The sequence below is a fragment of the Ambystoma mexicanum genome, chromosome 10, assembly GCF_040938575.1.
Source record: "Ambystoma mexicanum isolate Mex_15411 chromosome 10, UKY_AmexF1_1, whole genome shotgun sequence".
Classification (NCBI taxonomy): domain Eukaryota; kingdom Metazoa; phylum Chordata; class Amphibia; order Caudata; family Ambystomatidae; genus Ambystoma; species Ambystoma mexicanum.
Window position 1 is genome coordinate 1,688,100,807 of NC_090932.1, and position 72,089 is coordinate 1,688,172,895.

Below are 72,089 nucleotides of genomic sequence, written 5' to 3' on the forward strand. Positions count from 1 at the left end.
AGTCTGGAAGCAGAAACTATATGTTATAAACAGGTTTAAATGTAATTTACTATGCAACTCTCTAAACACCATGCCCTGCAAAATGTAAACATGTAAAAACCTTTGGTTGATCTAAAGCACTACTTTGAGAAGCATGGCTGCAGAGGGACATTTCCACTGGAACAAAACTGTGACCATTCACCTGTTGGTTTGGGCTCTCTAGGAGAAAGATGTCTGTCTGGTTGTCAATTAAATCCTGATAACATGTCCTGCAGCAGTAACCTTGGGGTCAAGCTTTCCATAAAAAGCAATGAGCAAGGCTTTTGAAGCCAAGAAGGACATGTGAAGATAAACACAGATAAACCAGATACCGGTGACATGTTTTCAGAGAAATGGAAACCTACCTACTGAGGCCATGTGATGCTTTGTCATTGATTAAACATTGCATACAGTTGTTCCTTAATAAGAGGAGCAGTGTGTGTCCGATAGAGCGAATCCCAGGTTCAAATTGAACAGAATGTGTGTGATGTACATAGTTTAAGTTATGTGGAAAAGTTTGACTTTTGCCATTTACATACACTTGAGCAATGGGAGAATTGGCATGGTGTAGACCATCAAAATAAGGTCTAAATGGGAAATTGTCCTATTTTTAGATATGTCAGTGCAGCAGAAACCACAAAAAATATTAACTCCGCTCAGGGACGGCGCACTGAAATAAAATTAGTATGGCCGAATATGGGGTAAAATATAGAACCCATATATAACTATCATCATGAATTTAGATACTTGTGCATATTTCGAACATAGCCCCTGTGTCCACACTGATCCTAGCCTGTGACCATTGTGATAGCATCTAGACATGTGTGCCTATCCTGAATCTAGACATGTGTGTATACTTTGAATTGAGATATTTGTGCACACTCTGAATTTAGACACTTGTGCATATTTTGAACCTAGCCCTGTGTCCACACTGATCCTAGCCTTGTGACCACTGAGAAAGTATTGTATCTAGACATTTGTGCATATTTTGAATCTAGACATTTGCACATTTTTTGAATCATTGCTATCACTCTACCCTAGATAGATTGTTTCTATCCACTCACATTATAGCCAATATAGTAGTTTTAGCCTATTTGCTATAGCTTTCGTGATATTACCTTACCCAATCACCTGCACCCACGCACTGACACCTCTCAACTAACCTTAAATGCCACATTCACCATCAGCTAGCCACCTCACGCGCAAACCATGTATCTGCCTTTGATTTACACTGTCCTATTGAGGACTATCCTATACCTATTTAGTATACTAGACTTTACCGTGCCACATACCCTGCCTTTATTAGCGAATGTGACTCTCCATCACAAACTTCCAAGTCATAATGACCTTATAACAAGACCTTGTCGTCTCCTCCAAAGAAACCTCAAACTGCGTACCAGACTCCCCAAAATCTATGAGCCTCTAGCATAAACATTACATCCTCTCTCTAATAACTCCACCAGAAACCATAGAGGCCCTCAGCCTAACACCAAAACCCCCTCTCACAAAGCCACCAACACTCCGCACCCGCTCCAGCTTAACTGCCGGCTCACTCGAGACCTCAACACCCACCCAAGGCACCACCACAACACCCAGGCACTTCCTATGGAGTCCACGCAGACTGGTATAAAAGGAACCCTAATAAATGCCCGTTCTATGGTGGGCCACGCCACAGAAATAGTCAAACTTCTCATAACAGAAAAAATTGACTTCCTCGCCATCACTGAATCCTGGCTTCACACAGCAGCTGGCCTAGCGATCATGTTAGCCATCCCTGAGGACTACACCCTTCTAAGAGTAGATCACACCACTTCCCGAGGCGGAGGCCTTGCCATAATTGCAAAAACTAGCCTAGCATTGAGACTCACCTCTCCACTTAATGGAGAACGATGGAAATCCCTCACTGCCAAGTTGACTATTTCAGACACCCAGACCTTATCTATCCACCTCATTTACAGACCCCCGGGCCCACTAGGCTCTTTTGAAGAAGATCTTACCAATATCCTATCTGATAAACTTAAAAAACTCCTCACTATGCCTTCTCTTAGGAGACCTCAACCTTGGTTTCAAAGACCCATCAGATCATAACGCTACGCAGATTAACGATTCCCTTGAGGAATTAGGGTTCACCCAAAAGGTAACAGGTGGGACCCATACTAAAGGCAGGACCCTCGATTGGAAAGCAGAGCAGAATTTCCAGACATCCATCACTTCCATAACACCGCAGCCCTGGTCCAACCACCACCTTATCTCCTTCTCCTTAGAGGCTACAGCTCCCTTACATGGTGACAGCATAGCTCCTGCCATTCCCACTAGAAATAAAAAAAAATATTACAGCTGAAAAACTTACTCCCCTGATTCTTCCCAACTTGGATTCTCTTCCTGCCCTCACAGACCCCTACATATTGGTAGAAGAGTACAACAAAGTAATGCTATCTGATTTAGATGCCATAGTACCATTGGAAATTAGAAAAAGCAAACTGAAAAAACATGTGAATACATGGTTCTCTCCCCATCTGAAAGCAATCAGACTAGAGAAACACAAAAGTGGACAAATTAAGCCTCCCTTCACAAAGGAGAAATCATCTTTGCCAAACAAGTGCCATATAACCTGCTTATTACTCAAGCCAGCTCAAATACCAAGGAATTGTTCACAATCCTCAACGAGATAGAAACTCATATCCAAGCCCAGACACCTGTCTTAAGGACAAAAGCTGGTGCACCAGCATACAGAGCGCCCTATCTAACAAGATAACAACCCTCCAGGCTAAGATTAACAATAAACAATAAACTCTCCTCCTTGCCCCTAATCCTAATAAGATCTCTGCACCCTTGCCCCCGACCACCCTACCTCCCACTCTTCCCACCCTACCTACACACCACTTCAACTTCAAGAAAGTATCCATCCTTGTAGTTGAAAAAGTCATCCTAACTCTCAAACCGTCCAACTGCCACGGTGACCCCTGCCCAGCACAAATTATAAAAGATGCTGCACGTGACCTCTCCCCATTCATTGCCAAACGTATAAATGCCTCCTTCTCCACCTGCACCATTCCCAGCAACCTGATACAGTCTTGGGTCCTCCCACTTCTTAAAAAAACAAACACTTGACCCGTCAATACTCACTAACTATCGCCCCATCACCATAGTCACGTTTCTGCTCAAAATCTTAGCTAAGATGGCGTACCTCCAAATCCAACAATATCTGGAATGCAACCACATTCTAGGAGTATGTCAGTCAGGTTTTAGACCACAACACGGAACGGAAACTGCACTTATCGACCTTAAAGCAAAAATAGACGCCCTGAGAGACAATGGTAACACAACACTATTACTGCTACTTGATCTCTCAGCGGCGTTCGACCTGGTGGACCATAAGATACTTTGCAACCACTTGGACTCTGAATCTCACTTCTCACAAGAAGTCATAGGCTGGATTCAATCCTTCCTTGACAATAGAACAATGCTCATTTTCTCAACCCTAGCTGTTGACCCCTTACCCATCACCTGCAGCCTGCCCCAGGGCACCTGTGTCTCGCCTAATCTGTACAACATCTTCACAAAGCCCCTTTTTGATGATCTAGATGGCCTGTGTAACACCTACACTAATTATACCGATGATACACAGATCCTCATCCCATTGAAGGGAGATTATGACAAGGATTTGGCCTTTGTGAATAGAGTGTACCTCATCATCCAGGCATGGATGGCATCTCATGGTCTATGCCCGAATGATGACAAAACGGAACTCCTCATTCTCGGCACCCCTGCTAACCTCAACAAACTAGGCCATATTTACTCCAATTTCAAAATAGACAATAACAACATCACAGTAGCCACGGAGGTCAAAACCCTTGGATTCTACCTGGACTCCACACTAAACTTCAAAGAACAAGTTAACTCCATGGCCTCAGCTACCGCTTATACTTGCAAGCTAATCAGAGCAGCCAAGCCTTTCCTCTCATCTATCAACTCCATTACCCTAGCAAGAGCCCTTGTCTTATCCAAACTGGATTACTGTAATGCCGTATATGTAGGGAGCACCAAATACATCACCAATAAGATCCAGATTTTACAAAACAATGCCATGAGAGCAGCCCTAAGTATTCCCAAGAAAGCCCACATATCTGACCTAAGAAGATCCAACAACTGGCTCTCCACAAAAGACAAAATTCTCCTCAAAGCAGTCTCTCAGACACATAAATGCCTCCAACATGCAGCCCTACAATACCTCATTGCCAGATTCTCGAGAGAATCCTCCAACCGTCCTTCGAGAACAGCAAACACCAACCTCCTACTAGTGCTTAGATTTAAACGCACGAAGACTGGTGGAAGCAGCTTCCGGGTCAAAGCTGCCCAATATTGGAACTCGCTCCCACCTACCTTAAAGGAAGACCTACCCTATCTACGTTTTAGATCCAACCTTATCCATTGGATCAAGGAAAATGACACCTGACGCTCTACTACACCTAGAATACATCACCTGCCGCGTCTGTACATACTGTATATAATTGTTTTACAATGTTTCTTGCCATAGTGTGTAGCCTGCCTTTCTTATGCCGGTATTCTGTACACTTTGCCCGCCCACAATTTTTGTATACAATTTACTATATAAAATGTATATTTTACAGCAATGTAAACAAAAGCTGAACAACCCTTTTTATGCCTTTTGCGCCCTGATACCCTCGGGTCTGGCGCGCATTATAAATATTAAAACAAACAAACAAACAAACAAACAAACAATACCTGCAGTAAGTACATTACCACTTCATGTGGATTTACTTGTCTACTTAACATGCATTTTCCATTCCAGCACAATAGTCCAATCCCTGCCTTATCTGCACCACTGTAACTGTTTCCAGGATTGTGTGCATCATTTCTGTGCAGCCCTATTACTTGTAAAACAACTGGTGTGAGACAATTCTAATAAATGTTTTAAACAATTAGTGCCATTTGAAATACACCACTGCTTGCTACATGAGCATACTAATTTGCAGTACTTGTGTAGGGAAATCTGAATGGCCCATGGAGTTTGGTGTGTGAGTACTATTTGCTTAGTACACTTTGTAAATGAGATTTCTTACAGTAAAAATGTGTGTTGCTAACATTTGGAGATGGTGGAAGGTGCGTTTGCTACCAGGTCCAGAACTGGAGGCTAACGAATGGCATTATTCTCCTGTGTATTTGCGCACTGGACAGGAGTTCACATGTTGTGGTATTTTACCTTTTACGTTGTTGCTGACTTTTACATGGTGCTTGAGTAACTGCTGCAATGACTTCATAGAGTTGTGGCGACCATTATAAAATTGATGTGCAAGGCGATTTGAAGCTCCACCACATTGGTTCGGTGTCATAGGCAGTGGCATATAACTTTGCTGGGGATATTTCTGAAAGCAGTGTTTCTTCTTCCATTATGCTATTGTGTACCTTTTCATACCCCGGTACAGTGCTATGTATGGCAATTTACTTTCTTTGTTCTTCTGTGTATGATTTTTCATTGAAGTATGCCTCTGTGCTGGTGGTGTGCCTCCACTGAACTGTATTGATGTTGTGAAGGTATCTATGCTGATATTGCATTTGCTTCTAACTGGTGGTGGTACTTTACAGAGTAATTTTGTTAGTGCCTTCATTCTCATTAAATTTAATTGAAAGATTTTTCATATTACGAGCATTGCCCTGTCTACAACAGTTTCCAGGATTAGTTTTGTGTGGTAAGGTTTAAGGGTTGAGTGTGATTTCTCCTCTCTACTTGTGTACTTTTTTTTAATGCTTCCTTGTGGTGTCATTTGCACGTACTCCATTACCAGTAGTGACAGTTGCACTGTTTGCAGAACCGTTATTTTCATTTCTACATTTTGATAGAGGCATTGTATTCTCCTTATTGGTGGGTGCTTTCGTTTTCCTTTGTACCTGTATTAACTGTTCTCTTTCAACTTTATTTACAAAATCTGCTAGAGGTGCATGGCTACTTTCTATGCCTTTAGGAACAGCTGGTCTATTTTGTGTTGTTTTCTACAGAGGTCCTTTTTGCTAGGCATTCTGTAGCAGCTGCTGGAGAAAAAGGAAACCTGTAGGTCTGCAGATTTTGTGATGTACATGTGTGCATCTGTGCATGAATGGATGAATGTGAGGGTAGGAATACAGATAGAGGTGTGTGATTGTGTAATGGCATGTTAGTCTACGGCGGGAATGTTATATTGCTATTTGTAGTTACTATAATGCTGGCGACATGATGACACGAAGTGAGCAACTGTTGAGGTGCACTTAGTAAGCAGGAAGCTATGATGCTATTGTGTGCCTCAATATACAAGAACACTGCAATTTCTTAGTAAGAGGTGCACCTCCACGATAACATTGCACTTGCTTTGTTGGCTGACAACAGTAGGCTTCCTCTGGGTTGCATTTTGAAGTTGACACGCTACTGGCTTTTAGGACAGAGGTGGTTACTGCAACTGTTAAAGAAGACTGTAAGACAATGGGCCTCATTACGACCCAGGCGGTAAGGGGTTAACAGCGCCGTTAAACCCTTACTGCCTAATACGAGGTCCCTTTGCGGGTCCCGACCGTAACGGCTGGTTTTACCAGCCATTAAGGAAGGAACCCGCAAAGGGACTTTTGAGGTAATTACGGTACCGCAATTTGCGGTACCGTAATTACTGCCTTCCCCATTCCCATTGAGCCCTATGGGGGCAAAAATGGGAATGGGGAAGGGCCAATGGTGAATGGGGAATTACCGCCCCGCCAACCTTGGAATGGGGTGGTAATTCTGCCATTCACCATGGCGGAGTTGGTAAAATACCGGCGGCAACCATGGTGCTACTAGGGCCATGGTTACCGCCTGGGTCGTAATGAGGCCCAATGTGTTTGTCAATGGCATACTGACTGCATTTGCAGCATGCATTACATGATAGGTTACGGGGATGTGTTGGCAGGAACACCTAGTGTGTGTCTTTAATGGATGGCTTTGTGTATGACTGAGGATTTGGGAGCAGCAGCATTTTTGTTAAGGGGGTATGTGGTTGATTTGTAAGTGTACCGTATGACGTGACGTTTAGCAAGTGTGTGCATTGGAGTAGGACTTTTAACTTTTCAAATGGATTAGTCCTAGTTGTGGAAGGGTGAGAAAAAGGTTGGGAAAGGTGTACAGCTTGGAAAGGACAATGGGCCTCATCACACAGTAGGAGGCAACCATGGCGCTATTAGCGCCATGGCTACTCCTTACCGCCTCCTGGGTCCGGGTAGGCAGTATGGGGATGTGGAAATCAGGACAGTAGCCAAAGTGGAGCTTTGTAGACCTTTATTGCACAATGTCTAACCACGGTAGTTGGACTCCAGGTTGACCCCACAGTTACTTCACTGTGAGGGAAAGGCACCAGGAATTCCTCTTCTCTTTAAGTTTCTCCTACTCTCACGGACCCGGATAGGCCCACCAGTTGCTCTCACTCTCCTCTCCTTCTCCCTGCAAAAAGCAACCAAAACGCCATTAGGCCAGTCCCTTTTATACCTGGTGTTTGAAGGGAAAAAGGACCAATCGGGACTAACTTCCCTCCCCCCCTGTTCGATTGGTGGGGACTCTAGACACCCACCCTCTATAAAAAGCGTTGCCTCCTCCCCACCTCCTCCTTTAGTCTGGCTGCCTGGTTCTGGCTTCCCCTCCCTGTTGTCAGCCACTCCCCCTTCATTGGCCCCGCCCACCCAATATGGTGTCTCCCTCGAGGACTGCCTCCCGGAGGCCCGCACTGACTGAGGCCCCATGCTGTCGGTTGGCGTCTGCCCTGCATCAGGTAAGGAGGGGGTTCTGGTTGGTTCCCCCTTATGGGTTCCTACCCATCTGTCCGGCGCACCTCCGACGTCGAGCGGTCGGCACGGGTCGGGCCCTCTAGTTCCCGAGCCTCGCCGCCGCTCGCCGCCGGAGGCCGCCGAAGTGCACTCCGTTCGTGGGTCTCCCAGCCGCAGCGCCAGTGAACCCGGTCCTCGCGGGCACACGCGGCGCTGCGGCTGTGAGCACCCGCGGCGCCGCGGCTGTAATGCCGGCACTGTCGCGGGACGCCGACAAGGCTCTCCCGTCAACAGGGAGACCTCCTCGGCGTCCGCCCCCAGCGTCGCGCCCGCCCGCGGCATAGCGGGCTCCCTTGTCCGTGTGTCCCGCTCCAGCCTCACATCCTCACAGGGGACTTACCAGGACATTCCGACCCTAGAGGACCCGGTAAGTCCCCAATCCAATTACCATTCCCCATTCCCATTCGAGCCCCCATAGGGCTCAATGGGAATGGGGAAGGAGCTAATAATGGTACCGTTATTAGCTCTGAAGTCCCTCAGCGGGTCCCGTCCTTAACGTGTGGTCTGACCACACGTTAAGGACGGGACCCGCTGAGAGACCTCGTAGTAGGGCGGTAAGGGATTACTGGCACTAGTGCCCTCACCGGTGCCGGTATTCCTTTACGGCCTACCGTGTAATGAGGCCCAATGTGTTTGTGTGTGAAATCCCATTAAATTTCCTGTGCATATATGCTTCCTGAATGAGTACAGCAATTATTACACTTCGTGGAGTTATGTATCCACATTTACGCTTGGTACTGTTCTCAATGCACACACATTGTTTTGACTTTCTAACTAATGTTACATTCTGTAAAGTGTGCAACGTAAGTGGCAGGCACCCTGTTTTAATGCATGCAATGGATGTACTTAGTTTTAGGTTGTTAGGATACATTCAGTGCTGGTTTTGTGCAATAATTTTACACATTTTTAGTAGATGCGTTGGTGCGTAAAAAAATGCATACCATTGTCAGAAGGAAATAAGAGTTCCTTTTTGGATATTGCAATGGCTGATATTGTTAAATGAAAACTTTCAAAGCACATACTAATGAATTGGCACATGATGGTAGGTGATGGGCGAAATTACAGAATGCTTTTTGAGAACGTTATGGAGGTTCAGTGGCAGATAACCTGTTTAGAGGCACATATAACATAGTTGTAAAAATACTGGATTTGGCCTTTGTGAATAGAGTGTACCTCATCATCCAGGCATGGATGGCCTCTCATGGTCTATGCCTGGATGATGACAAAACGGAAATCCTCATCCTCGGTACCCCTGCCAACCTCAACAAACTAGGCCATAACTATTCCAATTTCAGAATAGATGACAACAACATTACAGTAGCCAAGGAAGTCAGAACCCTTGGATTCTACCTAGACTCTACACTGACCTTTAAAAAACAAGTCAACTGCATGGCCTCATCAACTGCTTACACCTGTAAGCTAATTCGAGCAGCTAACCCCTTCCTCTCTTCCAACAATTGCATCACCTTAGCTAGAGCCCTTGTTTTGTCTAAACTGGACTATTGTAATGCCGTATATTTAGGGAGTAAAAAATACATTACCAACAAGATCCAGATTTTACAAAACAATGCCTTGAGAGCAGCCCTAAGCATTCCTAAGAAAGCCCACATTTCCGACATTAGAAGATCCAATAACTGGCTGTCCATGAAAGATAAAATCCTTCTCAAAACAGCCTCCTTGACCCACAAATGTCTCCACTATGCCACCCCACAATACCTCATAGCCAGATTTACGAGACAATCCTCCAACCGCCCCACAAGAACTGCTAACGCCAACCTCCTCACGGTGCCCAGATTTAAACACACTAAGACTGGTGGAAGCAGCTTCCCGGTCAAAGCTGCCCAATATTGAAACTCCCTCCCTCCACCCCGGAGGGAAGATCTACCCTACCTCCGCTTTAGGTCCAACCTCATCCACTGGATCAAGGAAAATTACCTCTGACCTCTCCCTACACAGATCATGAAATCCCTTTCCACTTGTGCATAATATGTATATTGGCTACTGTGTATTTTGTGTAACTGTGCAACCTGCCTGCCTTTTGTCCTATTCTGTACAAACTGCTTGTCTACTACTTATTGGATAAAATGTATGTTCCTGTACAGTAATGTAACCTAAGCTGAACAACCTTCTTGATGCCTATGTTGCCCTGATACCTTTGGGTCTGGTGCGCATTACAAATATTAAACAAACTGTACAAACAATATTTATACTTGTAGTTTGTGGTGATCGGTGGCGATGTGGATGATTATGTATGCAGAAATATTGGATAGTTTCACAGAAGTTTTTACAGGAATGACACAAGACTTACACTCTGAATGTTATACAGTACATATGGAGTGTTGTACTGAACTGCTAGTGTTACATGCAAAGGTCTTGGATGTGATTGGTGGATGCGTGTGGGACTATTTAACAGTACCCAATGGGGAGTTCTGGAAAAAAGATAGTGGAAAGGGAAGAAGAACTGCCACTGCTTTACTGGGGCGTGGCCCTTGCGGTACTTGGGGAAGCTCACGTGCCACATACTGACCTTCTTAGCATGCTGGCCATGGGAATGGGACTGTGGGGATTATCCGATCAGGAGCTGAGGGTATGCTTTACAGTAAGCAGCAGTAATATTTTTTTCATTACTATGTGTATTGAGGGTGGCAGACATGGAGAGACGCACAATGTTGATCGGGGGTGATGCCTTGGCGCTAGATCTGCACAGGTATGCCCTGGAAAGAGACTTTGATGGCAATTTTGATTTGGAAGGAGTGGAGGCTTTGTGGTGCAGTTCTAATGTGTGCAGTTTTGGCATTGTGCTAGCACTTTGCAAAGAAGTGGCCACTTTCACAACTGTTGATGTGGTCGTGGTGCACTTTGGCGGCCAACATTTGGGTTACGTGGCTCGTTCACGTTTGCTCCATCAACTAAAGAGGTTGATGAAAGCAGTGAAGTGTTTTTTCCCACTGCCAAGGTGGTTTTCTCTTCCATACCATTAAGAAGAGTATGGGACTATACCAATATGCCTTGTCCCCAGCCAGAAGTCGGAAGGTGTCTTATGAACAGAAGCATGCGTAATTTCCGATGCGCTGCTGGGATATTCTTCTGTAACAATGACATCATTGATTCTCGAAGTGTGAACCTTTTCGATGCAAATGGCATTTTTTTGTCAGACATTGGAAATGGCATTTTGTTTTACTATCTACAGGATGCGTTCAAGAGGTTATTGTAAGAATGTGAGGAGAAGAAGAAAACACAAAGGGCCTCATTACGACTGGGTCGTACCTTTACCACCATGGCGTAAACTACGTTTACGCCATGGTGGTTGGCGGACTTACCGCCCCATTCCGAGGTTGGCGGGGCGGTAAGTCCCCAATCCCCATTTACCCTTCCCCATTCCCATTTTTGCCCCATAGGGCATAATGGGAGTGGGGAAGTCGTTAATTACGCCACCGTAAATTACGGTGGCGTAATTAACATCAAGGTCCCTTAGCGCCATGGATTTTAACACCAAGCAGGTGTTAAAACCTCCATGGCGCTAAGGGACCTCGGAATCAGGCGGTAAGGGTCGGTGCTGTTTACGCCGCCGTAAACCCCTTACCGCCTGAGTCGTAATGAGGCCCAAAGTCCTATAAAAACCAAAAAAAAGGTGTTTGTTTACAAGCACCAAAAAAAAAAAGACTCTTTTCACAGCCACCACTAAAGATAAAATCCCCTACCCTGGTTGGAATGTGTTCACCCACTCCCGTACACAGCACAATGCAGTGCTTTTGAGGATGACAGGCATGGAAATGGGACTATGGAGGCTAACAGATTGGCCAATAAGGTTTCTGCGTGTGGTGTGTAAGCAGAGAGTGCAGTGCTGTGAACTTGGCAACTTTCTGAAAATCATGGTATCCTAGTGACGTTTTTACTGTAAAAGTGGCTAGCTCAATATCTACCTACTTTCTTCCATTGGTTTGGAAACATACACTTTTTTCTATTGCTTTACAATCCAATTGAAAAAAAAGTGCTACATTTCTTGCTAGCCATGCGGCTAGTAGTTGCCCATTATTTTTGAATAAATACTCTGTAAAGTGCACAATTTGCATCACATGTCATGAAAAACTCACAGTTGCGTACTCTTTAATAATGTCTGCCAAAAAAAGAAGGAAGAGTCATTTGCAACTGTGGCCCACTTTTTCATTGGTGCCCGAGACAATTTTATGCCCCAGTCCAACCGTGACGCTCATCTAGTATGGGTTTTTCCACATCAGAAGCAGGTAAGTGAGGTGCTTTGGTAGAGCAGAGCATTGTGTCAGTACTGGAACCGTGAACTTTCAGGCGCTTTGAGGTTCCTACAGTGTTGAAACCTGTGGGACTATTTAGGACTGAAATCGTTTTTTTTGGAAGCGGACAAGGGCCCTGCAGAGGAATTATCCACGTTTTTACCTTTACCATAAAGAAGAAAAATATAGTTATTACTATTTCTAAAAGGTATTTACTTCTGGCTATGACATATCAACATGCATGCTGTACTGCACTTATTCTTTATGTTATGTACTGTTATATGTAGCCGGTCAAGTGGCACAGCGAGTAGAGCACTCGCTTTGACATCCGTGCAGAGCTTGCTAACGCAGGTTCGAATCCCGGCGGGCCAAACTGAGCCTTTCTTCCTTCCGAGGTCAATAAATGAGCACCACACACCGTGGGTAATAATAAGCAGCGCTCAGATACCCAAGGGTTCGTAGCGCTATATAAATGCCAAATTATTATGTAGATCAGACCACACCCCACTTATACTTAGGCAGCTAGCTGGGTGAAAAATAGAATCAGAGGCTATAACAACCGTGCCCTCAGTAATTACCCATTATGCACATGGCCATTTGTGCAAATTAGGGGATGACGTTATTTAGCTACTTTTAGGACAGCCAATAGCTACTTTCCTTACTGAGGAGTTGGCAACACTGAGAGACATTGGCAGAAGGTCTGTTTGTAGAGAGGATTGCAGAAGCATATTCTTATGGTTGTGTGCTTCAGGAGGCTAAGTGTATGGGTTTTGGGTGACTCTCAAATACATTTGTCGGAAGTGCATGCAAAACAGTGTGCAGTGGCTGCACATTTTGGATTCTATCATGTGCATGTGCACTGGTATGGAGTACGTGCAATGAAGTGGCTGATTTTGGTTCCTCTTTCTGCCACTTTGGTGATGCTCAATCATCCAGCCATTCTTATTCTTCATTGTGGAGGAAATAGTTTAGTACATGTTACCGGAATTTCTATGCAATTTGCGATGAAGGCGGCACTTGGCTAGCTCATGGTTATGTTTCTGTACTCCGGAGTTATTTTTTTCTCACATTGTGCATGCAGATGTGGCTGCCTTCTTCTTGCTTTGATGCGTAAATGGAGAAAGGGAAGTGCAATGCCAAGAAGACTGTTTGTGCCATTTTGTTTGTTTTGTTTTTTTATTTCTAGGGCGCACCGAACCCGTAGGTAACTAGGGACAACATTGGTATACTTAAAGCTTGTTACAAAGGATATAGTTACACAATGAGATAATTACAATACCTAGACAGACGATAGGAGAAACATGTCAAATGATACATTAGAATGATTCTATACAGGTACATACAATACTGATGGGTCCAAAGTGGGTCATATGCCATTAGAACGCAACCAGTTCAATGTGTTGTACCTGAAGCTCAGGTAAGATTGGTCAGTTCTAAGTGCTAGCGGTAGGGTGTTCCAGGATGGGGCAGCTTTCACTGGGAAGCTAGTACCTCCGGATTTCTCCAGCTTGAATCTACGTATCTCAAGGCAAAAGGCGTTGACAGTTCTAGTGGGTCGGGTAGACGTTCTCCTAACCATTTTCTCTGTTAGGTATGGTGGTGCTGTGTTATTAAGGCATTTATAGGTCAGAGAGATAGTTTTAAGTAAAATTCTAGTGTTGATCTTTAGCCGGCAGTGTTCCCTTCGGATTTTGGAGACGTGTTCTCTGTTGGGGATGTTCAGGGCCATTCTAAGAGCATTATTTTGTAAGATTTGTATTTTATACAGGATATACTTGTTGGCTCCTAAGTCCTATGGCATTGCAGTGATCCAGTTTTGACATTATAAGGGCGTTTACACGTGTGATGCAGCTTGTTTTGGATGAGAATGGCCTACAGGCTCTATTGATTTGCAGGTGTAGGCTGTTGATGACGCTGTGGAATTCACCTGTTTCTTTAAGGTAAGGGTGGAATCAAGGTAAAACATTAGGGTTTTAACTTCCATGGCTACCTTAATGATATTACCAACAATGTTAAAGGCAGAGAAGTTGGGTTTCAGTTTTTTTAAACTCGAGGTTGGTTCAAGGATCAAGATTCCTGTTTTATCATCATTCAGGCAGAGACCATGGGATGGCATTCATACCTGAATGACGAGATATATTTTGTTTACCAAGGCCATATCTTTGTCAAAATCGCTCGAAAGGGGAATGAGGATCTGAGTGTCATCTGCATAATTGACAGGTGTTTACATTGAACTCCTTGGTCCACAAAGTCGAAGACCGCCGACAAGTCCAAGAAGAGTAGCATAGCGGTTTTCCCTTGGTCCTTAAGTTCATCAATTTGCATTTTCAAGTCAATAAGGGCAATTTCCGTGCCATGTTTGGGCCTGAAGCCAGATTGACGTGAGCCAAAGAGGTGGTTGGTTTCCAAATATTTCTGAATTTGCAGGTATGCAACTTTGTCAATGATTTTAAGGAGGACGGGCACCGTAGTGATGGCCCTATAGTTGGTGGAAACTGATGGGTCCAAGGTTTTTTTTTTTTTTAATAGAGGTAGTACACATGATTGTTTTAATTTACCTGGGATGGTATTAGTTGAGAAAGAGGCATTCATCAGCTTAGTAATAGAAGATGCTAGGTCCCTTGCTGCATCTTGAATTATTTGTGCAGGACAGTTGTCTCCCTGGCAATTGAATATTTTCAAGGATAGAGTAGTAGTTCTTTCTGTATCCAGGATAGAGACTTTGGTGAAGCTGAAAGGTTCAGGATAGTAGGTGGACTCTACTGGGTTGGGGAGTTGTGGTGCAGTATGTTGTAGAAAGGCTTTTTTATTGGCCATCTTAGTTTGGAGTGTAGATATTTTGTTAGTGCATTCTGGATGCTGGTGCACCATAGTTTATCCTTCAGTGCGGTGTCTGATAGAGGCCTAGGGGATTCCAGTTCCTGGAGGATCAGAAAGAGTTCCTTAGTGGTAGAACTGGAATTAGAGATTCTTGCGTTGCAAAGGTCTTTTTTGGTGCCAAATATTTCTTTTTTGTAGTTATTAGCAAAGTTAGTCAATAGTGTCCTGTTTTCCTCTGATGGTTTGTGGCGCCATAACGTTTCTAATTTCCTTTTCTGTAGTCTAAGGTCTTTGAGGTGAAGGGTGAACTATGCATTGAGGTGTGCTCGTTGTTTGCTTTTGCACAGTTTAAGCAGAGCAATATCATTACGAGTATGGAGGCAGCTATGCCCTTTATGATTACCGGGCCATTCCAACATTGGAGGACCCGGTAATTCCTCATTGAAAAAACCCATCCCCATTCCCATTTGAGCCCAAATAGGGCTCAATGGGAATGGGGAGGGAGCTAATAACGGGACCGTTAATAACGGGCCCGTTATTACCTCCCTGGTCCCTTTGTGGGACCCGCTAAGGATGTCTGGTCTGACCAGACGTTCTGTGCGGGTCCCGCTAGGGGACCTCGTAATAAGGCATTCCGTAATGAACGATGCCGGTGCCGTACCGGCACGCTTCATTACGGGAGCGCCAGGGTCGTAATGAGACCCACAGTATTATTAAACACTTCAACGAGAAAAGTGGGGTCGGTGTTGCTTCGGAGAGAGTTCAGGGCTGGAAGGATAAGGGGGAGTAACTTATCTGTCGTGATATTCTTTTTTACTTCTAGTTGGGAGAGGTGGAGGGTTATGGGGTCATTAGCTACTTGTTTGTCTATTGTTAGCGTGAAATCAATCAAGTAGTGGTCAGTCCAAGATTGTTGGGTTACTTCAGTGATCTTAGTCTCACAATTCAAGTCGGCCACCCAGTCAAGAGTCCTCCCTTTGGCGTGAGTTGTTAGAAGGACCTTTTGGGAAAGTCCATGCTCTGCTAGAGTCGAGGCCAGTACCTGGGCATGTGTATCCTCTGGCTCATTAAATCCCAGGTTACAATCTCCTAGAACTAGTCATTGCAAGGAGTCTTTAGCGTTGTAAGCAAGAAGGCTGGACAGGTCTTCTTCAGAGGTGTCAATAGAGCCTGGGGTTCTATATATCAGGAAGATGGTTAGAGTGCAGCAATGTGAGATGGGCATTTTAGCCATAAGTAACTCACAAGATTTGACTGGTGGTGGAGGCAGAAGTCTCATAGCTAGGTACCAGGCCACCTCCTCTGGTGTTGGGTCTGTCTGTTCTAAATATTTGGGGATTGCCAGAGAAAGGGCAAGGCCTGATGAATCCTGAAGCCAAGATTCAGTGACTGCAAGGAAGTCAAGGTTATCTGTGGAAGGTAGTCTGCTATTTTGGTGGCATGTGCCACAAGGGATCTCGCATTGATGAGAGATCCAGTTATGGAGGAGATCATTTTTTAGATCCTGGGGTTTGGTGTGATCAGGTATGGGTCAAATAGTAGTTTTCGCGTTTGGGGGGATGTGAGATACATGAGGCAAGGTTTTAGGCATGGCCTCCTGCGCTGGTCTGCTATGCCAATTATGATCCATGGAATTATTGTTATGGCTAAATTGGTAGTTGGAGCTAGTTCTTGGTTCATAAATGTGGGGTAGTCTGGCTCAGAGTCTATTATTTCAGTAAGGACGCAGGCATGGAAGGTGCTTGTTGAGTGGCATGGTTGTGGTCATGGTTAGTTTGTAGATGATTGGTAGGATCAGTAGTAGGAGTGGTGTCAGTGTCATACTAGGGGGCATAGTACTGGCCTGTCACGAGAGGTGCTGCATAGGAGGCTAATCAGGAGTAACCTAAGTGAGTGCTAGCGAGTAGGCTGGTAAGGCATACGCCTTGCTAATGTGATGGTTAGCTGGTCTGGTTAAGGCTATTTGACTATGGTCTATTCAGACCTAGATGAGTGTTGCTAAGGCTTAGGCTGGTCAAATGAGGATAAGCATAGGTATAGGTAGTCAGGTCATATGTTATACAGTAGTCGCTAGTCAGACATATGCACAGGTTGCTAGGCAAGGACATCGACTACTTGGACTATTCCGGTATAGGCATACGCTGCATAGGCATAGGCTGCTCTGGCATAGACATAGGCTACTCAGGCATAGCCATAGGCTCTCAGGCATAGGCATAAGATAATCAGACATAGGCATAGGCTACTCAGGCATAGCCATAGGCTCTCAGGCATAGCCATAGGCTCTCAGGCATAGGCATAAGATAATCAGACATAGGCATAGGCTACTCAGGCATAGCCATAGGCTCTCAGGCATAGGCATAAGATAATCTGGCATAGACATAGGCACAACCAAAGGCTACTTGGACCATTATGGGCGTACACATTGTCTATGGTCTACTCGGGCGTGTACATAGGCATAGATACAGGCTGCTTAGGATACTCAGCAAGGCCCTGGGCTATACATGCATCAGTATAGGCTATTTCAGGTATATACATATGGCAGACAGGTAAGGAAATAAAACTACTCAAGGGTGAGTATTGGTAGTACAGTCATAGTGATGGCAGCTTGCTTGGTGTGGACGTGTTCAGTTCAGGCAACAGGCATATAGGCAATGAAATAACACAGTTGTTTATGCACAAATATAGGTGAGGTAAAGTCATGAATAAGTCGGCAATGAGAACAGGACAGCGTGACGTGCTGTGCATCTGGCTCTAGTACCGAGTGATTTAGGCAGATTGGAGGCTCCAGAATGTCAATAGCTCTGAGTGCCTCGTGAGGAGCAGGTAACTCCAAAGTGCAATGTCAAGAAGGCTGTTTGTGCCTTTTTGCGATATGTCGCCATGTCGGACTTCCCCAATGTCAACTTTGTGTTTAATAGCACAACCATTTTTCCCACAGATGGAGTACATCTTACTGATGCTGGTAATCAGCTTTGTCTGCAAAATATGACAAATACATTGCTGCCCTTTTTTCAAGTACAGCAAGTATTTTTCTAGTAGGTGTTGCTCATTTCAACCCTTCGAAACACACTCAAACACCAGAAAAAGCCTCTTTTTAGAGCCAGGATTTTCTCCCGGAAATGACTACAATGTTTTTGACTGAGCTACCACTCCCATTATTATCATGCAATCTGTACAGCTTATCAGCTGTGTGTCAGCCTGCATCATTGCAATGGCAATTCTATTTGTGAATTTTGAAAGGTGGCTCTGAAAAGAGCTTTTTTTAACATTTTTTTTGTGGTTGTTTTGTATCTTTCTTGGTCTTGTAACACACAACACAGAAGGAAAGGAAGGGAAGGGAGGGTATGGAAGGGGCACCAACCACAGGGATAAGATACGGCACATGCACAGAGAGGAAGATGTTGGGTGGCCCTCAGTTAGGTAGGGGACATTCATTGGCATGCTCCTGGACCGACCCCTCGAACACACTTCGAAGTTGATCCCCCCTGCAAAGTAGCGTGTGACAGTACATGCACAATCGAAGGACCTTTGAAAGGTAAGGGACTGCTGTGGTGCATATAGCCTGCATGGCTGCTTTAGGGATGTGTTGCCCCACAGGAGTGTCCCTGGTGGTGGCAGGAGCAGATGCAGAGGATGCTGTAGAAGAAAGTAACCTACTGCCTTGTTTGAAGGGCAATGCCGTCTGAACTGCTGCCTTCTGGCTCACTTTGAGATCTCATTGCATTGAGGTGGTGCCGTAACTGTACATGCCCGGTTTTCCGCAACTGAGTGACTGGATCTTACTTGGTTAGCACAACATTTCAGCACATCTCCTATGCTACTAAACGGTTTGCACACCCAGCACTCACGCTGCTTGCAGGTATTGGGTATTTGCTATACTTCATTCTCCTTGTCCTCTTGATCTATATGTACAACACCATGTCTGTTCCCTTGTGCAGGCCCTTTGGAAGGAGGTAGTGGTGGTCCTGAGGGTCAGGGTGTAGATGCTGGTGATTTAGAGGCAGTAGCAGGAGTAATGGTTGACATTAGTTGCAAAGGTAATATAGCACAGTAGAAATGATGTGAAAGCAATTCCAGCACAAAGCAACGTGGCCTCCTACTCCGCTCTGCAAGGGCACAAACTGAATGTGGCACACCTCTGTGGTGTGTCTTTTTGTAGTGCTGCTTGAAGCTGGAAAGCAGGCGTAAATCTCCAAAAAATACTTACATGCACAGTGGCACAGTGTGGGATGTTTGTAAGGGTGTACTTTCACAATAACACTCCTTATATTGCAGGAAACACTACTTTTCCAATACCTGGGGGCTCCGAGTGTGGCTGGCAAATAAGGGTCTACACGCAGCGTGGATGCGGTCACCTACTGATGTTGTGAATGTTCTCCACTGGGAAGGCTGTTCGCAGGGCCTGTATTGGATGGAATACTTTGTGTGCATGTGCATAGGTGCATATGTGCATAGGTGCATAGGAACAGGCTTGGCCTCCCCGGACTTATCAAAAGTGGGACACATGTCCGGGGACTATTTTTTGAGGTGTTGCTTGACTCTCCCATGCAACAGAGGAGTCACACATTGAGGTGTTGAATGTGTCATCCATGCACAGGCGGATCACGCATTGAGGTGTTGCATGATTCTCCCATGCAACAGAGGAGTCACGCATTGAGGTGTTGAATGTGTCATCCATGCACAGGCGGATCACGCATTGAGGTGTTGCATGACTCTCCCATGCAACAGAGGAGTCACGCATTGAGGTGTTGAATGTGTCATCCATGCACAGGCGGATCACGCATTGAGGTGTTGCATGACTCTCCCATGCAACAGAGGAGTCACGCATTGAGGTTTTGCATAAGTCTCTCAATGCTGCTCTACATCGCCATAAATTCGGGCATCGCAATCTACTTCACGCACAACAATATGGATTCAGAAGCTCACATAGCACAGAGACCACACTTCTGGATCTACAAACCAGAATGCTGAACATCTTGGAAAAGGGAAAGACAGGTATGCTGATGCTTTTAGACCTATCAGCAGCGCTTGACCTGTTAGACTACCACAAACTCCAGGTAGCATTAAGCATTGGGCACATCAGGAAACTGCTCACAAGAGGCCATATACTGGATCTCTTCTTTCCTCTCATATCACAGTTCCAAAATACACTGGGGGGAGAAATTCTCCAACCCCATAAGTAGAAAATATGGTGTACCCCAGGGAGCAAGTTTTTCCCCTCTCCTTTTTGACCTTTACCTTCGCTGCCTCTGCACTCTACTCATCAACATAGGTGTACTATTCACCAACTTTGCTGATGACACTCAGCTTATCATAGTGTTGAGTGGAAACTACAGCACAGACAACACCAAAATAGTCACCATCCACAGTATAATCGAGTCATGGATGAAATCTGACTTGCTCTGCCTGAATAGAAGTAAGACAGAGCTCATGATCTTTGGCTCCTCCCAGGCAAGAGCAATTTAACATAAAGAACTCTAGCATCCTTACTGCGGGCAAAGTGAAAACCCTGGGAATCTACTTGGAAGCCTCCCTCGGAGCTAATGCAGATATTACCATAGACTACTCAGGCACATAAGACCCTTCCTAAACGAAGAAAATAGCACAACCATCGCTAGACCGTTATCCTCTCAAGACTGGACTATGGTAATGCCCTGCTATTGGGAAGAAGCAAGGGCTGCATCGACCAGTGCCAAGTCATTCAGAATGCCGCGGTGAGAGCCATGAAAAAGAAATCCCAACATAATCACATCACAGAAGACCGCAAAGCCCTACACTGGCTGGCGGTAGATGACCGCTTTACATTCAAATCAGCCTCAATCGTCCACCACTGCCTCTATGGCTCTGCCCCCACCTACCTAAAGGAACAAATATCCTTGTATGAACCAGGACGATCACTGAGATCCAAAAAACAAGGTCTAGTTAAGATCACCCAGACAAAGAAAGCAAATGGAATGGGACGCTCGTTCCCAGTTAAAGCATCGCTAAAATGAAACCAACCACGCTCAGACTAGAAACCAACTTTCAGCTTTTCAAAAAGAAATTGAAAACATTGCTCTTTAAATAAAGTTATCTAATATATTGATTCCCTGTCCTGTCTTATTCATAGTCCTGTCTTTATGTCCGCGCCCTGATGTCTGCGGGTTTTCAGCGCGTTACAAAAATAAATACAAATACAAATACAACAACTGCAAGGACTAACACCCATGACATCAAAGATGACATCACAAATGTCCTGCGAGCTAGGAAATACCTACTCGTAGACATGCTCCAGGCAAAGACGTTTTGCCAGGGACATCTTTGTGATTGCCAGCCCTAGGTTGAAAGTTTACCCTTTCTCTAGACTCAAACTTGTGTTTATAAAGTAGGCTCAAGGCCATCACATCTCTCTTTTGTGTGCGAGCTGGAAGGAAAACACAAAGTCACATTGATTAAGAGCACGATTAAGCCATTGTTCCCCGAACAAACAAGCGCTCACTTGAGTGTTTCTGAGAAGAGAAACCTCGAGTTCTCCCAAAGCTCTCATCTCCATCAGTCTTTCTAAGAGGAAACAAGCCAAGGGCTTCTCTTCAGGCGACGCTTTTATCATGATGATCCATTTATTATAATGACCTTGATTGTGTTAATTAGTGGTTTCAAAAAGTCGATATATTCTGTTTCTAAAGTACTTATAAGATAATTATCCTAGACAGTACACTATGTCCATAAACGGTTGCCCATTGTGAGGCCAGACATTAGAAACGAGAATGGTTCGTACAAAAGGTGCCCCGATAAACAAAAGACTCGACACACCACAATCTCCAGGAGGATGAAAGGTGTTGTGGTGTTGAGATCGATTGCTTGATTTCAAAGAGATATCAGATTACGTTCCTATGTATCTGGGGGTGAGGCAGTAAGAGGTATCACAGCTTTAATAGTAGAGCATGAAGTCATGGCAACCACACACTTTTGCCACATCGATGCCCGAATTTATGGCGATGCAGAGCAGCATTGAGAGACTTATGCAACACCTCAATGCGTGACTCCTCCGTTGCATGGGAGAATCATGCAACACCTCAATGCGTGACTTCCCCTGTGCATGGATGAAACATTCAACACCTCAATGCGTAACTCCACTGTTGCATGGGAGAGTCATGCAACACCTCAATGCGTGACTCCTCCATTGCATGGGAGAGTCAAGCAACACTTCAATGCGTGACTCCTCCGTTGCATGGGAGAGTCAAGCAACACCTCAATGTGTGAATCCCCTGTTGCATGGGAGAGTCATGCAACACCTCAATGCGTGACTTCCCCTGTGCATGGATGAAACATTCAACACCTCAATGCGTGACTCCTCTGTTGCATGGGAGAGTCATGCAACACCTCAATGCGTGACTCCTCTGTTGCATGGGAGAGTCAAGCAACACTTCAATGCGTGACTCCTCCGTTGCATGGGAGAATCATGCAACACCTTAATGCGTGACTTCCCCTGTGCATGGATGAAACATTCAACACCTAAATGCGTGACTCCTCTGTTGCATGGGAGAGTCATGCAACACCTCAATGCGTGACTCCTCCGTTGCATGGGAGAGTCAAGCAACACTTCAATGCGTGACTCCTCCGTTGCAGGGAAAAGACAAGCAACACTTCAATGCATGACTCCTCCGTTGCATGGGAGAGTCATGCAACACCTCAATGCGTGACTTCCCCTGTGCATGGATGAAACATTCAACACCCCAATATGTGACTCCTCTGTTGCATGGGAGAGTCAAGCAACACCTCAATGTGTGAATCCCCTGTTGCATGGGAGAGTCATGCAACACCTCAATGCGTGACACCCACCGTGCATGGATGAATCAATCAACATCTCAAGGAGTGAATCCCCGTTGTATGCGAGAGTTATGCAGCTCCTCAATGCGTGACTCCTCCGTTGCATGGGAGAGTCATGCAACACCTCAATTTGTGAATCTCCCATTGCATGGGAGAGGCATGCAACACTGCAATGCTTGAATCCGCTTTTGCATGGGAGAGTCATGCAACACCTCAATGCATGACTCCGCCCGTTCATGGATGAATTATGCAACATCTCAATATGATATGATATGATAGGTTATTTATAACACGCTTAATACCCAGAGGATTCTAAGCACGGACCCAGGAATCACACTCTGTTGCTCTATGTCGTCTTGCTTCCAAGGCAAGCACATTGCCCCTGTGCTATCCTCCCGAGACAATGGGAAAACCATGCAACACCTCAATGCGTGACGCCCCCATTGCATGGGAGAGTTATGCAACACCTCAATGCCAGACTCCCCCTGTTGCATGGGAGAGTCATGCAACACATCAACGTGTGACTCCCTGTTGCATGGGTGAGTTATGCAGCACCTCAATGCGTGACTCTCAGTAACACTTTTTATTAGTGTATTAATGAGTGCAAAACTAACTTCGAGAAGCAACAGAGTGCTTTATTACCAGCTGACTGTGCTGCGCAGCCAGGGGTGGACTGACCTATAGGGAACTCCTGAGATTTCCAGGTAGGCCTCTGCTCCCTGGGCCTCTTTTGTGTAGTAACCTATTTTATTTCCAAATGCTCCCATAGTAAAAGAGTTGGGTTTGCTGAACATGTGTAATATGGGGCCACTTTTGGTTCCCAGTCTACCTCTGTGTTCAGTGTACCAGTACCACACTGTTTCGGTGCAGGGCAGCCTTTGTGGGTGTGTTCCTTTAGACAGTCCCTAACAATATGTCTTCTGTTGGTTTGGTACGTAAAATCCAAATAGTAATTTATAATGTGCTTTATTTTGGATTTCAGCCTCTAAGCACAGAAGGGGTATCAAACCTGTGCTGCTCAGTGCTGTCATGTTACCAAGACAAGAGAGTTGTCCCTGAGCTATCCTCCTGGCCCGTTACATTATTCTGAAGTGGAAGTATGCTTGATCGGCAGCGCAACATTAGTCAATCATACAGCTTCATCCCTGCAGTCGGGTTCGATGATGTGGACTCCTTGCCAGCCTTGTTGACACCTGGAAGCTCACCTCGCCCCAGAAGCTTCAATGGTCTGCCTGCCTTCATTCTACCAAGATCACATGCCGTAGGAGCGTTTGCACACCAAAAGGTCAATTACAAGAAGAATTGAAATTTATTTTTTAATTAAAAAAAATAATACATGCCCTTCTAAGCACCTCGACCAAGGTGTTGCTTTGCAGGTGCATCTACCTGCACTTCGGGCAGTGGCATTGTGGCTTATTTAGTTCATCTATGCCCTATGTTCTTCTGTGACTCTGCATTCTTCCTTCACTTGCTGTGACTCACTCTCATTGACAACAACCACTGTATTGCTGTGCTGCACTTCCCATGCCATTCCTCCATGACTGTGTTGGTTTGAAAATCGTTTTTAGCTGTGCCTCCTGCCTGTATTGAAAGTGCTGCTTGTATGAAACTCGTTTTTAGCTGTACCTCCTTCTTGCATTGAAAGTGCTGCTTGTATGAAACTCGTTTTTAGCTGTACCTCCTTCTTGCATTGAAAGTGCTGCTTGTATGAAAATCGTTTTTAGCTGTGCCTCCTTGCATTGAAAGGGCTCCTTATATGAAAATCGTTTTTAGCTGTGCCTCCTTCTTGCATTGAAAGTGCTGCTTGTATGAAAATCGTTTTTAGCTGTGCCTCCTGCCTGTATTGAAAGTGCTGTTTGTATGAAAATCGTTTTTAGCTGGGCCTCCTGCCTGTATTGAAAGTGCTGCTTGTATGAAAATTGTTTTTAGCTGTGCCTCCTTCTTGCTTTGAAAGTGCTGCTTGTATGAAAATCGTTTTTAGCTGTGCCTCCTTCTTGCATTGAAAGTGCTGCTTGTATGAAAATTGTTTTTAGCTGTGCCTCCTTCTTGCTTTGAAAGTGCTGCTTGTATGAAAATCGTTTTTAGCTGTGCCTCCTGCCTGTATTGAAAGTGCTGTTTGTATGACAATCGTTTTTAGCTGTGCCTCCTTCTTGCATTGAAAGTGCTGCTTGTATGAAAATCGTGTATAAAAATTGTTTTTAGCTGTGCCTCCTTCTTGCATTGAAAGTGCTGCTTGTATGAAAATCGTGTTTAGCTGTGCCTCCGTCTTTCATTGAAAGTGCTGCTTGTATAAAAATTGTTTTTAGCTGTGCCTCCTTCTTGCATTGAAAGTGCTGCTTGTATGAAAATTGTTTTTAGCTGTGCCTCCTTCTTGCTTTGAAAGTGCTGCTTGTATGAAAATCGTTTTTAGCTTTGCCTCCTGCCTGTATTGAAAGTGCTGTTTGTATGACAATCGTTTTTAGCTGTGCCTCCTTCTTGCATTGAAAGTGCTGCTTGTATGAAAATCGTGTTTAGCTGTGCCTCCGTCTTGCATTGAAAGTGCTGCTTGTATAAAAATTGTTTTTAGCTGTGCCTCCTTCTTGCATTGAAAGTGCTGCTTGTATGAAAATCTTTTTTAGCTGTGTCTCCTTCTTGCATTGAAAGTGCTGTTTGTATGACAATCGTTTTTAGCTGTGCCTCCTTCTTGCCTTGAAAGTGCTGCTTGTATGAAAATCGTTTTTAGCTGTGCCTCCATCTCACTTGTTTGATCTTTCACCCAATACCCTTTGACCTACTGTGCCAAGTGGCTCAGGTTCAGAACTGTGCATTGCAGCACACTCACCCGAACCTCACCTCACTCTCTTTCTTCCTCCCTCGTTCCCAGGTGGCACTCTCCATCTCCCCTATTGTCTCCAACTGCTACACCATCACCGATTCTCCCTCTGTCACTAAATCTGGACAGAAAAAGCCTAAAAAAGACATCCTTGCTGCTAACCGAGGTCTCCCAATAGCAGACACCTACGTCAGTACATCCTCAAGAGAAATCTTCACTGACATTTTCTTCTCTGTCCCATCCCCCCACCTGTGGACCTCTGACCTCACCTCACCTGAAACATGCAGGCAGAGACTTGGGTATCACTACAGCTGTCAAGAGGGCACATGTGGCCTCTAAACCTGCTCTGTGCTGCTGGTAGAGCCAGTGCTGCGAATCAGGGCACTGATGCAGCAAGGCACAAGTACACACTATGTTTTTGTCATGGAGCTTATGGAAGGGAATCTGATTAGCAAATCTCAGTTTCAGAGATGGAATTACCCACATCATTTTATTAGTTAATACTAATATGTTTAAAAAAAAAGCCAAGGCTTTCACACCCTTGCCAGATGGCAACTCATCACAGGTGGAGTTTGTGTTTAGTTCAAGGCATTTTACAGAGAGCCACAATGTTGCTACTGGGAGCAGGGCCGGCTTTGGAAAGTAGGATAGGTTATTAACTTGCTTGGTGTTAGTGCAGTTCAGTAGGTAGGAGGGTGAGGGGAGGGAGTGAGTGGCTAGAGGGTCACAGAGTTATATTTAGAGTGGATTTGGTTTACGCTGTGTGACATATTCAGCGATCTGAAGTGGGTGAACAATACAAGTGCCATCAAGTGCATCTAGAGAGCATGAATGCCTTAGAGTGGGAAACGCTTGGGTGACCGTGAGAGAGCAGCACGCAGAACCTTTGGTTTTGAGTCACACCTATAAAGGTCTGAAGATAATAGCAGTGATTGTTGGAGGCGGGAGTAGGTAGCAAGCATTATCTGTCTTTAGTGACTGTAAGAAACACATGTGCCGCGAGAAAAAAACAAAACTGTGTCCATCTAGTGCTCATGCCTGGGAGATTTCAGAAGGAATACAGGAACTCTGAGGGCAGCTTGTGTGATTCTCATACATGCATGATGTGTGTGGGAGAAAGTAGCATACATTGGGAGATACCATTCAGTTCTTGTCTCTTGAATTGGGTGCAAGGAAATGTGCTTTCAGGTGACAATTAGGAGGAGGAAAATGGGCACGAGCATGGAATCCCTGAGGGCAGTGCTTGTGTGAGACAAATCAAAAAGTATTTCACATAATTACCTGGTTTTAGAACACCACCTCAACACCATCATGTACAGATGAGTTCAGCTTGTGGGCTTTAAGCCCACAGCCAAAATAAAAAGTGTGGCTGTTCTATCCACAGAATAAACAACAACTGAAAATGCCAACATGCACCCTCTGCCAACATGCACACTCTGCCAAAATGCACACTCTGCTGGAAAACAGTGTGTCGCGGGATGACAGGGGTCAAGGCGGGTACCACATGTATGAGGCCCCATATGCAGCAGCACCACATGCATGCATGCCAAGAAGTGACAAGATCTCAAGTGAACACCTCCACACACTAGCATACCACTAATGGTCCACAGGTTTCCCCTGGAAATACTGCACATTTGACAATGCTTGGAATGCCACACAATACCCCTTAGACCCAAGTGGTGCACAGCAGGGGTCCCCTATTGCGTCACGCCAGCCATGTGGGATCATTTTAGCATAGACAAAAAAGAAATCACATGACAGACAGCTCATTCTTGCTGATCAGGCTGTAATGTTGGCATAGACCTTTCGCAGGACTTGCTTGTGGAAAACCTTGGATTCTGTCGGCTTATCAGAAAAGTTGATCGCCACGGGTAAACATCTGGTCATGCTTTTTTCTCCTGCGAGGTTGTAGCATACTTGAGCGATCAGGTTATGGTCACAGTGGTATTGGTACTACTGTGTTCCATGCAGATAAAATACCTACTTCACCATTGACATGTGGACAAGTAGTCAGAGCATTGAGACCCTACCCATTAGAGTGCATTTGGTTGACGTTCCATTTTCCAACAGCCCATAGGTGTCCTAGAGTAATGGAAGGGGCTCCATGTTCCATGCAAGGATTTCAGAGCAGAAAGCACAGGAGAGTTAATATCTGGCAGAGGTTGGAGGTCTTGCAAGCACTTGGTCTTTGTTGCAGGCCATGATGGATCGAGACTCCGCAGTGCCTTGTGAGTTGGCGACATAATGAAGGCCCTTGTGTTGCTCATGTCCTTAACCTCATGGTCACTTACACCTCATGGTCACTTACACCTCATGGTCACTTACACTGCCAGCAACTGAAAGTCTGTCAAATTGTCTCTGTCACCCAGAAGAGCTTCGCACCTCCTTGAGCTGAACCTGTCCAAGATGGTGAGGGCCCTTGGGTGGCAGGTGATGGAAATGTGGCACAGCTGGTGATGGGCCTGCTTTCAAGCTTGCATGGTGATCCATGGGATGTTGGACTTTAAAGTAACTTTGGATATCTGAGGGCCTTCTTTATGTACCCACATTTGAAAGAAAAAGCTGTTGTTTTTCTTCCACGTGTGTCAGTGTCTGCCGAGGGCAGGAGAAACTCTGCAGATGTGCCAGGATGCTTCGCTCTGATGCTGGCAACATCAATTGGAGCGGAAATACAGGCAGCAGGAAAACACCAGCCAGCTCAAATTATGCCAGCTACATCAGGGATGCCAAGCACACAACTGACACCACGAATGGCAGCACGCCACTCACACCTGTTAGAGTTGTGTGAGCTGTGGGGTGCAATCTACAGGAAGGAGATGCTGTGGGCTACGCTTCTTAGTGACTCTGCCATGTTGAACACTGATGAAGTATCAGCATGGACAGACAGCGAAGCATCTTCGGCGCTGTCTCATAATGCCCGTGTATCTGCCTATTTATTTATGTGCAATTATAGAGCACTTTGGCCAAAGCGCCGTACAAAGTACACAAACTATCACACAAGAATAAAGTGCAGACAATGCAATCAATCATGAAGGACAATTTCATTCAAGAGGGAGTAAGAAGATGGGTCAGAGAGCAGCGAAAAGTAGGAAGAGTAGCAGTGGGTGGTACAGGAATAAGGGGATCACGCCACTGCTTATGAGCTAAAAGATCAAAGGAAAACAAAATGAGAGGGTGCACACGGATACACGAAGGGTGAGGAACACATTAAGGTGAAGAACTAAGTGTCCAAGGAGAAGCAAAGGCCGATATGAGAGAGGAGGGATGGGCTGGACCAACACCATGTCTACATTTAATCAGGATGCAAAGGAAATTACATTGGATGTGAGCTGGAAAGGGAGGTGGAACCCAATGACGTGCCGGTAGGAGGACAGAGAGAGGGAGTTCAGAGAGTACATGCCTAGAGGAATTGAAGAGGAGTGAGGGCACAAGCGGGGAACCCAGCAAGAAGAGAAAGGAGTAATCAAGGCCTGAGAAGCAAAATGAGAGCTTTAGCAGCTGGGAGGATTTAAGAATATTATGGAGCGGACAGTGACAGGGCCACGCACGTGTGGACATAAGGTGAGAAAAGGAGAAGAATCAAAGGCAACACTTAGACGACAAGCTGATGAAGCCAGAGGAAGGGAATGATGTCAGGAATAAATAGAGGCCGGACCAGAACAATCATATGGAGAAGTGGCAGTTAGCTCAGTGCTGGGAGGGAGAATGAGAGAGCATGCAGAGTCTAGGAGCAGAACAGCCATCTGAAATAGACTAATACAATCAGTCAGGAAAGGAGGACCCTTAGGAAAATATCTCAGGATTCTCACTTTAGAAGTGACAGAAAAAACAAAGAGGCATGGTACAAAGAAAAGAGAAGACGACCGAGGTCTGAGGCAAGGCAGCATAGTAAAACATTTATGGTATGTTATAGGAATTTGTAGAGCACGACGTTCACCCGAGGGCATCTTGGCACTGACCAGAAAGGAGCTGAAAGGGGGTGGACTAAGTAGCAGAAAGATAAGGAAAGATAGGTTTTTAATGCATGACGTAAAACATAGGGTAGGGCATTTCAAGCTTTTGATGCAGCCACAGAGAAGGAGCGTCCACCAACACGGGAGAGCTTCATTCCGAGAATTTGGATGGTCAGAGAGGTTTGAGAGCGGAGTGCTCTAGATGGAGCATAGGGGAGAAATTTAGCCTGAAGATATTCAGCCCCCGGTTTGTAGAAGGATTTATGTACAATACAGAGAGACTTGAGCAACACCCTCTTGTCAACCAGAAGCAAGTGCAGTTGACAAGGAATAGGAGACATGTGCGCACCATTTGGAGGGTGGGTGACCACTCTAGCAGCCATTTTATGTAGTAACTGAAGTCGGCGTAATAGATCGGCAGGTTGTGCCAAATACAGCGCATTGCAGTAGTCAATTCCGCTCATTACCAAAGAAGAGACTCCAGAAGCATTACAATGTGCAGGGATATAAGGGAGAACCTTAAGGAGAACCATCAGCTTAAAATGACCGCATTTGCAGATTGCTGATAACTGGTCGGACATTGATAGGGTGTTAGAACACCCAGATCCTTCATAGAGGAGATGGGAGAAGGAAAAGGGCCCAAACTGGATGGGCACAACTGAGAGGTCCAGTACTGCAAGGGATCTGTTGTGCCCACAACCAGTACCTCAGTTTTATCAGCGTATACCTTCAGCCAATTCCTGGACATCCATTCACCCATACCCTCGAAGCAGCACCTAAGCCAAGTGGCAGTATCAGAGCAGGAGATGTCGAGCCGAAGAAGAATCTGTGTGTCGTCGGCGTAGGAGTAGCATCGGAATCCGTGAGACTGGATGATACCAAGAAGAGTCTGAATGTAAACATTGAAAGGAGTAGGGTATACTGTGGAGCCTTGAGGGTCTCCACACGACAGAGGGGTAGGTTTGGATTTGAAAGGGGCAAGGAGATCGATTGGGATCATCTTGAGAGGAAGGAGGTGAACCACTTGAGCACTGTGCCAGATAGGTCAGCCGAGGAGAGGCAGGCAACCATGGTGGGGTATTCGATGGTGTGAAAGGCAGCTGATATATTTAAAAGAATCAGTGCTCCAACCCCACCGTAGTCCACCAGCCATGTAAGATCATTCACCACCGCCACAAGCACTGTCTCAGTTCCTCTACCAGGGCGAAACCCAGACTGAAAAGGATCGAAAAAAATGAGATGATTCTAGCAAATCGCCAAGAAGTGGGGAAGTAAGATATTCAAGCCCCTTCACAGTGAAGAGGGGACGAGAAATGGGACAGAATTTGAGAGGGCTCTGGGGTCCAGAGATGGCTTCTTCAGTAGGGGAATCACCAGAGCATGATTTAGATTGTTAGGGATATGACACAAGGCAAGGGAGTCACTCATTGCCAATGTGATCTAAGGGTCAATGTTGGCACAGATATTCTTCAGAATTGAAAGGGGAATATGGTCCAAGGGGGAAGCAGTTGTTTACCTATTTATGGCAGCTAGCACATCTTGTACAGAGACAGTAGGAAATGAAGCCCAGGCTACCGAAGAGCTCGTGTAAACTGAAGACACCTTCGGCTGGTCAACAGCAGAGCCTACACTGTCAAGATGTTTGCGAATAGAAAGAGCCTTTTCCTCAAAAAAAGAAGACAGAGGGCCTCATCACGAGTTTGGCGGTAACCCTTAAATACGGCAGTAGCGCTATTACCGCCACATATAAGGGTCCGCCAGATCATAGCATTGGCGGATTTCCTCCCAGCTCTGAGCTGGAGGAAATCTGCAGCAAACTTGCCAATTTGTGGTGCTTTTACCGCCGATGGGAAATCCGCCGGCGGTAAAAGAGCACATTTTCCCCATTGGGCCCAATGGGGAACGAGGAATTCCCAAATGGGCCCAATGGGGAATGGGCACTAACCGTTCCGCCAAACCCGTGATCCGGTGCTAATAGCGCCAGGGATTTGACTGTAGGACTAATGGCACTGGCGGTAATACTGCCGGCGTTACCGCCCAACTTGTGATGAGGCCCAGAGAGTCGCAAATGGTTTGTGAGGTTACCACTTTGGAATAGTTTTTAGCCGGTGAGGACAGTGACTTTACCAGCTCAAAGAGAGCTTTAGCTTAGTTTATAGCAGCAGAGACTTTTTTGCTGACGGATTGTTAAAGCCAGGAAAATAGCTTCCTGGCAATTACTAGAGGCTTGACAGTACACATTTTTATGGGCTGGATTATAATAAAGTCTCCATCTTCTTTCCGCCTGCCTATGGAGTAACTTTAACGCCTTTAGGTCTTCAGTGTACCAGATTTCAGACGAACGAGCCCTAGCTGTACAGCGCTTCAACAGGGCAACAGAGTCAGCCACATTGCCAAAGGCCAGGGCTAAGGTGGTTAGCATGCAGGGAGATGACCTGGAACAGCGTGACTCAATTTGAGTAGATAGTTGTTGACGAGAGGTAGAGCGCCAAGTATTTTTACAGAATAACTGTGTTGGTCGAGTTTCAAGGCAGGGCGTAGTAGGGATAGAGAATGGAACTGCAAAGTGATCAGATGAAGTCAATGGGAACGCAGGAAAGATACTACAAACCTCTCTAGCAGCAAACATGAGATCTAAAGTGTTGTCAACATGGCGGGTTGCGTAGGTAACCAGTTGTGGGAGGTCTTAATCTGACATAATGGTAAACAATTGAGATATCACATGCTCAATGGCTTTGGTGATCAGAAGGACAAAATCACCAACAATGAGTAGGCTAGAATGTTTTAATAGGAGTTCAGAAACAAAGGCAGGGAAATCAGTCAGAAAAAACTGCGGATATAGCCAGGGAGGTGATAAACTAGCAGCACAGTCAGAGACAAGGAGGCAGAAACTGGGAGGCGCTGCAGTAAAGATTCAATTTTGAGGCTGTGGTCAGTTTGTATGGAGGAAATATGAAATATAGACTTATAAATTACTACAATCCCTCCACCAGAGTGATTTGACACTCGGTCCATACAGAGGATGCTGTAATTGGGAGGTAATTCTAACAATACAATGGGGTCAGAGTGCTCGCGAAGCCATGTTTCCGTGAAGAAAAGAAGATACAGGTGATAGTCATCTATCAAGTCATATCAGTCATGGACATGTGCAACTAGTGAGCGAGCATTTAACATGAAACAATGCAAGAAGGAGTTCCTAGTATTGGACTGCTCAGCATTAGTTTGGCTAGCCTTGATGTTCGGGTTGATGCCCCTACCGTGGGCCCCTGTCCCTCATGTGGGTTGCCCATCCACGAGCACAGCGGCAGTTCCAGGGAGCCTCGGAAGGGTCTCTGTCCTTTCCCAGAGGGAGAAGCTGTAACGCAACACAGCCAATGCAACAGGGTTGTAGGGGGTCATGTCCTTGGCCTTGGGCAGCTGTCTCCCATGTGGATTGAACATCCCCAAGCCCAGCAGGGGTCCCAGGGAGGCCCAGCACAGTCCCTGTCCTTTCCCAGAGTGGAAAGCTGTAATGCAGGCCATCCCGAGCTCCATGATGATTGGGAGTTATGTCCCCTGGCTTGGGCACCCGTCTCCCATGTGGGTCGACCATCCCCAAGAGCAGCAGCAGTACTAGGGATACCCGACAGGGACCCCTCGGTTCCCAGAGGTAAATCTTGCAATGCAGCCCAGTCAGAGCTCTAGGATGGTTGGTGTGATGTACCTTGCCTTGGGCACATATGTCCCATGTGGGTCGACCATCCCTAAGCACAGCAGCAGTCCCAGGGAGACGCGGCAGGGTCCCCATCCAGTCCTGCAGGGAAATGCTCTAATGCAGCCCAGCCAGAGCTCCACGAAGGTCAAGTTGATGTGCCAGGCCTTGGGCACCCAACTCCCATGTGGGTCGATCATCCCCAAGCCCAGTCTGGAACTCTGGCTGGGCTGCGTTACAGGTTTTCTCTCTGGGGAAGAATGGGGGCACTGCGGGGGCTCCCCAGAACTGCCGCTGAACTTGGGTACGGTCAACCCACATGAGAGACAGGTGCCCAAGGCTGGAGACATCACCTCCAACCATCCTAGAATTCTGGCTGTCCTATGTTACAGCTTCTCTCTCTGGGAAATGACGGGGACGCTTCCGGAGCTCTGTGGGACTGCGGCTGTACTTGGGGACGGTAGACCCACATGGTAAATAAATGTCCAAGGCAGTTGACATCACCACTAACCATCCTGGAGTTCTGGTTGGGCTGCTTTAAAGATTTCCCCTCTGGGGAGGAATGGGGACCCTGCTGGGGATCCCCGCAACTGCCACTGGACTTGGGGGTTGGTTGACTCACATGGGAGACAGGTGCCCAAGGCTGGAGGCATCACCTCCGACCATCCTGGAGTTCTAGCTGGCCTACGTTACAACCTTTTGCTCCAGGAAAGGACAGGGACCTTGCCGGGGCTCTCTGGAACCATTTCTGGGCTTGGGTACGGTCAACCCACAATGGAGACAGTCGCCCAAGTTCAGCGACACCACCACACATCCTCCTAGAGCTCTGGCTGGCCTGCATTTCAGCTTTTCCCTCCAGGAAAGAACGGTAGACCCACATGGGAAATTAATGTCCAAGGCCTTGGATATCACCGCTAACCACCCTGGAGTTCTGGCTGGGCTGCATCACAGCTTTTCCCTCTGAGAGGGATTGACACACTGCTGGAGCTCCCTGGTGGGGAAAAGCTGCAAAGCAGCCCAGCCATAACTCCAGGATGGTTAGGGATGATGTCCCTGGCCTTTGGCATTCATTTCCAATGTGGGCCAACCACCCACAAGTCCAGTGGCAGTTGCAGGGAGCCTCATCATTCAAAGGGGAAATCTGTAACACAGCCCAGCCAGAGGTCCAGCCTGGGCTTGCGGACGGTCGACCCACATGGCAGACAGGTGCCCAAGGCCGGAGACATCACCTGCGACCATCCTGGAATTTTGGCTGGCCTGCGTTCCAGCTTTTCCCCCTGGGAAATGATGGGTACCCCACCGGGGCTCCCTGGAACCGATGCTGGGCTTGGGGAGGGTCAACCCACATGGGAGACAGCCGCCCAAGGCCAGGGATATTACGCGTGAACATCCTGGAGCACTGGCTGGGCTGCGTTACAGAAATTCCATTCAGGGAGGGGATGGGGACCCTGCCGGGGCACCATCGGACAGCCGCAGCACTTGGGGATGGTTGTTCCATATGGGAGACAGTCACTCAAGGCCAGGGACATTACCCCTGTCTATCCTGGAGCCCTGGCTGACCTGTGTTACAGCTTCTCCCTTCGTGAGAGGTCAGGGACACTGCCGGGACTCACTGGGACTGCCGCTGGACTTGGGGACGGTCGCTCAACATGGGAGACAGGTGCCCATGGCAAGGGGCAGCAGCACTGAACGTCCTGGAGCTCTGTCTGGGCTGTGTTATAGCGTTTCTCTCCATTGAGGCATTGGCACACTACTGGGGCTCCCTGGGACTTCCACTGAACTTTGGGACGCTCGACCAACAAAGGAGACAGGCACCCAAGGCCAGGGGACAGCAGCCCTGACCATCCTGGAGCTCTGGCTAGGCTGAATTACAGCTTTTCCCTCCAGAAAGGGATGGGATCCCTGCTGGGGTTCCGTGGGACCGGCTCTGAACTTGGAGATAGTCGCTCAACATGGGAGAAAGGTGCCAAAGGCTGGAGGCAGCACTACCTGCCATCCTTTTGGGAAAGGAAAGGGACTTGCCGTGGACTTGGGGATGGTCACCCAACATGAGAGACAGGTGCCCAAGGCCAGCCCGACCATCCAGGAGCTCTGGCTAGACTATGTTACAGCTTTTCTTTCTGGGGAGGCATTGGCACACTGGCTGGGCTCCCAGTGACAGCTGCTGAACTTGGGGACCAAAAAGGGAGACAGGTGTCCAAGCTGGGAGGCAGCACCCCCAGCCGTATCGGACCTCTGGCTAGCTTGCACTATAGCTTTTTACCCCCTAGGAGGGATAGGGACCCTTCTGGGGCTCCTTGGAACTAGCGCTGAACTTGGGGATGGTCGCTCAACATGGTAGAAAGTCACCAAAGGTCGTGCACATCACCCCTGACCATCCAGGAATTCTGCCTGGCCTCCGTTACTCGTTTCCCCTGCAGGGAGAGTTGGGGACCCTGTTGGGGCTACCTTGCACCACCACTGAATTTGGGGATGGTCGGCCAACAAGGGAAATAGGTGGCCAAAGCTGGGGGTAGCAGCCCTGACCATCCTGGAGCTCTGGCAAGGCTGCGTTAGAGCTTTTCCCTCCAGGAAGGGATGGGTCCCTGCTGGGATTCCCTGGGACCGTTGCTGAATTTGAAGATGGCCGCCCAACTTGGGAGACCGGCACCAAATGCCTGAGGCAGCATCACTGGCCATCACGGAGCTCTGGCTCGGCTGTGTTACAGTTTTACCTTCTGGGAAAGGACAGGGACTCTGCCGGGGCTCCTTGAGACTGCCGCCGGACTTGGGAACAGTCGCCCAACATGGGAGGAAGGTGCCCATGTCCAGGGGCAGACGTTACGGCCATCCTGGAGCTCTGGCTGGGCTGTGTTACAGCTTTTCTCTCTGGGGCGGCATTGGCACACTGCCCAGGCTCCCAGGGAATGCTGCTGAACTTGGGGGACGGTCGAAACAACAAGGGAGACAGGTGTCCAAGCTGGGAGGCAGCACCCCCCGGCCATCTCAGATCTCTGGCTAGCCTGCGTTACATCTTTTCCCTCCAAGGAGGGATAGGGACACTTTTGGGGGCTTCCTGGAACCAACGCTGAACTTGAGAATGGTCGCTCTACATAGGTGACAGGTGCCAAAGGCCGTGCACATCACCCATGACCATCGAGGAATTCTGGCTGGCATCCGTTACTGGTTTTCCCTGAAGGAAGAGTTGGGTACCCTGTCGGAGCTACCTGGGACCGCTGCTGAACTTGGGGACGGTCGACCAACAAGGGAGACAGGTGGCCAAGGCTGGGGTAACAGCCCCGACCATCCTGGAGCTCTGGCTAGGCTGCTGTACAAGAAGGCAGAGCAACCTCTGATGGGCCCATGGGATCAGAGCTCACCCTCGAGTACCTTAAGACGAGATGGCTGCACCTTGAGGTATATGGGGTGCAGGATTCTCTTACTCCAACACCAATCAATAAGGACAACTCAAATGGTTTGGCAAAGGGAAGTCTGTTTAATGACAAGTACAAAAATCGGGGAAACATTAGGAAATCGTCAGTGATGCGATCGCCCGCCTCGCTTTAACTTTCACAATCTTCATTTAAACAGCAATTTTTATAGGCAATATTCCTCATCATTGACTTGTAACACTCGAAAGTTTGTCAGGCAAGTCTATTGGTTGGAAAAGATAACTTAAGTATAGGTACTATAACTGTATATGGTAACGAGGTGTGAGGATTGGATAACTCTTATCGGGTGGGCGTCTACGCCCATCCCTCTACATCACTCGTGCTAGACGTCACTACAAGCACAACATCTCATTGGTTCTACTAGATATAGGATCCTAGATTATTTGGTCCATTGTGATTGGGTGGGTTACACCCCTAGGCATAAATCTCCACTTTAATTAGCAGCTTGCAGAATGGTTACCTAGCTGCGGCATGCCCCAAGATTCACCCTGCCTCCCTTCCATCAATCAGTACTTTAGGGCTATGTGTCAATTAGTTGGCTTAGGATGGTCTTGAAACTGTAGTTTCTTATCAGGGAAAATTATGCCATCCTCTGGTTTTGGGTGACATCAGACGTTGGTACCTCTTCGCGCTTGGCTGGTCACGTGTCGTACACTGTGAAGCTGCTTCATTTTCCATCTATTTGCGTATTTGATTCTCCCTTCGGCCTCGCCATCTGCCTGGGCCTCTTTATCTCGAACTTCACGTGGCAGGCTGCTATGCTCTTAAGTTTCGATTCTTCGGAGTTGCCGCTCTCCTCCCTTCCCTGGGTTGACCTTGAATTCCTAGGCATGAGCTGCTTCTTGCTAAGTTTCGATTCCGCTCTTTCATCTGGCTTTCTGCTGGTATATGAATCCTGGCCTGTTTGCCCCTACCATCCTGGGCTTAATTCTGCTTTCATGTGAAGTGGACTGCACTTATATATTGTGCTTCATTGAGGTAGATATATATATATGTACATAGTTGGCGCTTGCCGCTCTATTTTTCTACTAAGCATAGCAGGCCATGCTGTTTTCTTAGCTTCTTGCATTACAAGCCTATGTACAGACGTTAGCTGGTTGCATATTTTCATCCTGTTTTATGGTTGTGTTTCTTTATATTTTGACATCGTCTTATCTTCTATGTCTGTGATATCTTTATTCATGGTCTTTCGACTTAGTGTGTTATCTTTTGGTTGTTGTTTGTTCATCTGTACCTCTGTTTGAGCCCTTGTGACGTCACCATTCGCCTTCGAGTAAGGCCCTTTGGGTCTCTTCTGGGACAGTCTGAAAGTAGTCTTCACTTCGTGTCAGCTGCTGGTATGGTTGTCTCAATGGGTACCGTGCTGCCCATGGTTGTCTGGTAATTGGCACTTCAACAGGTATTTCTCTTCCGATGGGCACTGGACAGAGCCCTAGTGCGGCTCTCTGGTTTATTTGTTCATCATACGTCACATATCTCGGCGAGAATGTTCCTGGTATTTCAAAATGGGTGGCTGGAGTGCAGGCCATATCTGGGACCTCCTCTACACTGCTTTAGAGCTTTTCCCTCCGGAAGGGATGGGTCCCTGCTGGGATTCCCTGGGACGGTGCTGAATTTGGAGATGGCCGCCCAAAATGGGAGACCAGCACCAAAGGTTAGAGGCAGAACCACTGGCCATCCTGGAGCTCTGGCCCAGCTGTGTTGCAGCTTTTCCTTCTGGGAAAGGACGGGGACTCTGCCGGGGCTCCTTGGGACTGCCGCTGAACTTGGGGACAGTTGCCCAACCTGGGAGAAAGGTGCCCATGTCCAGGGGCAGCACCTCCGTCCATCCTGGAGCTCTGACTGGGCTGCTTTACAGCTTTTCTCTCTCTGGAGGCATCGGCACATTGCCAGGGATCCCTGGGACTGCCGCTGGACTTGGGAATGGTCGACCCACCTGGGAAACAGGCACCCAAGTCTGGAGACATCACTCCCAACCGCCCTGAACCCCTGGCTGGCTTGAGATACAGCTTTTTCCCTCCAGGGACAGATGGGGAACCTGCTGGGTCTCCCTGGGACCGCCGCTGGACTTGGGGATGCCCAAACCACATGGGAGACACGCACCCAAGGCCGGAGACATCACCCCTGACCATCTTTCGGCTTCGGCATGTTAATTTAATTTCCTGATGACGACTGAAGGAGCAGCAGGGGGGCGATCCGCCCCCTGTAAAGGTAAGCAGTGCGGAGGATGAGGTATCTCATCCCCCGCTCTGGAAACGTAGTGTGGAGGGCGAGATACCCTGTCCTCTGCACTTAAGGGGTGAAATAGGTCTGTTGGTATTAGTTCCAGACCTGCTGCCTTGCCACTCTTTACAAATCCAATTGCATCCTCAAGTTCTTTAAGAGTAATGTGCGGCACACCTATATCTGATGTCCAGTGGCTAACTGCAAGGGGATATAGAGGAGAGACAGGGGAGTACAGTTTCTAGAAAGGCGTCCTCCTTTCTTCCTTGCCAATGCAACAGACCGATGGATGTTCCCCTTTAAGCTCATTATCTGACACCAATTTCCAAAATAGGACATTGGGCGCATCACGAGTAACCATTAAATTCGGTGGTAGCGCTATTACGGCCGCATTTAAGAATCCGCCAGATCATGGGCTTGGCGGATTTAGCCGATTTTTGGTGCTATTACCGCCGGCGCTAGTACCACCGGCTGTAATAGCGTGAAAATTCCCCATTGAGCCCAAAGGGGAATTCCCGAATGGGCCCAATTGGGAATGGGAACCAACCGTTCAGCCAAACCCGTGATCTAATAGCGCCGGAGCGTTTGGCGGTAGGGCTAATAGCCCACGGCGTTATTACCGCCCAACTCGTGATGCGGTCCATTGTCTCTAGAATGGTAGGCATTAAATTAACCCTCCCATTTTCCCATCAGAAATGTTCTTTCTTTTTTATGAGAATTACATTTTTATATTTGAGTCTTAGAAGCCTCAACTTAGGTTTATCAACCCCCAATGGGTCTACAAAACATTTTACAAAATCTTCTTTTGCGGCCCGACAGGACCCATCGGACCATCCAGCCCTACCCTGCAGCCCATCGTTTCATTGCTATGGCAGGCACTGATACGTGCAGCAAAATGTTGCCCTTGAGTTTTTCAAACTCTGCCAAGATTGTAGCATCCTCGCTCCCCGGATTACAAATATATTCTTAATTAGGGAAGATCGAGGCATACATTTTTTTGTTTAAACTCAAGAGAAATCATTTCAACCCCTTTCAATGACTTGCGGGTGATGCACTCAGCTGTCGTGGGCCCAAAGCAATATCTCCAAAACCAGGCCCCACCAAATCCCACGAAAGGCTGATGGATAAAGGAAGATGGTCCCTTTCTATCCTACCCAGTACTCTTAAGTCGTTCACCCGTGCCCAGTCGATTGCAGAACTATAAATATAGTCAATTAATGTGCTGCCATTATGCCCAGTAAAAGTCTTTTTAGCTGGTTGGTCATTGAGGAATCTACTACCATTAAAAGACCTTAAACTTAGTTTGTACATGATAGGGAGGATAGCTCATGGGCAACGTGCTCACCTTTGAAGCAAGACGAGGAGGAGCAAAACAGGTTCGATCCGGGGGTCTGCGGTTAGAAACCTCTAGCTATTAAGCGCATTATAAATAACCAATCTTATCATATCATGATGCTAGACGATTGGACAGCTCACAGTGCATTGTTAGTGTCCAGACCGCGACCAGGGCAGGAATATCCCAAGCCTGGTCTTGGTCGCCTTATAGCCCTTCCAATTCCTTAAGCGTCTCTAGCTGTAGATTAAAATCCCCCACTACTAGTCTGGCATGTTTAGATGGCAGTATAGGGGTATTATTAGATAAGAGAGTTTGGAGACACTCCAGACATGCCAAACCATTCGGGTTCGAAGGCCTATTATACATAATGATTAAAAATAGCGACTAAACTTTGTTGATTTTAATAATAAGCATTTGCACATCAGCAGAATGTGTTATAACGTCCTTCACCTCCCAGCCTAAAGAGACCACAATCCAGACCAGTAACCCTCCCAATGGCCTGTCCTTCGGTCCCTTTGACGCAAGGACCCAAAAGGACTGGTGTCCTTGTAGCATGACTGGGTCTCCTGGAGGGGAATGACATGATCCCCTTGCATGAAGTAGCTCCACGTCGGATGGTTTATCAGCCTATTCACCTGTGCAATGTTCCAAGAGAGAAGACTGAGTCCTGCTCACTTGCGACCTTCAACGTTGCTCCGGCCCCACCTCTACCCAGTCAGTCAATTGGCTCCAGGTCGGCACAGTTACCATCTGATTTTTGTGCGCAGTGGTCAGAGGACCAATTGCCGCTTCTGCTTGGTCCTCCAGTACATGCACCCATCGGGGCAGGGATAAGGCACATCCCCGGAGACATTGGGCCTCATTACACGGATGGCGGTAAGGATTTACCGGTACCGGTAAAATACCGGTACCGGTAAATCCTTACCGCCTTACTATGAGGTCCCTTTGCGGGTTGGGGGATTTAACGCCTGCTTTTTGCAGGCGTTAAAAACCAACCTGCAAAGGGACCCAGGGAGCTAATTACGGTACTGCAATTTGCGGTACCGTAATTAGCGCCTTCCCCATTCCCATTGAGCCCTATGGGCCAAAAATGGGAATGGGGAAGGGCAATGGTGGAAGGGGGAATTACCGCCCCGCCAACCTTGGAATGGGGCGGTAATTCCCCTTTCCGCCAAGGCGGTGCCAGTATTTTACCGGCATGAACCATGGCGCTAATAGCGCCATGGTTCTCCGCCATCCGTGTAATGAGGCCCATTGTCTAAGGCAGAATAAGCATGTACTTTTGCAACCCGCTTACGGCATACTATACGTTCATAATCCTATAGACAGCAACATTTCAGAACATGTATATAATAGTGAAACAATCATAGGTGATACAAAACCCATTAAAACCCCATTAGAAGCGCGGTTCCACTTTGGTAGTTCTATACGGGCGATATCACTGTTTCTGATTGAAGATAACAAGGAGATGGTACCCCACAGTTCCAGAATAGAGGTACGATTTAAAAATGGACTTTCCACTTTAGGGGAGAGTTCCTCTAACTTCAGCATGTTGGTAAACAGTAAACTATCACAGGACTCATAGTGCCGTTTGTAGGGACAAGAGAACGGGTCTGTAGGAGCCGGTAAATAACAGGCAGGTGGAAAAGTGGCCGCAGAGAGAGCTTTAAAAGGGGCAAGTGTACTGTGGTGGAAGGTTCCTGCTGCTTTAGAAGCTGTGCTTGACTCAACATCCCTTTCTGTGTACACTTTGGGACAGACTGATTTTTTTGTTGTGTTAGGTGGGCTTGCTGCACGTGGGCACCCCCGTTTATGAAGGGGGCATCAAGCCCCCTTCATAAACATACTCATTCGGATAACTTACGTTTTTGGGTGCGAGTATAAAATGGCTGCAACATCAGCCACTCAAATGGGGGTTCAGGGACCTTTTGTTTCTTGCTTCTGGAGAATTTGCACAGGGTGTACTCAACATTTCCCGCCGCTTTTGGTGAAACATCCTCAGGCAGAGACCAGCCATGCAGAGTGTGTTTCATACAAGGCCGGGGCATGAGATGCTCAGCCAAGAACTGTGCATGAGTGATGCGTGTGCCAGTCTAGCACTGTGCAAGAGGCCAAGGAATGGAGAGCCACCAGTTTACTTAAGCAGCAGCATGCGCTGTTTGCCCGCTCTGGGCCCCCGTGATGGGCTGTTAACTGCCAGGGCAGCCAGGATAAGTGGGGGATTAGGAGCCGAACAAGCACTTGATGTCCCAGAGCCTCGCAGCCGCCCATGCTGGCGTTCCCGCCATCTCCCGCCCTTCACAAGCAGAGCAGCTCATTGATTTTCAATCATATCATTCCTGGGTTCAGAGAAATGAATTCCATCGCCGTGTGGCGGGCCCTGATTCTCATTCTTGGCATCGAGGCCGCATCCTGCGCTCAACATTTCCATATGCCCCCTGCCCTGAATGCCGACGCGGGGACCTTCTGCTGCCATGGACTTGAATGCCAAGAGCGTTCTCCCCAATCATTGCGGGGGTGGAGAGAGTCTGCAGCGGGTGACCACAAGCACGCACACGCCTCTCCAAGTGCGATCCACTTTAGGGATGGATCAAGTGATTTATTAACCCCTTGCCTAAAGCGCCACCAGCAGGACAGAAGCAGGGGCTGCTGTTCTGGAACTAGTAACATCAAATCTGACCTTGGTGTCACGCCTGGGCAGCACAAGTTCAGGCAGCAGCCCCCAGCCAAGTGGCCGGACAAGAGATCAAGGTATGCTTTGTGGTATACATGAGTCGGTGTTTGAAGCCAACAAGACTTGGCTTTCCCTCCGGAATGAGTCAACCTGTGGTCGTGAAAACAGGGACGCCAGCACGAGGCACTACATTGCAGTGGCGCTATGTGTGTTTGGGTGAAGAGGTGGGCAGACAGAATAGCTCTCTCATGATTGTACACTCAGGAAAATGTACACAGAGAAAGCCAGAAAGTATTTCTAGTTACAGGACCCTGGGAAAGCAGCTCTGTCATAAACAAAGCACATTATTAAAAGTGTAGAGAGAGAGAAATACTGAAAGGAGAGCAATTTGTTATTGGGGAAGACTATGTAAAAAAGGGAAACGTCCAAAACGACCGAATTTATAAGGTTCCATGTCATTTCACCGTAGGATGTTTTTTCGTGCGGTATTTTACTGTGAATATTAAAAAACCCATAAAGTTATATATTTTATTTTTTGGGGGGTTTGTCAAGCCCCCCATTCCCTTTAATTTTGTATCTATTCACAAACACCCACACCCATATATATCATTTTCTAACTATCCCTAAAATATTTGATGGGTCTTTTCGTAAAAAATGTTGCTGTAAAAAACCCTGCAAAAAAACAACCCCCGATAAAATGACATTGTACCGTTTATAATCCCGAATGGGAGATTTGGCCGAATTTCCGCTGTTCGAAAATTCCAAACGGCTGAAAAGTTCAACCAAATCCTGCACCCTTGTTTACTGTACTGTGAGCAGGAGTTCCAGGGGGTGCCGGTTCCCGATCACGGAAGTGAAAGGGAACAGGCATTGCAGGGACACAGCGAGTCAGCGGCACACAGCGAAGTAAGCAGGGGGATGTGGGTGTGGGTGAGGACGGGGCAAAGTCTGAAATGTTCAGGGGAGAAAAGACCGAAAGTTATTTTCGGAAAAATGGCTTTCGGTCTTTTCTCCCTCAAACATTTCCGCCTCAGGCTTCCAACCCCAATCCAATCAAGAAACCATCCACGAGCCCTGAGAACCTCATGGCAAATCCCTGTGTGCTCAAGCGCTGGATTCCAGAGCATCTTCCGGAAATCTGGGCACCCAACCTTGGGGTACGATGGGAGGGCCTGTATCCGGATTTGGGGCTCATGTGAGGATTCGGCTGAGGTTGTGATGTTCATGTGAGTTCTTCAAGGGAAGGCAAGTTCAGACTCCTAAAAAAGGAACCTGCAACTTCCTGTTTCCTTTGTAGGTTGAGTTGGGCTGCAGGAAGTTCAGGCTGGGAAGGTTCACACAGTCAGAGGGGCAGGAGATATTTTATACGGTGGATTAGGGAACAATTTGTTTTCTTGCCAGGAAGCGGGATTGTGTATTGTACATGTGTTGCCTGAACCCTATGCTGTTTTTGTACAAAAAGAGTATTTTTAATCTTAATTTAGTGGGTCATGTTGAGCCAGCCATGTTTGGAAATTCGGATGTTTTTTTGAGGAGTAAGTTATTTTTCAAAACTCTGTCAGGGTTACATTCAGTTGTATTTCTTTTGTTTTAGTTTGAAGAAAAGGGCACTGGGGGGGAGACCGGATACCCGGTGATGTCCATATGCGAGAACATGGATCTGATCCATGGACTCAGGTGCACATGGAACTGTTGCCCTCCAAACTAGAATATGAAGTGTGGGTCGAGGAGGGGAGTGGGCACAGCTATATGCCATGTTTGGTCTGATGAGGCTCATGATATGACATGATGTGGCCTTTATAATACGCCTGTACACAAGTGTTTCTAGGCGTGGCAAGACAAGGAGGGGGAAACAAAGGGAGGACAAAATAACGATCTTACTAGGTCTTGTGTCATTCAGATTGTGCAAGTGCAGGGGAGAGGGAAGCAGAGAAGTGCATGGGGGGAGGGAAAGGTGGAAGTGCAGTAAACTCACAAGTGCAGCCAGCGGTGGCTCATAAGTGCAGAGAGAAGGGATTGTAGAGTTGCAGATACAAACCCTTTAGAGCTGGGGAACTGGGAGGCAGTGCAAGGGCAACTGGATGTGCAGGTGCCTAGGCCCGAGTTCAGAGGGTGACCAGGTGACCAGTGGACAGATCCATCAAGGACATCAGCAGGGGAGAGGAAGAGAGAAAGGGGAAGCGAAAAGGAAGGTCTTGAGTTGAAAAAACAGGACTGGATAAGCACCTACAGTTTGGAATCGATCATGTTGGCAACTATTCAATCTACCTTCATCTCCTTAAAGTGAAAAGATAATGATGATGATGAGGCACAGCAGAAGGAGGAAGCATGGGTGGATGAGGATATACGCAGGTTACAGGGTGGAGGTGCAGCAGCACAGGGGTCAGAAGAATAAGGAGTGAATAAGCCCAGCAAGTGTTAAAAGGAAGTCCAGTGGGTAGACATATTAAAGTCTGAGGGATTGCCCCTCCCCCTTGATATTAAGGACAGGCCGATTGCCTTCCCCCCTTTGGCATCATTCTCTAGGGTGTGGGATTATTTTAAGGGGCCTCAGGAGGTTTCACCAGAAGTGGCCGAAAATGTTGAGTACACTTTCTGCCATGCGACCACCTGAGTTTGTGCCGTGCGACCATCTGAGGGGCGCGTTTTCAGACACAAACAGTAACGCCGAACCACTTGCTCATAGGACACAGGTAAAACGCATCACTGTCGCAAGCCAAGGTGTGTCGCTCCAGTAAGTGAGTTCCCTTCTTGCAGTGAGGGTGTGGTAACCAGATGTATCTCTGGCCTCTCACAGGAGGAGATGAGAGATTGCTTTCTAGAATGCAAACAAGTGCCATAGGTAGCACTGGTTGGCGCCGCCATTGATTATTGAGGTATCTTGGTGGACATGAATCATCAGGCAGGACACAGGAGGCACTCTGGAGCCAGATATATATGAAAGGTAAACTTGCTTTATGTGTTGCAGTTACAGTGAGGAAGGTAAGTGTAAAGGACCGGTAGGGGGTGGTCTGTACTTCTGCTCTCTATATGGTAGATGGGAGGCACAGAGGTCCCCAGCCTAGATTCTCTATTCGGTAGCTATGGTCGAGCAATCAAGGCCTAGCTTCTCAGGAGGTGATGCAGGCTGGTTCTTAAGTACAGTGTAGTCCCCAAGCCCCCACAAAGGAATGTCCACACACTGTATTGGTTAGACACAGTCTTTATATAATCAATATTCAAGGTTATGTACACTTATCATAATAACTCACTTTGTACTTAGGAAAATCAACAATGGCAAATATATACAATTCTAAAGTGGTACCACCCTTTGTATTAGATCTCATTAAAGTGCATCAACAATACTGTAACAATGTCACACAGATCAATAGAGTGAAACCAGCAATAGAGAGAGGAGAGAAAATAAGATGGTTGAGCAATGGGCAGAATACTGGCCCCTACCACTAGACACAGTTCTGTGTGGAGATCCCCCCACCTGGGCAACCTGTAAAATAAAGATATAGCACAAGCCCAGTCCATATATTGTTCTGCAAGTCTTATTTCCTCCTATAATGTTTTTACCCCCCCAATGTACCTGGTGGAGTCGAGTTCTTCGAAGAGGCGTCGACAGATCCTTCTTGAGCGACCCCCTTTCAAGCGGGAGTCACGAATCGTCGAGAGGCGTCGAGAAGCGTCGAGGAACTCGGCGTTCGGCGGCGGGGAATCGACGGCCCTTCTTGAATGCCTTCCCTTTCAAGCGGGAGACACGGGGCGTCGAACGTCCGTCGAGGAACTCGGCGTTCGGCGTCGGGGAATCGACGACCCTTCTTGAGTGCCTGCCCTTTAAAGCGGGAGACACAGGTCGTCGAACGTCCGACGGAGAACACGGGTGAACGGCGTCGATGAGGCGGCAGCTTCGTCCGAGCGGTGCTCGTCGGCGTCGGAGCGTCGGCGTCCTGCAAGGAAGAGGCGTGCGGGGCACCTCGGTGACAATAGTTCTGGACCGCAAAGATTGTGGAGACGGGGGCCCAGCAAGGGCGTCGAGTCGTTCGAGTCTTTGTGGTCTTTGGGTGGCGGGAAACCCACCGGCAGGTTTCTCCTCGGCGCGTTGGTCGTCCTCGACTTTCTCCGGCAGGATAAAGCGGTCGACGGTGCGGACGAGGGAGTCCTGCTACAACTGGTCCACTGTCTGCGACCTCGGTCCTGGGCCCTTCCACTCTCCACCTGCACTGCCTCCCTGTCAACCCCTGCACTGGGGGACTGTCTCAGTATCCTACAGCCCCCCCTTGACGTATAATACCCAGTTGCACTGTCCTAGCTATGAAATAATTTCCCGACCTAATATATAAAATGAATAATTTTAATAAAGATCTGATGGTGAGACTAATTTCATTTTTTATGTTTGTCAAACAGGTACATCATCCATTATTGTCTGTGTCACGAGTACCAGACACCGGCGGATGGGTTTTTCAACCGCCAGTTGCTTCTCCGCGTGAACAAAGTTACCACCCTGACCATTTTATGGGACGATCGCCAAGTACAAGTATGCCCTTACGCGGTACTAACGGCTAGATGCAACATACAGACCATTGTGGTGGCCTAGTGCCTCGTTGTTGGAACAGCCATGCGATTATCAGTGCGACCGCTGAATATTCAAATCGCTGAATATTCTCAAAACATTTGATGTCAAATAAATGTACTTTGCCAAATGTACAATCTTGCCGTTTGCTTTTAAACCACAGTTTCATATTCCGAATTGTGGCGCTGTATTGTGAGATGATCTAAGACCCTGTGTACAGCAAAGGAACATCGTGTGCCTCAAAACGAACTTTTTGGAACGTGAGCAAATAAAAATGCAAATCGCTGAATATTCTCAAAACATTTGATGTCAAATAAATGTACTTTACCAAATTTACAATCTTGCGGTTTAATTTAAAAGTAGTTTCATATTCCCAATTGTGGCGCGCTGTGTTGTGTGAGCTCATCTGTGTTGATTTCCTGGTTCTGTGTGGAGTCGCGTAGAAGACGCCTGGGCGCGTTTGCCTACGCAGCTCAGTCACGTCACGGATAGAGGCGGGGAATATGAATGTTTTGATCAAGTCTGTTTCAGGGGCGGGGGATTTGATTTAGTGCCGCAAAAGCAGGTGAGCCAGGGCGATGGGGGGAAATGATAGGATTATCAGAAAATGGCGGCTGATTTCGAGTGCGTTAATGGACGAAAAGTCGGGTAAGGTCCATAGGAAAGTTTTCTACGATCTACCGATTTATGCTTAAAAACACATGGCCGAACCATAGGAACAATAAAAAAAAAGTCCTGGAACTATCCTTTAACCTCTGAAAACTGAAAGGTTTGGTTGGCATTGCCAGGATTCGAGCCTGCAACCTGCAGATCACACATAGATCGCAGCAGCAATCAATCAACATATTGAGCTATCTCACCACTTTTCTATAAAAAATGCAATGCCATAAAAAGAAAACATGTCAAAACTGGCTGCACAATGTAGGCTAGCCGCATAATAACTCTTATCATGTTTGCTGTAGCTTTGATGATGTATGGTAAACAAATCCATGCCACAGTAAGACATACCTAGATGGGCTGCACCAAAATGCCAATCTAGCCAAGTAATAACACTTATCATGCTTACTTTATCATAGATGCTCAAACAAATATACCATGCCACAATAAGGAAAGGATAGACTGACTGCACCCAAATGCCAGTCTAGCCAGTTAATTACGTTTATCATGATTGCTTTGTAAGTGATGCTCAGTACACAATGGCAAGTCTCAGTAAGAAATTGCTGGACTAGCTGCATCAACATGCTAGTCTAGCCATGTAATAACACTTATGATGCTTGCTTCATTATATATGCCTAGACAATATTCCATGACACAGTAAGTAAAGGCTATTCTGGCTGCACCCAAATACCAGGCTTGATAGGTGATAACACTTATAATGCCTACTATATTATATATGCCCAGTAAAAATGTCATGCCACAGTAAGAAACGACTTGACTGTCTATATCAACATGCCAGTCTAGCCAATAATATATATCATGTCTGCTTTATCATTGATGACCTTTCTATATTAGCGCATCCCTCTCCTGTCTCCACACTTCCCACACGGCCCGCAACCTCCCTCGATCTGCCTCAATCCCAAAAATCAACTCCTCTGACCAGTATTATCTCAATGTCCCTCTTTCTCATCCCAGTACTTACGCATGAGGCAAGGTGTTTCATAGTCAAGTACTGGGATGGGAAAGAGGGGGGGGGGCAAGAGTAATAAAGATTACTAGTAAGTAATCCAGGTATTTAACCTAAGTAAACACATTCACACAACATTTGCTCATTTACACATTCACTCATTCACCATTCACTCACGCAAGCACGCTAAGCCACTCAAACATCATGCCCTCATTCACATATATTACATGATATATACATACCGGGATTCCTGGGTGGCATTCCATTCCATCTTCGGTATTTATTTAGTTTGTGCCAGTGTGGTGGCCCCCGCGATGCCTGGGTGGCATTCCTTTCCATCTTGGGTATTTATTTTGTTTGTGCCAGTGTGGTGGCCCCTGGGATTCCTGGGTGGCATTCCATCCCATCTTGGGTATTTATTTTGCTTGTGCCAGTGTGGTGGCCCCCAGGATTCCTAAATGGCATTCCATTCCATCATGGGTATTTATTTAGTTTGTGCCAGTGTGGAGGCCCTGGGGATTCCTGGGTGGAATTCCATTCCATCATGGGTATATATTTTGTTTGTGCCAGTGTGGTGGCTCCCGGGATTCCTGGGTGGCATTCCATTCCATCATGGGTATTTATTTTGTTTGTGCCAGTGTGGTGGCCCCTGGGATTCCTGGGTGGCATTCCATTCCATCTTGGGTATTTATTTTGCTTGTGCCAGTGTGGTGGCCCCCAGGATTCCTAAACGGCATTCTATTCCATCATGGGTATTTATTTAGTTTGTGCCAGTGTGGAGGCCCTGGGGATTCCTGGGTGGCATTCCATTACATCATGGGTATTTATTTTGTGTGTGCCAGTACGGTGGACCCCGGGAGGCCTGGGTGGCATTCCATTCCATCATGGGTATTTATTTTGTGTGTGCCAGTGCGGTGGCCCCTGGGATTCCTGGGTGGCATTCCATTCCATCATGGGTATTTATTTAGTTTGTGCCAGTGTGGTGGCCCACTGGATGCCTAGGTGGCATTCCATTCCATCATGGGTATTTAATGTGTGTGTGCCAGTGTGTTGGCCCTCAGGATGCCCGGGTGGCATTCCATTCTATCATAGGTATTTATTTAGTTTGTGCCAGTGTGGTGGCCCCCGGGATGCCTGGGTGGCATTCCATTCAATCATGGGTATTAATTTGTGTGTGCCAGTGTGGTGGCACCCAGGATGCCCGGGTGGCATTCCATTCCATCATGGATATTTATTTTGTGTGTGCCAGTGTGGTGGCCCTAAGGATGCCCGGGTAGCATTCCATTCCATCATGGATATTTATTTTGTGTGTGCCAGTGTGGTGGCCCCCATGATGCCCGGGTGGCATTCCATTCTATCATGGGTATTTAATGTGTGTGTGCCAGTGTGGTAGCCCCCATGATGCCCGGGTGGCATTCCATTCTATCATGGGTATTTATTTAGTTTGTGCCAGTGTGGTGGACCCCAGGATGCCTGGGTGGCATTCCATTCCATCATGAGTATTTCTTTTGTGTGTGCCAGTGTGGTGGACCCCGGGTGCCTGGGTGGCATTCCATTCCATCAGGACTATTTATTTTGTGTCTGCCAGTGTGGTGGCCCCTGGGATTCCTGGGTGGCATTCCATTCCATCTTGGGTATTTATTTAGTTTGTGCCCGTGTGATGGCCCATGGGACTCCTAAATGGCATTCCATTCTATCATGGGTATTTTATTTAGTTTGTGCCAGTGTGGTGGTCCCCTAGGATGCCTGGGCAGCATTCCATTCCATCATGGGTATTTAATTTATGTGTGCCAGTGTGGTGGCCCCCAGGATGCCCGGGTGGCATTCCATTCCATCATGGATATTTATTTTGTGTGTGCCAGTGTGGTGGACCCTGGGATGCTTGGGTGGCATTCCATTCTATCATGGGTATTTATTTATTTTATGCCAGTGTGGTGGACCCCGGGATGCCTGGGTGGCATTCCATTCCATCATGGGTATTTATTTTGTGGGTGCCAGTGTGGTGGACCCCGGGATGCCTGGGTGGCATTCCATTCCATCATGGGTATTTAATTTGTGTGTGCCAGTGTGGTTGCCCCCATGATGCCTGGGTGGCATTCCATTCTATCATGGGTATTTATTTAGTTTGTGCCATTGTGGTGGACCCCGGGATGCCTGGGTGCATTCCATTCCATCATGAGTATTTCTTTTGTGTGTGCCAGTGTGGTGGACCCCGGGTGCCTGGGTGGCATTCCATTCCATCAGGGGTATTTATTTTGTGTCTGCCAGTGTGGTGGCCCCTGGGATTCCTGGGTGGCATTCCATTCCATCTTGGGTATTTATTTAGTTTGTGCCAGTGTGGTGGCCCATGGGACTCCTAAATGGCATTCCATTCTATCATGGGTATTTTATTTAGTTTGTGCCAGTGTGGTGGCCCCCTGGGATGCCTGGGCAGCATTCCATTCCATCATGGGTATTTAATTTATGTGTGCCAGTGTGGTGGCCCCTGGGATTTCTGGGTGGCATTCCATTCCATCTTGGGTATTTATTTTGTTTGTGCCAGTGTGGTGGCTCCCGGGATGCCTGGGTGCATTCCATTCTATCATGGGTATTTATTTAGTTTGTGCCAGTGTGGTGGACCCCGGGATGCATTCCATTCCATCATGGGTATTTATTTTGTGTGTGCCAGTGTGGTGGACCCCGGGATGCCTGGGTGGCATTCCATTCCATCGTGGGTATTTATTTTGTGTGTGCCAGTGTGGTGGCCCCTGGGATTCCTGGGTGGCATTCCATTCCATCTTGGGTATTTATTTAGTTTGTGCCAGTGTGGTGGCCCACGGGCCTCCTAAATGGCATTCCATTCTATCATGGGTATTTATTTAGTCTGTGCCAGTGTGGTGGCCCCTGGGATGCCTGGGCGGCATTCCATTCCATCATGGGTATTTAATTTGTGTGTGCCAGTGTGGTGGCCCCCAGGATGACCTGGTGGCATTCCATTCCATCATGGATATTTATTTTGTGTGTGCCAGTGTGGTGGTCCTCCGGGATGCCTGGGTAGCATTCCATTCAATCATGGGTATTTATTGTGTGTGTGCCAGTATGGTGGACCCACATCATACACATGATTGTCATTTAATTCTGCTGCCGCTGGCCGACCCTCCTTTCATTCCACCCCTTGAAGCTCCACCTTCACAGCACTTTGTTTTCTGGCACCAAATTTGGAGCACCTTTTGCTGCTGTGAGTGGCCACTGGATGGGCACAGACATGTGAGGCACTGTACGCAATTGGCTCTGTGTGGTGCAAACTAATATTGTGGTGTTAAATTTCATTTCCGTGTAATTTTGCTCCTGTGATGCTAAATTGCACATGGGAATATTGCACTAGGACAAGAATCTGCAGACGCTGGGTCTCCAGATGTGTTGAACTACATTTCCCATTAGCCATTTCATTATGGTGAATTGTGAGGGACCATAGAGTTGTAGATAAAGCATCTAAAGAGCTGCAGGTTTCAGAACCTGACCCATTCGATCAGTCAAATATAACAATGCTAATGTTGGCACTGTTTTCATAACCATGTATCCAACAATAAAAAATAGCTCCTTTGTGTAATTGATGTCAAGGGCAGTGCACGGTGCTGTGGGGCTTGAGGAGGATGTTCATTGAGCTGCACGATCTCCGTTTATTGCTGTGGTCGCCGGCTGCTGGCAGGAGTTCCATTAGAATTTATCATTGAATTCAACGATTTCTCAGACTGCGACCACTGTGCTCTCCATGGCCACAGGTGTGGACCGTAGCACTTATCCTGGAGGTTCTCAGATCCGCTTGCAGCTCCAGAGCGCAGAGTGCTGCGAGGGACCAGTAATATTGCTATCGAGTCTTATCCAGACGGACCACATACTATAATTCACTTACTCACAGGAGATCACATCAGAAACAATTATAAGGGAAACACATCAATTTACACTTATTTGTATAAAAATACAAACATTGTATTTCAATGCAGTGTTAAAAACACAAATAAAGCACTAGTAAATACATGTATGTTCAGATTTGTGGGGTTGGTCCGGGGTACAACTACTTATGTCTGCGACCTAATATCGCTTCCGCAGGGACGTGTCGCGTTGGTTTGGGAAATTGTGGAGGAACCAGAAACCTCTACCTCTTTGGTTAGTTAAGTAAAATATGTTATCCCACACAATAACTGAGCCACACTGTTTAGAATTTTTTTTTTCAAGTAGTTTGTATTTTGAAATCAAAATGTAAAGAAATATTGTGGTGCCCTTGGGATTACACATGTTTCAGCTTCACACAAGCCTTTCTCAAAACATATAGATCAGAGTTTCGAAAACTATACAGCCGACACGCAGAGACCACAGCAATAATTCTTTATGGTGGGATTATCCCGTGATTTTTTCTTGAAGAATGGTGGATTTTTCTGGCACATGAGAATAACGCTTAGAACATGGAACCAGAATCTATGCCCTATATGTTTTGAGAAAGGCTTGTGTGAAGCCGAAACACGTGTAATCCCCAGGGCATCAAAATATTTGTTTAAATTTTGATTTCACAATACAAAGTACTTGAAAAAAAGAAATCTATACAGTGTGGCACTAGTAAATAAACATCCTTGTGACACATACCTACACATTCAAGGACACGGTAAACAAAACTACGAAACCATACACCTAACAATACTCAAAAAGCAGTTAAATTGTTAAAAACTTCGATCAATTACATAACAACTTAAGTGCTTGAATTCATAAAGCCTACTCAATATGACTCACAATATCCCAACATGTTTCATTCCAATACATCAACTTTTGCTTGCAAAATATAGGAAATTCTTCAGGGGATTTTCATATCGATTTCTGTGTTGTCACCAATATCTAAAAACAAAGTGTCTCGCTCTTTATTCATTTGTGATGTCCAGTAACATGAACATAAACAAGAGCAACTTATTAATGATTGTCCTTGTACGATTTTAAAATAATTGAGGTAGTCTTCCTCTGATGTAACATACTACAAAAACTCACTCACTTACCCACTGTATTTAATTGCAATGGGTTTGGCTCTGATGGTCTAAATCCACCTCAAGTCTTCGTCCCTAGGGAGACATAAGGATATGGACCAGGCGTTAGTGACTCAAAGTCACCAATCAATAACCATCCTTTAAGGTTGCTAGCCCTGCAGCCCTTACTTACTTGTTATCAGAGTCCGGAGCCGGACTGTCAATAGGAGATGGTGGGTTCTCAAAGGCATTCCTCTTGATGGTGTATGCAAACACTTTGACTCGTGTACATAACACACGACCTGCAACATAATTTTAAATTACCGTGCTCATAGGGTAATGTGTACTGTGAGAAACATGAAGGTGTCTCCCTAGCTAGTCCCTGGGGATCTGTCACCAGGTGGCCAGGACTCGTCCGTCGTTATCGGATCCAGTTCCTGTGGGTGGACTAGTGGTGGAGGATCACCTGGATGGGGGTCCTTGGGTAGTGGGATTGGGACACTAATGGGAGGGACACGGTATCCCGCTTCCTTCAACACATTTTCCCAATCCTACAACGTAGGATATTCCAAAACACTGAACCCCCTTTTCCTGACACAAACATTTTCGCAGAACAGGAAATACAACTGACTACCACCAAAGCCGTTTACTGACATGTCTCAATACAAGGGTCAGGCAAAGTCAGACAATTGACCAGAATCACACACACCTGACAGCCCTTTCCCTGCCCAACAGGGTTAAAAGGTGGAGCAGGAGAGTACAGGACGAGCAAAGCAGACTGCACAATGTGAGATCTAACTAAGCACAACAGCTCTGGAGGAGGTGAAAGATGGCGCATACCGAGAGGGTGACAAGGAAAAAGCAAACTTGCACTTTCCAACCAAGGCCAGTAAAACCTCTGCAGAAGAAATCATAAGACCGCAAACAATTGCCAGCCTGTGTTGCAGCAGATGTCTACAGTACACAAGACCCTCCTCTGCTGATAACCAAGCCGGGGAGCAACGCTGGTCTCCGTGGTACCAACCTTGACTCTGGAGAAGAAGAAAGCCAAGTGGTTCATCACATCCGGTGAATCAAGGGGAGAGCCGATAGGAAGCTGAACTATGTGGAACGTAATATAGCAAATGGCGAATTTGAACTTTGAAAGGTTTAAAGAGACTATTGATGAAAGAGGGGGAAAGTCACTGCAACAGAGGCATCTGACACCACTTGGGTGCTCACGCAGGAAACCCTGGGTGAATGCCCAATGATAAAGGCTACCACAACCAGATGGCCTTGGGAAGAGGCAAAGAGAGGTCAAAGTGTTCATTCAAAGGTCTTGTAAAATCCTCTGTACCGTCAAGTCTTTGACCAACAGATGATTATGAAAGAAAGGGAAACTAATCCCGCTGGTGGAATTAGCGCATGAACAGTGTGTTACAAAGGTTAGCAAGAGTGAACCCGAAGGAGGGATCCTAACAAGAAGGGAAGAAGACTGAGGGGGTGCAGCTGTCACCCAAAGCCATACGTGGAACAGACCTCTATAATTGTTTGTTGAAAATATCAGGCTCTCAAAGGCAAGAGACTTTTGTTAAAACAGACTTAACCATTGAAGGACCGGATAGCTGGAATGGAACTTTTTACTTGTGCTGGGAAAGCTCGAGTGACCTGACCTGACTTGATTTCTCTGCCAGGATTTCTCCTAAGGCTGGGACTCAAAGTCAATGTAAATATGATTAGTGTCAATACTGCTACTCCCCAGTAGATGTCACTATCACCCATGTTCCGAATCCGATCATCAGGGTCAGACAATTGGAGTTAGATTGTGTACATTATTATACCCCAAAGAGAAGATATACTACGGGGAAAGCACAGAGAATTACTTGTTTTGCACAAAAACGTATTCCATTGAAGTCTTGCCAATAACAATGATTGAATACAACCAATGCATGCACCCATCATGGATTCCCTTAATGATTGAATACAATGAATGCATGCACACATGATGGATTCCCTTAATGATTGAATACAATGAATGCATGCACACATCATGGATTCCCTTAATGATTGAATACAATGAATGCATGCATACATGATGAATTCCCTTAATGATTGAATACAATGAATGCATGCATACATGATGAATTCCCTTAATGATTGAATACAATGAATGCATGCACACATCATGGATTCCCTTTATGATTGAATACAATGAATGCATGCACACATGATGGATTCCCTTAATGATTGAATACAATTAATGCATGCACACATCATGGATTCCCTTTATGATTGAATACAATTAATGCATGCATACATGATGGATTCCCTTAATGATTGAATACAATTAATGCATGCACACATCATGGATTCCCTTTATGATTAAATACAATGAATGCATGCACACATAATAATGGATTTCCTTTATGATGGAATACAATGAATGCATGCAAACATCATGGATTTCCTTTATGATTAAAAACAATGAATGCATGCACACATGATGGATTCCCTTAATGATTGAATACAATGAATGCATGCACAGATAATAATGGATTTCCTTTATGATTGAATACAATGAATGCATGCACACATCATGGATTCCCTTTATGATTAAAAACAATGAATGCATGCACACATCATAGATTCCCTTTATGATTAAATACAATTAATGCATGCACACATGATGGACTTCCTTAATGATTGAATACAATGAATGCATGCACACAAGATGGATTCCCTTAATGATTGAATACAATGAATGCATGCACGCATCATGGATTCCCTTTATGATTAAAAACAATGAATGCATGCACACATAATAATGGATTTCCCTTAATGATTGAATACAATGAATGCATGCACACATCATGGATTCCCTTTATGATTAAATGCAATTAATGCATGCACACATAATAATGGATTTCCTTTATGATTGAATACAATGAATGCATGCACACATCATGGATTCCCTTTATGATTAAATGCAATGAATGCATGCACACATAATAATGGATTTCCTTTATGATTGAATACAATGAATGCATGCACACATCATGGATTCCCTTTATGATTAAATTCAATTAATGCATGCACATATGATGGATTCCCTTAATGATTGAATACAATGAATGCATGCACACATGATGGATTCCCTTAATGATTGAATACAATGAATGCATGCAAACATAATAATGCATTTCCTTTATGATTGAATACAATGAATGCATGCACACATAATAATGGATTTCCTTTATGATTCAATACAATGAATGCATGCACACATAATAATGGATTTCCTTTATGATTGAATACAATGAATGCATGCACCCATCATGGATTCCCTTTATGATTAAATGCAATGAATGCATGCACACATAATAATGGATTTCCTTTATGATTTAATACAATGAATGCATGCACACTTGATGGATTCCCTTAATGATTGAATACAATGAATGCATGCACACATAATAATGGATTTCCTTTATGATTGAATACAATGAATGCATGCACACATAATAATGGATTTCCTTTATGATTGAATACAATGAATGCATGCACACATAATAATGGATTTCCTTTATGATTGAATACAATGAATGCATGCACACATCATGGATTCCCTTTATGATTAAATGCAATTAATGCATGCACATATGATGGATTCCCTTAATGATTGAATACAATGAATGCATGCACACATGATGGATTCCCTTAATGATTGAATACAATGAATGCATGCACACATAATAATGGATTGTCTTTATGATTGAATACAATGAATGCATGCACACATCATGGATTCCCTTAATGATTGAATACAATGAATGCATGCACACATGATGGATTCCCTTAATGATTGAATACAGTGAATGCATGCACACATAATAATGGATTCCCTTAATGATTGAATACAATGAATGCATGCACACATGATGGATTCCTTTAATGATTGAACACAATGAATGCATGCACACATGATGGATTCCCTTAATGATTGAATACAATGAATGCATGCACACATGATGGATTCCCTTAATGATTGAATACAATGAATGCATGCACACATCATGGATTCCCTTAATGATTGAATACAATGAATGCATGCATACATGATGAATTCCCTTAATGATTGAATACAATGAATGCATGCATACATGATGGATTCCCTTAATGATTGAATACAATTAATGCATGCACACATCATGGATTCCCTTTATGATTGAATACAATGAATGCATGCATACATGATGGATTCCCTTAATGATTGAATACAATTAATGCATGCACACATCATGGATTCCCTTTATGATTAAATACAATGAATGCATGCACACATAATAATGGATTTCCTTTATGATGGAATACAATGAATGCATGCAAACATCATGGATTTCCTTTATGATTAAAAACAATGAATGCATGCACACATGATGGATTCCCTTAATGATTGAATACAATGAATGCATGCACAGATAATAATGGATTTCCTTTATGATTGAATACAATGAATGCATGCACACATCATGGATTCCCTTTATGATTAAAAGCAATGAATGCATGCACACATCATAGATTCCCTTTATGATTAAATACAATTAATGCATGCACACATGATGGACTTCCTTAATGTTTGAATACAATGAATGCATGCACACAAGATGGATTCCCTTAATGATTGAATACAATGAATGCATGCACGCATCATGGATTCCCTTTATGATTAAAAACAATGAATGCATGCACACATAATAATGGATTTCCCTTAATGATTGAATACAATGAATGCATGCACACATCATGGATTCCCTTTATGATTAAAAACAATGAATGCATGCACACATAATAATGGATTTCCTTTATGATTGAATACAATGAATGCATGCACAAATCATGGATTCCCTTTATGATTAAATGCAATTAATGCATGCACACATAATAATGGATTTCCTTTATGATTGAATACAATGAATGCATGCACACATCATGGATTCCCTTTATGATTAAATGCAATGAATGCATGCACACATAATAATGGATTTCCTTTATGATTGAATACAATGAATGCATGCACACATCATGGATTCCCTTTATGATTAAATTCAATTAATGCATGCACATATGATGGATTCCCTTAATGATTGAATACAATGAATGCATGCACACATGATGGATTCCCTTAATGATTGAATACAATGAATGCATGCAAACATAATAATGGATTTCCTTTATGATTGAATACAATGAATGCATGCACACATAATAATGGATTTCCTTTATGATTGAATACAATGAATGCATGCACACATAATAATGGATTTCCTTTATGATTGAATACAATGAATGCATGCACCCATCATGGATTCCCTTTATGATTAAATGCAATGAATGCATGCACACATAATAATGGATTTCCTTTATGATTGAATACAATGAATGCATGCACACATGATGGATTCCCTTAATGATTGAATACAATGAATGCATGCACACATAATAATGGATTTCCTTTATGATTGAATACAATAAATGCATGCACACATAATAATGGATTTCCTTTATGATTGAATACAATGAATGCATGCACACATAATAATGGATTTCCTTTATGATTGAATACAATGAATGCATGCACACATCATGGATTCCCTTTATGATTAAATGCAATTAATGCATGCACATATGATGGATTCCCTTAATAATTGAATACAATGAATGCATGCACACATGATGGATTCCCTTAATGATTGAATACAATGAATGCATGCACACATAATAATGGATTGTCTTTATGATTGAATACAATGAATGCATGCACACATCATGGATTCCCTTAATGATTGAATACAATGAATGCATGCACACATGATGGATTCCCTTAATGATTGAATACAGTGAATGCATGCACACATAATAATGGATTCCCTTAATGATTGAATACAATGAATGCATGCACACATGATGGATTCCTTTAATGATTGAACACAATGAATGCATGCACACATGATGGATTCCCTTAATGATTGAATACAATGAATGCATGCACACATGATGGATTCCCTTAATGATTGAATACAATGAATGCATGCACACATAATGGATTCCCTTTAGAAGAATTGAAGGAGAACAAGCCACATTGCTCTTTACTAACTTGATTTAATTTTATAATTTAATATTTGTATTTCAGTCATGTTTGGACTGTTGATATATTATATTTAACACACCTTTTAAACGGATGTTGCCCCGACTGCATCTTCAAGCAACTTCTGTAGTTGGACAGTACACATATCTTTGAAATGTTTCTAAAATTGTTCCAGATGCATCTTTGGCCCACCCCAAATAATCTTTTGCAACTCCTTTGGGCTGTCCTCCATTTCTGATCCCACTTGAAGCGCCGGTCAGATTTTCAACCAGTGTAACAGTAAGAGGAGCAGAAAAAGCCCTTGCTCTGTATCCAGTTCAGCAAGGGATGAGTAGAGTGAATGCCAGGGATGGGCGTATGGGGGGGGTGGAAAGGTAGCGGAGATGCTAAAAGCCTTCACCGGTCTGTCGTCACCAGACCCGGAGCCCCCAATATATCCATCAGAGTGGGTTTCATTAGAGTGGCTCGCCTACAGGATGGAAAAGCAATTTCACAGCCATATGTTGGATGTGGGGAAAGCTTCAAAGCAGACTAAGAGGCCTCTGAAAGGTTCCTCTCTGTTCTTTACATATTACGCGCAGGTGTGGAGACGGCCGTCCCTAATGCACATCGCAAGCCCTCTTCTCAGGTATGGCAGCTCCAAAAGCCGCTTTAACTGCTTTCAATTTCGTCCCTTGCTATAGAAATGCAACACAAGGCAGCCAGAGAGATGGGCTTTATCCAGGACGCCTTCCCTACTTTGGATAAAAGAGGCGGATCTGCGCCTGCCTTTGAAATTATACCTGCCTTTTGATGATGTGCTTTCTAAGCCGTCACGCAGCCTTTGATACGCTCGTCTACCACACATCTGTCAATAAGAGCCTATTAATATTCAGTAACACACAGTGAAAAGGTACCCTGGAAGAAGAGATCGTGGACAATAGCGAAGAGCCGTGGAAGATCATCTGCTGTCGACATCAGGGGTGGTCCTCTATAGACTTGAATGTATTAAAAAGTCTTCTTAAGGAGTAGATCATTACTGGAAAATACATCTTAAGGCTCTGCATGTGGTGGGGTTAACAATTACATTCTCAATTTCATGAAGAGAATTCCTATCAGGAAGTTAGGAAGGGAAGCGAGATAAGCCTGGAGCCAATCAACGGTTTAGCAGAAGGCCTCTGATCAACGTTTTATAAACTTTGATCACAGTCTTCTATATTGCACTGTCTACTGAATGCGAGAAGCAGATTCTGATGTAACAAAAGGGTGCCGGAGGTCAATGCACTGGCACTCTCATTCTTCATGTCCACTTGAAACTACATTTTGGCACAATAGCTCCTGCATAGCAATTGATCTCTTGCTGCCTCATAACTCACAATAATCATACTCTCCTGTGTAGTAACTCCATACATGTTTCAATGTCAAATTCCACCATACATAATGTTGACACATTCCAGAGACAAGACCATCTTTCTGCAAGTTCCACAGTAAATAAATAAGAATTACAATATAACGTTACTTTTTAATGTTACTCTTGCTACACACATGACCAAAACACAAACAAGTTTTTTTTGGTGTCCTATTTTGGTTGCAGTGTGCGAGAAATCTGAGGGCATTCGTATATTTATCCCTCCTAGGACCCCCCTCAGGTAACCATGAGAAAGACAAGGCTTTCAGAACCAGAACCTTGGGGGAGGACTAGCGATGGAGGATCACCTTGCTGGAGGGTCCTTAGGGATAGAAGAGAAGGTGCTGCCTGAGAATGAGACATGGTATCTGCCCCTTTATAAAAACTGATTTACCCTACTCTCACTCAGCCTTTATGGGGTATTGGCTTTCTTATCCTGTCCTAGCGTTTGAACTTCCACCAAGTACAGGGAAGAGGGAGAAGCAACTAAGAATACTGCATAATTCCTATAGAAAACACCAGTATAGTACTGAGACGAGTAAGACGACTAATGAGGAATACTAGCACTCAGAACACACTTGTCCCATTAATAGGTTCAGGCAAAGTTAGGCAATTGACTCTAATACGTTATACTTGGAACCTATTAGGGACGGGCAGTTGTATAAAAGGTGTAGACACAAACAGAGAAGAGGTTGTGGTCGTGTTGAGCAAGAAGCAAGGAGGAAACCCAGCCGAGTTGTTGTAGAGCTGAGGAGACAGAACCTCCAGGACGCCCGAGTGAAGTTGCCTGCGAGTGCGTGATGGGATAACCGATGGGATAATGTGAACCAGAATGAACCAGAATGTTTTAAGCTTGGGGAAGGAAAGCCCTAAGAAGTCCAGTGAACTTCATGAATAGGAGTGCTTTCAGCTTGCGGAACAGAACCCTGAGAAACCCATTGAACTTTGTAAAGTTGAATACTTGGAACTTGGGGAAGGGAGCTAGAGAAAACCTCCAGCAGAACTCCATTTTGCTTTTCAATTTTGAACACTATTTTTTTGAGCAAGAAAAATCCCTACACAATGTTTTGTTAGATATGAGGGCAAGCATAGGTTTTGACACAGATAGACTTTAGTTTTGAAAAAACGGGCCTAGACTTTCCTTAGTTACATCAGTTGAGGGAAATCCAGATACAGGGGAAGCTAGGCTTTACCCCATCCTGAATTTAATAAAGAGTTTATTGTTTAAAATTAAACATTGTTGTCTGTGTCATCTCTTGATACCATGCCTGTCTCACATATGGTGTCAGTAATGGGATGCATCTCAACTGATATAGGTTGGGGATCCTGACATAAGACAAATTAAGACCCAAGGTATCAAGACCATCAGTTACCACTCTTGTGAATATCATCCCTCAGGCCACTGATAAGTTCCTCCCTCATTTCCATGGTCGAATGGGGATTGTTTTCCAATCTCTCTCTCACCAGGCTATTTTACTGGTCAGAAAGAGTGTAGAGGGCAACACCTATCACGTTTTCTGTCCTGACAATTGTTTAACACCAGAATGGGACAAGGTGATAGTATCTCTGAAATTACAGATAGAGTATCCCATTATTTGATCTCTCTTTATGTTACCAAAGAGGAAAGTTGAACATCTTACCTCTCCTGCGGAGATGAACTGACATTTGGTTTTCAAAGTTTATCTTCAAATCCAATGAAGATCCACTGAGGGGAAACGGTAGGTAGCCTACTATATGAAGTCCCATGGGATTCATCCTCTGTGGAGATTACGGAAGATGACTGCCTCCCAGAAATATTTTCTTGTCAATTGATAGAGAAAGAAGAAATACTAATTCAAGGAGACCTCTTTGTAGGAACCAGACCCAGTTATTATCCCAGATATCCCCTCTTTCACTAGAGATTGCCTCTGTAATATCGAAGATAGATCTAGAGAACCTGCAGGACAGCCACACATCTGATTCTCTATTGGAGCAAGGAAGGAGAACATCACTGCCTGGGTCTTCTACTGTCTTCCCAGATGATTTAGAATCCTCCTACTTATAACACAATTTATTTTGTGCAGATTTGAGCCATGTGATGGGGTTCTGTCCCCAGAACTTGGAGGTGGAATTATTGGAGGCACGAGAGAAAGAGGAGAGAGAGGCCTTGCACTGTTGAAACCTTCTGGTGAGTCTCCAGTCGCAGAGGCACCATCTTCGAGGTCCTTGTCCCTTACTGACAATGGGCCAGATCCTTTGTGGCAAATGTTGGAACCCCCTTTGGAATATGTTCCTGTAGGTCAAGAAAGGAAGACTATATCTACCTTAGAGGCACCCCTCAGTGATTTTCCAGAATTAGAGATGCTTGCTTATGAACCAAATTCGCTACTCGAAGATGAGTATATCACAACCCTCCCTGAAGACTGTGAGGATTATATAGAGAAGATGATCCTTATTCCTCATCAGTCAGAAATTAAACCTGAAAGCAGGACACTTTTATGCCCCAAATTCTCTATTAAAGTATCCTTATGGCTTAAGCACAGCCTATTCACGGATGATATGCAGTTAAATACATTAGTACCAACATCATCAGTAAAAAGTCCTATACTACTACAAAAAAGAAACTATTGCCAATTTCTTACAACTAATTACAGAAAGAGTGTGGGATAGGGTTTTCAATAGAGTAAGAAGTGGTCACAAATAATAAGTCAGGTTGAAATTGCCAGGGGTCTACCTTAGCCACATTTTGAGCACGGAACAAGGTGGATCTCCTGAGCACAGCATCAGTCAGGTCTGAGAGCCATAGCAAGGCCCTGGCACCAGATAATTTTTTGGACATGCTGGAACTGAGCCCCTGAGAGCCCCATCTCACTTAATGCTGTGAACTTAAATTATTTGATCCTTCCCGCTGACAGTTTTGCTAATGGGCCACGCATCTCTACCCAGCTCTACTTTCAGTTGATTACATAGTCTGCACTCTCTGTTCCTCTGCCCTGTAACCCAGACTGCAGAGCACCAGTCTCTCTGTCCCTGTACCCTATCCTACTGGCATAGAGTCTGGCTTCCCCACTCCTCTCCCATTTCAGCCTTGGCCCCTCTACCCTCTTCATGCTGGCTACAGGGAGTGGATCATCTGCTCCTCTTTTCTTTCACCCAGGCTGACTCTGTATGGTAGTTCAACTCATCTCCCCTGTCCCCGGGCCTGATCTCACACCACAGTGCTGTCACCATTCCCAAAGAGCCTGGCCTCTCAACTTTTTGCCCGTTATTGTCTATAGAGACTGAGGACGTCCCCATTGCTCTTCTGACCTTCACTCTGGATCCATAGCATAGCCTGTCTTATACTCGTAATTTTCACAATGGCTGCAGATCCTGGCCTCTCAGCTGCCCTCCTTCCCTCACTGGCTATGAAGCCTGGCTTCACCACCCATCAGCTGATGAACGCATGTTCCCTGTTTGCTCCACACTAGGCCTGGATACATTTTCCAGCAACAAACCTGAGTCACCCACATTCTGGGTGATTCACCAAGGGTGAACCTCGAATGAGCTTTTGGAACGGTGTGTCTGAAGGTCATCCATATGTTTTAAAGTGGGGCACTTGGCTGACGTTCCCATTCACTCTCATGCAGCTTTCAGCAAGGCAGGAGGAGTTCCTAGTCATTGCATCGAATTCCTACCATCGACATACCATTCCATCTAAAAGAAATGCATCAAATGCATTTTTTTTAATGGGGGGTCCCCCTCGACCCCACTTTTTTAAACCTTTAAAACCCATTATAATTAAACTAAACCCTTTACCTTTAAAAAAATGCATTCAATGCTTTTTTTATGCCATTTTTTTGATGGTAAGGCATTCAATGGTATTGAATTCGATGCAATGACCAGATACCAGCAGGAGGATATTCACGGAAGAAGACTTAGGATATATAGGGAAGCATACAGGTGTAGAAAGAAGGGTAGGGAGAGTAGTAGATTTAACCTATTGGTTTTGCGTATACAGCACTTTGCGACACTATGTTTGTATTGGGGTCAGTGAACAACACAAGTGCCATCACTTGAGATTTGGGGAGAATGATGGCACACCAGTTAGTGTCCGTTTCTTGATGCCAGTGGGCAAGACACATGTGATGGGGCAAGAGGGAAGAACTGGGAATCCATGAGAGCAGCTTGTTGGAGAGTCGTGCATGTCTGTTCTTGCTGGGAGGCAGCAGCAGAGATACAAAGTCTTGGGTGGCACACCAGTCAGGGTCTATCTCTTGATGACAGTGGGTGATACACATGCTATAGGGAGGCCCCTGACAGGAGGAGTGGGAGGAGTCGGGAATTTCTGGGGCCAGCCAGTGGGAGAGTCGAGCACACCTGATTTTGCTGGGAGGGAGGATTAAGAGAGGCACGTGACATGCCAGTCAGTGGCTGTATTTTTGAGCCCAGTGGGTGTGTCACGTACCATTGGGCAATACCTGGTACGTGGAACTAGAGGAGCTGCGACTCCCTCAGTGGAACTTGTCAGAGTTGTGCATGCCTGATATTGGTAGGCGAGAGCAGCGAGGTGGGTAACATGACAGAGGCCCTCATTACGACCCTGGCGGAAATCGAAAAACGATGGCGGAAATGCAATACCGCCATCGAATAGCGCTCGGTGCGATTATGACCCGTCACCGTAAAGTACGATGCCATTAGCGACACCGTAGTGAACGCCAACGCTAACTGCACCAAGTACGCGCACGCGCGCCATGCCAAACCGTAATTACCACCATGGCGCAACGGTATGCGAATTCTGACCCTAGCGGACATATACCTAACGCCATCAAGCATGGCGGAAAGTACCATTCCGCCATGGTGAGAAGTACGGCATCGCGAACCAACCGTAAAAGGCCCTACTGAGTGCCTGTACACCACTCCCTGGCCACATTGCACAACTCCTCGTAGGTGCAATGAAGTCACAATGCAACCAGTGAAATGTACAAGTCACCCATGCATGCCAACGAACAAATGAATCTAGGGGCTCCAAGTGCCTTGTGAATGGCCATCCATATTTGCCATGGCACCATTGCCGTACTGATGCAGCACAGGCATGTGAAGGTTCAAGTCCAGCAACATGAACTGAAACATGAGACAAACAAAAACAGGCCCCCCATCGCTTGACACCAGTGTAAGGCAACATTCAAAGCAGTATCCTGAGTGAGACTGCACCAGCCCTGTACTCCTGCCAGTAAACCAACCATCAGCATAAGCATGTACCACACAAGTTGGCAGAGTGACTGAGCAGCCAGGCTCATCTCAAGAGGGGCCAATGGGAGCTGCAGGGCACAGATGGCACGAATACAGAAGCTATTCCAATGGACATGACCTCAGTCTCCCTCCAAGAAACGCACGCAAACACAGGCACCTGTGACCAGCCATATTCTGATAATCACATCATTCCACCAATCCACCTGGCTGACCGGCATCTGTTACACAAAAGCTAATCCCCCGCCCCTGAGCATGACATCATTAAAACAGTCATAATGGCAGCCCCTATCCCTGACCTCACTGGGCTTCGTAGGCAAACGCGCCCAGTACAGTACCACGCAACTATACTCAGAAGGCGGAACCCAATGCAGATCTTCTCACAATACATCGCTCCACAAATAGGAATATGCTACATTACTTGCAAAGAATAACGCTACACGGTCAATATCATAATCAAAATTTAATGCACAACAAAATCACCAAGCCCATACAGCTATTAGGTCATGAACTCCAAAATATATTTCATTATTGTGGGCTGCATCCGCAATAAATGACCAGCTTCTTCTTGTGTGACGCCCTGTTCCTTCATGGTACACAGGGGCTACATTCACGTTCAAAAAGGCAACATGGAAGCGCCTAGAACCGCAGGGCCGTCCCATTAGGTAGGCACTAGTCCAGCTGAAAGGTCGATATGTTGCTCCTAGCCACTAGTACTGCGTAAGGGCATGTGGCCCATTGGCGATCGTCCCATAAGATCGTAATGGTGCTCCACTGATTAACACGAAGCAGCAGGTGTCGGGAGTAAAAGCCATCTGCAGGAGTGGCATACAGATGGCAGCGGCAAAAGGGGAGGAGATACCTGTCACCCAAATGAAATGAAAAAGAATAGTATGGGCATCAGAACTTCATTTGAATTACTCACTTCAATGATCACACTAAATCCACAGCCATATGCATGCTAGCCCACTCAAAAGGATTATTCCCACCCAAAATTCACTTGCGAATCGTAACTATATAAATCGAGGTGAAAACACTATTACAAACGAGTGTTTGTGTGCATGCGTCTGTTAAAACAGAATCCATTAGATGGGATTAGTAACGTGCATAGACACAAGTGTTGGAAGGCGCGTCGAGACAGGGAGGGTTCAACAAGGGCAGATAGACGATGGTCCCACTATGGCAGCCCTGCATCACATAGCGCAGGGGAAGTGGATAGATTCCAAAAAGCCCTGTACATGGCAAACTCTGTATTAAATCATCTGTCCATGCATCCATACATCATTCCCTCATCCCGGTATGAAAACGCCTGATTATTTACTCACATAACATGTGAAATTTCCATTGAGTCTGTGCGTAATGCAGTCTGCAAAATCCACTGTGCTCCAGCCCGGAATTCCAGTGTTGTGAAGTAACATGTATTTGGGAACGTCCTACCTTATCGTCCACTACGCTATTGCGCATCCCATACTATTCATATCAATCATTGCATTCTCGCCATGGCCCCTGTCCGAAGGACATTAAACAATAGAACTTTATATCTGCAGTCAGACCTGTGGGCGTCTCCTCGCCGCTAGCTGAAAACCGAAAGCGCTGTCCTTCGAATTCCTCATTTGCAACATCACGTCGAAAAGGCATCTGTGACCGCTTGAAATCACAAATACATCCATTTAGTGCGGCAGTGTGTGAAAATGGCAACTGGCTTCACTCACAAATGGGACGCCCCGCCCGTCGGTGAACCTCGGTACAGTGCTGCATGAGGGTCCAGCGTTAATCGAGTACTACATTCCACTGACCCTTCACAAGTTTGTTCGCGACTGCAAAGATAGTATGCGAAACAATGGGACCATAGCAGAATGAACATATGAACCAATATTTCACTGCCATCGGGATTAAATACATGATTGTAATAGCAAGATGCCATGCGTCGAATTGCAGCGTTGTGTACGGGACGTGCTCGCCCAAAGGGGATTGCAGCTTGCACAGGTGGAATGAATCACCACAGGTGGAGGCTATACAGCCTGAAAACACATAAATTGCACACCCAACCCCCTCCCACAACCACACCCACTCCAAAATGCTACCGGCAGGACTAGCGATGTTGGCCCTGGGGGACCTGATAGCACTGCAAGTACTCCAACTTCAAGAAGAAGACGAACACCAACTACTACAACAACCGGCCGCACAGAGGAGACGCAGGAGGAGGAGGAGGGCAAGGCAGGGCCAGCAAGGCCCACCAGCACAGCCACTACCACCACGCAGGCAGCCCGCAATCCAACGCCTCCGAGCACATCCGTTCAACCTCACTGATGAGCAGATCCACACCCTCTACCGTTTGGACCGGGACACCATAACCGCCATTGTGGACATGACACACGCTGACCTTGTCAGCATGATAGATAGCCCAACCGCCATCCCACCCCTACTGAAGGTGGTGTCTGTACTCCACTTCCTGGCCACAGGCACCTACCAGCACACAGTCGGACAGTTGCATGGCATTTCACAGCCACTGTTCTCACAGACACTATTGCAAGTGCTCGATGCCCTCCTGAAGCACGCAGACGACTACATCTCTCTACCACGCTCGGAGCAGGAAATTACGAACAAAAAAGTGGGATTCCATGCACTTGGCGGCATACCGGGTTGCATTGGTGCCATCGACTGCACCCATGTGGAATTGGTCGTCCCACATGCCATGGAGGCCCAGTACCGCAACCGAAAACAATTTCATTCTCTTAATGTACAAATGGTGTGTGACTCCAACAGGATCATTACACATTGTTGTGCACGATTTCCTGGATCAACCCATGATTCTATGGTCTTGAGGAACTCTACAATACCACGCTACATGGAGCGACACGCAGGGAACAGATCCTGGCTACTCGGTGAGTCTCATTTCATTCATGATAATGTGGGGTATGTGATGCGGCAATGACCTGGCAGGAAGGGGGGGGTGCGTACGTAGCAATGTCATTCCACAAACATCCTTTATTGTCCACATACAGGTGATGCCGGGTATCCACTGAAGAGATGGCTCCTTACACCACTCCGGAACCCACAGAACCAGCATGAGGAGGACTACAACCATGCCCACTCACGTACCCGTGTAGTCATAGAACAGGCATTCGGCCTACTGAAGACTCGTTTCCGCTGCCTCAGCAGGTCTGGCGGGGCACTCCTGTACCGCCATGAGAAGGTTGCAAAGATGGTCATGGCATGTGTCATGCTACACAACATGTGCGTACGTAGAAATGTGCCCATGCCCCCTGACGCTGAACTGCAAGCACCTGAAGATGGTCATGATGAGGGTGGGGATGTGGCAGCACCTCAAGGAGTCCGCGAGGCACAGGAGGGCCGTGAAATTCTTCAGATTCTCATAGATTAATGCTTCTAGCACTCACGCCTAGTGGCTGATACATGGACACGGGACTTGTGGCACTGTGTGTGTCTGGAACATGCACAATATGGACTGTACGCCTATAAAGGCCTCGTACACAAAGATCAATGTCCACACATCTCATTGGATGATTGTGCAATGTTTATAGCATATGTGAAATTATGTTACACACCCCATCGACCCGCCACCCAAGTGAGCCCAACACACCCCCTCCACCCTCCTACCTCCCCCCCGAACACCAGTGTCCAAAGATGCTCATTGTCAGTGGGCAGACGCTATTGCAAGCCCCCTCTCCGGGTATCAGGGGCACCCCTGCCTGTGGAGCGCAGGTTCCTCCCAGATCTACGTTGGGGGCTGCCCTGGACGGAACTTGCAACGGATGATGTCTCTGCCTGCTCACGTCCATGCATGTCCCTAAGGGTTTGTGAGAGCTCAGTGAGCACACGGCGCACAGCGGCAAGTTCAGCACATACGTCTTTGGACGTCGCATGCAGTTCCCCCCTCAGGCTCTCGGTGCTTCTCTCCATTTGTACTCTCAGGCTCTCGGTGCTTCTCTCCATTTGTGCCCTAAGTGTCTCAGTTGATGTTTCTATGGCTGCCTTAGTACCCCCACATTCATCAGCATGGTCCTTGAGGAGCGTGGCCAGTTGCTGCTGTTGCACGATCACCTGGTCGAGGGACTGTTGCCTCTGCTGTGCCATGGCCATTTGCGGTGGTGTCACAGAGGGGCTGATCACCTCATGTTGCCTTGCCACAGGGCTTGTGGGGGATGGCCAGTCGTCGTCTTGTGGGTGCCCCTGCGTGGTATCCTCATGGTGTACGGGATGAAACAAACAGGGGGATTGAGACAGGTTATGGATGGATCCTACATCGACATCACCGTTTTCTGTGTCGGAGCATGCTGCCATTAATGCAGTGTCACCTATGGTGCTGCTGCCACCAGAAGCAGTGCCTTCTGTGGCATCCATTGGGGGGACCTGTGGTGGTGCTGTTGTGGGCATGCTGGCTGCTGGGGTGCCTGTTGAAGTCCCCTCCTGTGTGCTGCCACTTGATTTGTGCTGCTGCCATGTCTTGATCCGTGCAGCTGAGGTGGAGGGTCTTTGGCCGTTGGTCTTGGCCCTCTTTGCAGGTGTGCTGGTAGGGGTGTCCTGGAGCTCGTCGTTTGAATCGGACCCTGTGGTGGAGTAAAGGAGGGCGAGCGTTATTAATGGGTCTGTGGAAATTGGAATGGCAATGTATCACATGCATTGGGGTGGTACCTGAGGGTGATTTGGGTCAGGGCCTTGGAGGTGGTTTCATTTTTGTGTGGAATGAGGATGCAGTTGTTTTGCAGCCTGCAGTTAGGGTGTGCCTGCTGCACGTGTAGAGGATGTTTTTAGGATTTTTAATTATTTATGTATTTAATGTGACTTTTAAAGTGCGCTATCAGGCCATTGTATGTGGACGTTCTCCTGGACATGTGTTTCTGTTGCACTATGTGGACACATGGTACTTCACATGATTGGACATTGTGGATTTAGCATTGTTTTATTTGGGCCACCTACCTGATTCTTCGGATGTCTGCACTCCTTTCTCCATCCCTCCGACTCCCTCTATACTCTCCATTCCAATGGTGGAGGCACAGATTTCTTCCCAGGGGGTCAACTTGATGGGTGATTCCGATCCTCCCCCGGTAGCTGTGGCAATGTTACGGTTGGCGGATAGTATGCTCCGTACGCGTATCCGCAAGTCGTCCCATCGCTTTCTGCATTGCTGTGGGTTGCGGGGTGCGGTCCCCACCGCACTTACCCGCTGTGCCACCAGGGCCCATATGGTCTTCTTGTTCGCAAGTGCCGTCCTGGTCATTTGCGTCGAGAAGACGACGGCAGCATTCTCCTGGAGGGTCTCTGTGAGCACGGTGAGTTCCTCACGGGAGAAGTGGACCTGCCGCTTGCGGTCGCACGCTTT